Here is a 72,089-nt window from a genome sequence, read left to right on the forward strand (position 1 = left end):
CCATTATGCGATACCATTTTTTTCGCGCCATTTTCTATTTAGTGTCTGTATGCCTAAAAGAACTGTGCAAATGGCGGAGACGTAAAAATTGGAGGTAATTAATACATAGGTAAGTATAGACAGAGGGAGTGTAGTATTAAGAAGAAGAAGGTTATATTTCCAGGAAACTTTGCACTGCTTGAATTAATCTTTTCAGAAAACTTTGCTTTATCACGATAACTTTTTAAAGTATCGATTCAGGTAACAATTTATGTAGTTTTATTACCTGACGGATTTGATATTGAAGATAAAAAGCGTCGAAGACAGGAAAACGAGAGCTTTCCTCATCACATAGTATGGAATGATATTTAGGTAAATATTACACAATGCCTGCTGACTGTTACAATTTACTCACTGACACTCCCATTGTGCTTACTGGTATAGTAATCATGCATGCTGGCACCTTTAACACGCTTGTTGACAATGATACCATGCTTGCTGACAATGATACCATGCGTGCTTGAAGTTACAACTTCTTTGCTGCTTAGACCCTGATGTCTATATCATAATTTCATTTGGCAAAATGACAGTGCCGTGTACCGTATTGGAATATTTCAACATGTTATGGTTATACTGGTTAATCTGTAATGCATCCAAGAACAAAATTCACGAATTGATCAACCAGTAAGGAAAATGTAATCAGGCACTAGGCAAAATAGGAGTAAGCATAATGTCATTTCAAAAGTATATGTCACATTTTGATAACAGGGGGCGTTATGTTTAAGTGGTCGTGTTTTTCCGTACTTTGAATAATTATTTGCCGGAAAGATTATCGAGGATATCCGAATATGTATAGAGATCTAACAATAGTTACTTCCCCTTTTTGCAAATCGCCATTTGTCTTAACTTTATTATCCCCAGCCGATGAAATCGGGAGGGGGTATTGAAATGGCGTTGTCCGTCCGTCAGTCCGTCCGTCCGCAGCCATTTCTCAGTAACTAGCAGATAGAATTTCATGAAACTTGAAATAAACATGAACCAACATACTGCGATGATGCCCGTTAAGTTTTTGTTTAGATTTGTCAATTTCCCTTAGAGTTATTGCCCTTGATTAATGAAAAATGCCCAAAAATGTCCGTCCGCAGCCACTTCTCAGTAACTATCAGGTAGAATTTCATAAAACTTGACATAAACATACACCAGCATACTGCGATGATGCCCGTCAAATTTTTTTATCGGATTGGTCAATTTTCCTTAGAGTTATTGCCCTTGATTTAATGAAAAATCTACATCTGCAGCCATTTCTCAGTAACAAGCTGGTAGAATTTCATGAAACTTGAAATAAGTATGAACCAACATATTTCGATGATGCCGTTCATTTTTTTTTTAATTGGTCAATTTTCCTTAGAGATATTGCCCTTTATTTACAGATTTGTACATAACAAACCAACCCATTGGTAGAATTTCATTAAACTTCTTTCATTCTTTTCCATGAACATTTAGTATAAACATGTGAAGTTTTGTACCCACACCTGGTCACCACCTTGCCTTGGTCACACACCCTCCCCCTCTCACCTCCCCCCCACCCCCCCAAAAAATCATTCCTTTTTATTTATTTTTTTTCAAACCTTCCATGAGTATTTATTAGCATGCAGAGTTGTACCATTCCCCCACCTCACTCTCCCCTCGGTCTTGCCCACCACCCCGATCATACGGCCCCATCCCCCCCCCAGCTTTTTTTTTTTTTTTTTTTTTTTTTCATTTTTAATTTTCCATCAATATTTATAACCAACAGGTGAATTTTTGCACCCTCAACCGGTCACCTCCGCTGCCCCCCCCCCCCCCCCCCCCCCCCCCCCCCCCCCCCCTCCAAAAAAAAAGCTTTCATTTTCTGTTAAAATGATTTTGACGAAATTATTTGCTTCTTAGTAACATCCTTAACTTTTTTTCCAGAAATATTTTTTTGCCAATCCTCACCTCAAGCCCTTTCGGCGAGGGATACCAATTCATCGAATTTGCTTGTTTAATTTTGATGTTGCGTTTATTTACAAGTGACGTGTTATGTAAATGGAAGACTTACAGTTTGAAATTCCTGAGATTTCACAAATTAAACTGGCTGTTAAGGACAGAATTTTGCAGATTGCTAATAATGTGTCAAACTGTCATTTTGAACATGTAGAATATGAACTTGAGTCAGTGATGACTTTTTTGACACTTAGCCAAGAGCTAATTAAAATCCGGATATTCCCGTTACCTTTCGTGAAAACTACAAACTTGCGCCCCCTGGTATAAAAATGTGACGTGCAATATTGCACTTTGCATTATGCTTACTTTCAACTTGCTTAGTGGCTGATTGCATCTTTCATATTGTGTGGTCACATCGTGTATTTTCTTCTGTGAGCATTGTAACTGTGCAATGTTGTTTATATACAGTCCCGGCATGTTGAAATATTCCAATACGGTACACGGCACTGTAACGCCGCATAACAGCATCGCCGCATAAACGTGTTTTTTTCGTTTATGTGGTGATTTTCAACGCATAAACAGGACTTTCTTATTTGGCAAAAAGGCACACTTTTGCCGCATAAAAAAACAATTAAAGACGATTTCGGGCGTTTCGTGTTTTTTTCATATAGACAAAGAAGGAAAATTGCAAACTGTTCCATAGAATTTTTTTTAAACTTGGTATGATTATAGAAAATCACATCAGGAAGAAATTTATGAGAAAAAAATCGGGGGTCAACGTCCTACTTTTTAAGTTATCTGCCTTTGAATCTGAGATTTTTGCTATTTTATGTCATTTTCAAGGGCAGATAACTCAAAATCAAGCCTACTGATACTTCATACAATTTCATATTCTTGTTTGTTATCTCAATTTCAGACATTCTGCAAAGTTTTAAATAATTCTTTCAAATAGAATTATTGCTATACTTCAATGAGTAAGCATATTGCTTTTTCCTTAAAAAAAGGGAGACAATTTGAAAAAAAATTTATTTGTTCGCGTAGAGACTATTGAAAGATATCTGTCTGATGAATGTTCTGTAAAGTTGGTACAATGACACGGAATAAAGTAAGAACCTTTTATTTCAAATGACAATTGGTATGACTAGACGCAAATTTAAGTTATCTGCCCTTGAAAATGACCTAAATAGTAAAAATCTCAGATTCAAGGGCAGATAACTCAAAAAGTAGGACGGTGACCCCCGATTTTTTTTTCTCATAAATTCCTTCCTGAGGTAATTTTCTATAATCATGCCAAGTTTAAGAAAATTCTATGGAACAGTTTGTAATTTTCCTTCTCTGTCTATATGAAAAAAGCATGAAACTCCCGAAATCGTCTTTAAAACACATACTAGTACAATAGTGGTTGATAAAGTTTCATCAAGACCGGACTTAGTTTTTTGTGTCCACTTAACCAAGCTTTGAACTAGACTTTTAGAGACGTAAATTCTGACAAAGATTTAGTAAGATCAGTTTAAATGTGAACCAAACCAATTGATCTTTCTGCGAAAACGTTTGAAATGACGTTTGGCCCAACTAAAGGCGGGAATATAGGCCTATGTTACGACAACGCACATCACCGTCATTTGAGATAATCAGAAAATTGAATCGTTGTATGACGTAACATGTATTCTCGCCTTTTTGTCAGACTGACGGGCATGTACCCTTGACAATGCACACTTTCAACGTCATTTCAAACGTTTCTAGAAAAGTCAATTGTTAACGACGGACAAACAAATCCAACAATCCTCACAGCTCCACATGTGCTCTTTGTGCTCAGATGAGCTAAGAATTATTTCCTTGTCAAGAACCACTGGTAATTGTGCGATTGTGAAATTTATTCACGTCTAGGTCATCAGCGTATATCTCTGGTACTAGGGCAACGAAAGGAAAACTTTTGAAGATTATATTGTTTCCAAAAATTTCAACACAACATTAGTTTTGGGCACTTGAACAAGAGGACTCAGATGACTGATATAGGGTCATCATGGACGTCTTTCTTTCATTGATTGTGTTTTAATGCACTAGTCATGTTGTAACCAAAACAATGTAGATGTGAACACTCCAAGGGAGTAATAATTTATTTTCAACTTTCAATTTTGCTCAACTTTAAAATATTACCTTAAATTTGACCAATTGCCTGCCTACTTTTCCCGTATTTTTCAAAATGACAGAAATATTACTACGCCCTAATCTTAATCATCATCATAATCAACAACATCATCACAACCACGATCATCATCACACAATCACAACCACCACCACCACCATCATCATCCCCACAACCATCATCATCATAATTATCATCATCATCATCATTCCCGTATTTTTTCAAAATGACAGTAATATGCTACGCCGTAATCTTAATCATCATCATAATCAACAACATCATCACAACCACCACCATCATCTCCACAATCACAACCACCACCATCATCTCCACAATCACAACCACCACCATCATCATCATCATCACCATCGTTTTTGTTGAAATATTAGAACTCTATTTTTTAGCTTTATAATAAATGGTTAAGTTAATCCTCTTTATGTGGCAAAAAGGCACAGTTGCGCCCCATATAAGCAATTTCTGCTTTATGCGTTGAGCGTCGCCGCATAAACGTTTATGCGTTGAAAATCACCGCATAAACGAAAAAAAAACACGTTTATGTGGCGATGCTGTTATGCGGCGTTACACGGCACTGTCATTTTGCCAAATGAAATTATGATATAGACATCAGGGTCTAAGCAGCAAAGAAGTTATAACTTCCAGCACGCATGGTATCATTGTCAGCAAGCATGGTATCATTGTCAACAAGCGTGGTATCATTGTCAACACGCGTGTTAAAGGTGCCAGCATGCATGATTACTATACCAGTAAGCACAATGGGAGTGTCAGTGAGTAAATTGTAACAGTCAGCAGGCATTGTGTAATATTTACCTAAATATCATTCCATAACAAAGCGTCTGCCAGATATTTTCAATACTTTCTTCTAACTCTTTGCCCAAATTCCAGTGTTTACGTTACTTAAACATTTGCATTCGTTCTCTTGTCTTCGGCGCTTTTTAAATATCAGTCAAGCTGGAACAACTGATACGTATTAGACCTTCCTGAGTCAAGTAATAGAGAAATTATAAGCATTATCTGAATCGTGCCGAATTTGCCACCCTGAAATAACTTGTGCTCTGTGCCAAGAAGCAAAGAAGTATAATATACATACTATTTTTATAGTTCTTTGCAAGAAGTTTATCTTTTTACATGTAGCAAAAACTGCAGAGCACGTAAACCACTTGTGTCATACAAGATACAAGATTCAAGATTATTTTGGGTCGGTTTTTTTAAACATGTAACATTAGCATTGCTATTTTCCGACAATAAAACTAAAGACATGTTTTAAGACTATAAAGTCTCATTAGACATTTAAGTTAGCTATGCCCGTGCAGTTTTATATACAGAAGGAGAAGACTTCTATATGATTTGTCTTTCATTCTTATCTTTCCTTAGTTGCTTTGTAAGGATGACATATGTACTGATGTTAATAAATATGTTTCGGTACACAAAAAAGGTGAAGGTAAAGGTAAGCTTTATTTTACGTCGCATATACTCCAACATAAAACAGGGGCTACAAAGTTCTTGTGCTACAAACTAGGTATCCAGTAACAGATACGTATCTGCGCTTATTTTACCTCCTGGTACTACCCTTTCAATGCCGAGTGCCAAGCAAGGGAGCTACCAGTACCATTGTTCACGTCTTTGGTATGACGTAGCCGGGGATCGAACCCCAGACCTCCCGCACTCAAAGCGGACACTCTACCACTAGGCTGTTGAGGCGGTATACACCTGTAGGACAATCGAAACGTCGATGTACCGATCACATGATCGGGATAGTCCGATATTGTTTAAATCGGGCCAACCTAATTTGTGGGATATGACGAATTCTTGTGATATCCTGTAGCATAAGCATTTTCGGTTTTCGAAAATCCGCCCGGGTCTATAATGTTCCGAGCGCGGTAACTGTCTTGCATGCAGGCTTAGTTTGTTTTCTCTCAAGAAAAAATTCTTTTTGACATACAAAATCTATTTTATTGCATCAACCTTGTCTTAACTGCAAACAAATACTGAGAAAAAGCTATCCCTCTGAAGTAACGGTATGTTACGCATTTTCACGTGTTTTCGTGGGTTGTAGTTATATTTTTGAGTTGGATAGATATTAAAGCAGCATGCCTCCAGATTTGGCTAAAAAATAAGCTTTCTTTCAAATTGAACTTTGATCATATTATGAACATTAGAATATGAATTTTTGTTTCTAACATATCTTAAAAGTTCCAAATCAAGAAAAAAAGATGACAGCGTCTAGTCGTGAATCGAACCCCGGACTAAAGGTTTCAGCCTTCCACTTTGTGTCCGCTCTGTATCTTCTAAACCCCTCGAAGGAATTTTATAAAACTTGGGTCAAATGATCACCTCATCAATACAATGTGCAGAACCCATGAGTCAGTTATGCCGGCTCAAAGTCAAGGTCACAACTTAGGGTTAAAGGTTTGAGTCTTCCATTTTGTGTTCGCTCTGTATCTCCTAAACCCCTTGAAGGATTTTCATCAAGCTTGGGTCAAATGATCACCTCATCAAGGCAATATGCTGAACTTATGAGTCAGCCATGTTGGCTCAAGGTCAAGGTCACAACTCGGAGTCATAAGTTTGAGCCTTCCATTTTGTGTCCGCTCTGTATCTTCTAAACCCCTTGAAGGATTTTCATCAAACTTGGGTCAAATGATCACCTCATCAAGGCAATATGCTGAACTTATGAGTCAGCCATGTTGGCTCAAGGTCAAGGTCACAACTCGGAGTCAAACGTTTGAGCCTTCTATTTTGTGTCCGCTCTGTATCTTCTAAACCCCTTGAAGGATTTTCATCAAACTTGGGTCAAATGATCACCTCATCAAGGCAATATGCTGAACTTATGAGTCAGCCATGTTGGCTCAAGGTCAAGGTCACAACTCGGAGTCAAAAGTTTGACCCTTCCATTTGTGTCCGCTCTGTATCTCCTTATCCCCTTGAAGGAGTCATATGAAACTTGGGTCAAGTGATCACCTTAACAAGGCAGTGTACAGAACGCATGAGTCAGCCATGTTGGCTCAAGGTCAAGGTCACAACTCAAAGTCAAAAGTTTTAGCCTTTCCATTTCGTGTCCGCTGTTTATCTCCTAAATCCTAAATAGAAATGGTCTCCGTCCTTCCTTCCGTCCGTCAGTCCGTAACACTTCGTGTCCGCTCCATATCTCCTAAACCCCTTGAAGAATTTTCATGAAACTTGGGTCAAATGATCACCTCATCAAGACGATGTGAAGAACTTATGAGTCAGCCTTGTCGGCTTAAGGTGAAGGTCACAACTCACGGTCAAAGGTTTTAGCCTTCCATTTTGTGTCCGCTCTGTATCTTCTAAACCCCTCGAAGGAATTTTATAAAACTTAGGTCAAATGCTCACCTCATCAAGACCATGTGCAGAACTTATGAGTCAGCCATGCCGACTCAAGTCACAACTTAAGGTCAAAGGTTTGAGCCTTCCATTTTGTGTCCACTCTGTATCTCCTAAACTCTTTTCAAATGCTCACCTAATCAAGAACTCATGAGTCAGCCATGTCAACTCAAGGTAAAGGTCACAACTCAAGGTCAAAGGTTTGAGCTATGTATCTTTTATCGCCATCCTGTCGTGCTGATCGAAACATGTCTCAGTTAAGGTCGCTGACTTTGAATCAGTTGCCCCTCTCCGATGTGCGTTTCGGGCCTCGCCAAGGGCGTTGAATTATTCATGTGAGGAATCCAACCAGCTAGTCTGTGGATCTACCCAGGTGTCCTGTCATGATGAAATAATGTTTGGAGGATTATTCTAATCAATAGATGTTTTGATTTTTTATCAATCTGAGGCTTTTCAAGTCAGACAAACTGAAAATCTGAAGTGCTTATTTTGAAATTAAGCACGTTACAACCGACAAAAGTTCTATTTGTGGAGGGAAAAATAAAATACCTATATTACATTTACTTATTCTCTGCCTGGAGTTTATTTATGTACAGAGAGATATAGAATTTCAGCAACGACTAACTTTTTTAAGAACACAAATGCGCACAATAACGTGTGTATCTTTATTTGTCATTCTACGAAAAAAAAAAATAAAAAAAGAAATATGTACAAAATTATAAGTCTATCTATTTGTAGATATTCTTAGATAATCTCTTACTGTCCATTGTTCCTCGTGTTTCATGCAGTTACGTTGAGAACGGGAGAATTACAAGGCTAACTCCATTTTCATTCAACGTTTCGACTATTTATTAAGTCTTCATCAGGAAGTCAACAAATATGATTTGAAACAAACAACGTCATGCAGTTACGTTGGTGTTTCTACACTTACCTAAGAGAAGTATCATTGAAACTATTCATTGTTGGTGTCCGTGCAATTCCTAAACTATGTAGAGGATTTTCAGTTTACTTAAAAAATATTTTAAGGAAAGACATTTTATGGAATTTTTACGCACAGAAGCAGGATTAGTTTGTATCCCCCCCCCCTACACTAGCGATCTGTAAGTGGTTTACAGGACCAGTAGGTAAACATTATTATGACGTAGTGACTGAAGTTAATTTGGACCTAGTATACAGCTTTCAAAAGGAATCCGAACTGGGCAAAACTTAATATACAATACACTTACTGTGATTTTAAGTGTTACATTGTATGGTATGAGTATTATATTTATCTAGTCCCTTGTAATTCTATATAGAATGACCATTTACTTGTATGATATGTGTAATTTCTATGTTTGTATATGTGTATAAAATGTAATAGACTCAAATAAATAAATAAATAAATAGTATGCTAGTGTACCTTTTTTCTTAAAACACAAAATACAACAAAGTGTGTGACAAATATAGCATAATTGTCAATTTTGACCGCGAGCTAAACTGTTCATTCGATCAAGGATCTATTATATAATATATAATCACAGTACTAACTGTATTCAACGCAATCATGTTGTATTGCTGTCTGATGCGTGTCCATGTGGTACTCTTTGGAGGCCCGTCTATGCGAGAATAGTATTTCGGAATAAAATTTGAATGCAGACAGTAACTCAATGAATAAAGTAAAATTACTAGTTTCACAACGGAAGTGGTTAAATCATTTATTTAAAACTTTTGCTAATAAATCTCACCCAATCTACGATGGTTACATCCTTATATTTATGATTCTTTATACCATATCTTATCAATAACATTGAACTATATTCATTGAGTAGTCAGTTCCAGTTACACTCAAACGGATGGCAAAAACTAGAAAGAGTATGTTTGCATTGCCCACATGCTTGTGTTGCAATACGCTTGAATACAACACTACATTGCATGTCAAAAGTGCTGATTCCCTCCCTTTGATCTGGAAATCTATTTTAGTTACAGCGATACTTGAAAGTATGAAAACCACTTTGGAAGCATTATATAGATATAGAGGCCTGTAGGCACATACATCCTTGAAATTGCTAAAATGTGAAAATAAAATATACAAAGAAATATTAAGACTATGCAGTTTTCCGAACTAGCTCATTTAAAGGGAGGTAATCACAAAAATACGATTTCATTGGTAATTCAGTTTGAAAAAGACCCTGTGCATGCAAATGTTTCTCTGTGGTACAAGCACATGTTAAAAGACGAGCGATGCAGTAAAATTGGTCCCGACGTGACAGTTGCTGCACATTGTCTACTCCCGTGACTCCCATGGTCTTTATCATTGTATGTTCTGAAAAAAAAAATGTTATTTTTATGATAGAAAATTTTGAATAACATTGTCAAAAAACATAACTTCTTTAATTTGCCTAGAAAAAAATATGATATGGAGTAAATAAGAAATACTCGGCAAAACTGACTGTCGGAAATGTCTGGCGAATTTCAAATCATGGAGAAATTATAAGGAAGGAAAACGGTAAATAAAATGCAAGTCGTGGTCACAACCAAGACTGCTGATTTTTTTTTTGTACTAAGGCGGTAATAAAAACATATCTTAGTTAACAGTATCAACCATGTACCCGATATTTAGTTCAATGTATTCCATGTGCAAGTATATCCCAGAACAGTCAAGCATATAGTGCTGGGGAAAAAATGTGTGTTTTCTTTTCAGTGCGATCAAGATTGCCGATCTCCGCTATTGCATGTTGTTGGTGACCATTACAATGCTGGTCACATGGCGACTTAAGATGAAAGGAGGCGACTTTCCAGCTTAATGCAACTGTCAATATTTTGCCCGCCCGGGGGAGCGGCGGGCATACACGGGACTTTAGACAGAAGACCATTCCCGACAGGCGGGAATTTGACAAACATTTGATGTACCAACCAGGCTCTAGGGTGGGATTTAGACAAAAACGTTGTCTTTAGGGTGGGGATTTAGACAACAAAATTTTTGAAATGTCAAATTTTCCTGGGTCAGCCGGCCGCCCACCGCCCCCCCCCCCCCCCCCCCCCCCCCCCCCCCCACACACACACCAGGGGCGGGCAAAATATTGACAGGTGCATAAAGGTGAAAGGAATGCCTAGGCGCTGGGATGGAGGATCGGGGTAAGTACCACCAATATGCCATACAACATAACTGGATAGGTCGGCTGCAAACAGTAGGTCGCATTAATATGACTAAACAATCTGTGAAACGTAACTCAGTATCCTGTCAGCTATTGACAGCATCCCGTCAGATATATCATCCCCAACTTTGAGCGTAAAATATACGAGAACCGCAACTCTTGTCGGTATTGATTTTTTGCCTTGAGCGCCGTTGTAGTTGTTTCCCTTTACACTAAAATATCGATAAACAGGTAAACTAGGCTATCTATCTCCCGATTGTAGACTTCACGCGCGTCAACCGACAAGAAATTAGTAGGATAAGAAATAAAAAGAAGGAAGCGGGTAACTGTATATATGGCTTTTTGAAAAGCGCATCTTCAGTCTTGGTAAGATGGAATTATTGAAGTATGCAAATTAAAGCAGAATATAACACATCTTTCAGGTACTGTAATCAATTGTATTTTAATCGAAAAAAAATGTGGACTTTGCTAGATACCGACCTTATACCATGAATTTAATAATTATATGTTTAAACAGCAAGCAAAATGTACAAAATATTCTGCCGTAATGCACAATGAGTTTCTAATGAAACTGCATGGATTTTACAGTAAAAATACTTGTTCAGAATGACCGAATCATTATGAGTATGTAAGGTGTATTTTCGGTCATGTATATGCTCATAATGCTGGGTTAAGTTAGAAGTTTCGTTTAATGTATGGGCCGAAAATATGAAAGTCAAAAATGCCACCTTTTAATCGTAAAGGATGTACATAAAATATCACACAACCCTTTTTTTTTAATCCCCTTTTTAAAGCCCTTTTCTCCCTTGTTGCTGTGAAACGAAATGTTATAAATTGTTCTCAATGTTTTGTTGTTGTTGTTTTTTTTATTTATCGCCCTGCAAACTTCAATTTTCACATTGCTGCATATTGACTATAAGTGTTTTACGCGTGATGTTTTATGGGCCTTTGCGAATACACAGGATGGAGACGAGATAGACACCCCAGGCTATGCTAATTACCCCAAAATACGTCTGTAATAAAAATCAAGAGTTGCAAGAGACTGTAATGTACATTTGTTAAAAAAAATAATTTTATAATAGTCTTAAACACATATTATCTTACATTTTACAATTAATCTAAAATATCTGTATGCTCATGATTAAAATCATTGTATTATTTTCTTTTTCACATTTATAAAACTTCAATGTTTCACAATATTCGCAGTAAGATCATAAACACTTGTCAAGCATATGGGTAGAGAAGTGTCTCCCACGCTAATCCAATATACAACCTCTGTCTTATCTGCTGCTTATCAGCGATTATGTAATAGTCGCTAATTGATGGGTACTTTTGCACAACAGGGGTCCCTATTAGACCATGAAGATTTGTGGAGTAGGAATTAATTTAGAATAATAATAATATAATTATAACAATAAAACACAGATATAGTGTAAACTAAAAAATGTCTTTGTAATATATCATGATAATGAAAAAGGTCATATACCGGTGAAAGTGATTATTGTATTTAATAAATATTTTACTTGTGTGTGTTTTTTCTTTTTTCTTATTATTTAATAATAAGTTGCATAAAGTGCGCCCTTTTTCATCTTCTACTTTATAACACTGAAATGCACTCACGAGTAAATTAATCACAATATCATCACAATTAAAATCACCACCATTCCTTAATTTGTAATTCATACTTTTACGTTCATGCAGTGATCAGAGAACGTAAAGAAGCTATGCTTGTATGTAACATTTTAGGCACATGTATATATGTGAATCCAACACAAAATTTTCGCGAAATGTTTCAATTAAGCGAAGTATGGTTTATTGTAACATAATCAAAAATCATACCGGCACGCAGTTTGTGTACAGCAATTACATAGAATTAATTCTAATTGCTTTTTTTTTTTAATTTTATGCGGACTTTTTAAGACTTAAAGTTTGTCAATTCAAAAAAGTTTTACCTTTAATCATTATATCAAACAGAATATAGAATTGGCACTAGAGACGGATAAATAAATAAATAAATAAATAAATCGCTCGAACGGATATGCAACACATTGATACACCTTGCCTTGTACCGCCGTACCGTCAAGTAAATGTACTAGTATGTGAAAACGTGCTCAAGATTGCGATTTCTTCATTTTCAAATTAAAATGGAAGCAATTTGTCATTCTTCAATTTTAAAATAAAACATACCTAAACAATGTTCAGACAATGGAGAATACTTCACGAGGTTATAAAATAATGTCATTTTGACAGAAAATAATTTTAAAGCCTTTTAAAACCTGACATATACGGTATTTTCCACATTTTTATATAGAAATACATAGAAACCATAGTCATCAACTTCAAACAAAAATGGAAGCAATAAGTTTTTGTACCACATCGATAAAAAATACATTGAAATAAAGGGCAAAAAATGAAGATTACTTCACGAGGTTATAAAATTTCGTTAAGTAACGATAAAAATACGTTTTTAATGTTTGAAATATATTTTCCTATACAAATCTATGGTAAAACTGTTTATCGATAAACGTTATCGGGTCCGCGATCCATGTATATTCAAGGGAGACTACTTTTGCCGAAACTACTGGTCAGTGTATTGGAATGTTGGCCATAGTAGAAACCCCTGAGTCTGAAATATAAGTACACAATTAACTGGGTCTTTCTATGCCTTAATGTATTTTCAGTTAAAACTAAACTCGAACCATACTTCGATTCGGGCCTCACATGTTCAGTATAAAAGCACGTTTTTCCCGCGCCAACTTTCACACTTTGTGTTCAGTTCTGATCGATCATTTGGTTGTATACTTACAGATACACGATGGCGCTTAGACGAGTTTTTGGTTTTGTGAGTGTTGTGTTGGCGAAGATGCGACTGTGGTTTGGTTCTGGAGTGGCGGCAGAGGCAGCGGAGGTAGCAGCGGAGGCCGGGGACCTTGCGGGAGGGGGTAAGTTATGTTTTTTATCATTACTTTCATGCATGTTTTTACAAGGTATTTCAGTGAAATTGACCTCTAATGAGAAAAAAAAAATGAAATTACAAACTGTGTGTACCTCTTTCGTCTGAGTGTACCAGTTATTATGTGTACTAATGGCTCATTGTCAAAGGGGGGAGGGGGGGGGGGGGGGGGGGGGGGAGAACTTCAAAATCACTTTTTGGTATTTTTTCACAGAAAGATTATCATTGGAATAAATTTAATGATGTGCCCCATGAACCTGTATTGTGCCCTATATACGTTATTTCGTGGGTGTTAAATGTACCACTTTACTTATGGAGTAAATAGAGAAAAATTTTAATGATAACAATTATTGATTTTGATAACCATCAGATTCTGAGGTATTTGCAATCTTTATTTTTTTTTTAGTGGGAGGTTAGCCAGGGATGGATAAATTAATCTAAAACACTTTGCTTATTAATCTTAATAGCAGGAATTATTCTTATCCAACATAATGAAAAACTTAGAAAAAGTAGCCATTTGTAAAAATTAACTCTATATGAAAATTTCTGAGAGACTTCAGAATGATAAAGCATGTCATGCTTAAGGTAGTTCTACACATCTGAAACACTGGGGTGATGGTGTAAGGTCATTTATTTAAGTAAAACAAAATATGTAAAACCTGATCACAGCACAGAAACAAAAAATAATTTTATGAAATAATGGCAAACTATTCAGTAGTCTGTTAAAATGGCAATGTAGGTATAATCTTTCTGGAGATAAGATATGATATAAAAAAAGGTTTACACATTAAATTGTTCTTATAAATAGCTAGAAATATGTGGTCTCATTTTTAGCTGATTTTGCAGTTTTTGTGTTTGACTGAAATTATTTTTCTTGCATCAAACATGACCCCCACTTTTCTTCTGATTTTTATTTAGCACTAACAATATTCTTCAAGTAAATGTAGGTTACAGACATTCAAAATGGGTCCTGATGTGTGCTGCGGCCAGTGGAAATATGTCAGTTTTATATAGAATAAAGAACAACAACTATTTAGTGTGTTATAACCTATAAGATGACATTGGTGAAAATTGAAATCTGACCAGATGATGGTGGACATTGGCTGCTTTGATTTAAGAATTTGATAGAAAATGACAAATTTATTGCAATTTTGTTGAAAATGAGGATAAAACCCAAAAATATCACATTTTCACTGTTTTGTGTGTATTTTTTGTTTTTTAAACTACAGATTTATAGTATGACGATTGCTAATTTATGGCCATCAGAGGTAAAAGTGAACATATTTAATGGTTTAAATGTGTAATTTGTTTGTAGATCAGGGTAGAAAATGTCAACACAGGGCAAAACAAGTCTGCATTTAGGGTAACTGCTTCAAAATTATGTTGCAACAGATATTTTTGACAAAATCTGATGCTTTTTCTTCTGGTACTGAAAATGCCATAAAACCTTAGAAACTGTTGATATCAAGCTAAAACCTTCTATTTTTTCATGCATTTAGATTTCTTGCACATTTCAAATGAAACTGGCACAGTGTCAGAGAAAAAAAAATTCTTATAAACTATCAAAGCTATTGCTTTAAAACTTGCAACATTTGTTCACCATCACTAGCTGACTCTTAACAGCAAGAAACATAACTCCATCCAGCTTTTTTTGCAAGAATTATGGCCCTTTGGACTTAGAAAATATCAGATTTCTTGGTTAAGATTTGCGTTTAGGTCAACTTTTCTCCTTTACGGTCAAAGCTATTGCTTTAAAACTTGGAGCAATTATTTGCCATTAAAAGCTGACACTGCACAGCAAGTACTGTTTTGCATAGCATTTTGCATTAAATTATGGACCCTTTTGGAATGGTCTAGCTGTTCTACTTACCCTGGTGTCGGCATCAGAATCTGCGTCTGCGTCACACCTTGGTTAAAGTTTTGCATGCAAGTACATACAGCTATCATTTAAAGGCGTATAGATTTGAAACTTATTTTTTTTCTAGGTCAATTACCAACCTCACTGGGTCAAGTTCCGATAGCTCTGACATGTATTTTGGGCAAATTATGCCCCTTTTGGACTTACAAAAGTCTTGTTAAAGTTTTACATGCAAGTTACTATCTCCAAATCTAATGCAGATATTGAATTGAAACTTCACTTGTGTCTTCAGGGTTATAAAACTAGTTGATAGCTTAAAGTCCCATAACTCTGACCTGCATTTTGGCCATATTGTGCCCCCTTTGGACTTCAAAAATCCTGGTTAAAGTTTTGTTTGCAAGTACATACAGCTATTACTTAAAGGCATATAGATTTTAAACTTATTTTTTAATTTTCTAGATTAATTACCATCCTCACTGGATCAAGTCTCATAAGTCTGACATCTATTTTGGGCAAATTATGTCCCTTTTTGGACTTAGAAAATTCTGGTTAAAGTTTTGCGTGCAAGTTACTATCTGCAAAACAATGTAGATATTAAGTTGAACCTTCACATGTGTCTTCGGGGTTATAAAACTAGTTGAAAGCATCAAGTCTCATAACTCTGACATGCATTTTGGTCAAATTATGTCCCCTTTTGAACTTAAAACTCTTTAGGTATTTTAACATTTTGGGTAATATTTTTCTGCTTCTGAGAAATACTTCGAATAGTCGAGCATTGGCTGTCTTATGGACACATGACCCCTACTTTTTTCTTCATTTTATATCAGTTTTATCATAACTCTTTAAAATGAGGGAAGGATTTGTTCTCTGAAATGGGTCTAGCAATGTTTGGTAGCTCTTTGAAAAAGGTCAGTTTTATATAGAATATATAGGGAAAACTATTTAGGCTGTTGTGACCTTTAGGTCCTCCTTTTCTCAAAATCTATGGGCTACAGCTTTGAAATTTTGCACACTTACATGTCATCATCAGATGACTTAGTAGGCCAAGAACCATAACTTTGGTTTGCATTTTGTAAACATTATATCATCATTAGTAGACTATGTAGGCCAAGAACTATAACTCTAACCTTCATTTTGTTCGATTTAAGGTCCGTTTGTACTTAGAAATTCTGAACTAAAACTTTTTTCTGAAATACTGACCAGCACTTGCAGACGAGTGATGGCACCTGTAGGCGGTGTTCTTGTTTTCATTACATGTAAAATTGTTTTTGATATAAACTCATCTTAATTAAGATATTGTTGATAACATTTGAAACACATTCATGTCCTTTGAGTGTTTGGCATGGCTCATGTGCTACTAACATGCCCATGTAATTCCTACCAAAATGGAAATTACTAAACTGCTATTGATATCCATGTTTAAACTGATTCAGTAATGAATACTTTCGACCTAATACTTTTTAATCACAAAACTGTCAACTTGTGGCAATGCAAAGATCTTTCCATAGCACTGATTCATTTCAAATCCTATGTTGAAAATGCTGTAGTTAATTTTGACTTGCATTTTGCAGTTTTTAGCTTGACTATTCAAAGATGAGAGCTAGTAGTCAGCATGGCGTTGGCGTCAACGTTAGCATAGGATCGTCACATTTTGATTAAATTTTTTTGTACCAATCCACATTTTGACAAAATATTAACCTGTTGACGTATAGCTTTGAAACTTTCAACACTTGTGTGCCATCACCATGTCCAGTTTTAGGCAAGAGTTCACGATTCCATAAGGATTTAGTGTGAGTTATGTCCCCTTTTAACCTACATTTTTCGTATTAGTCAAGGCAACTTTTGTTTTCTTTGTTACTATTGCTTATATCTTACTGTAACTTCAAAGAAACATTGTCCAGCATACAAACAAAGCATATGCAGGAACTGGGCTCATGTTACATAAGATCAAGGTCACCATGGTGTTATACTTAGGTCATTTTTAAAGCAACCTTTATTTTTCTGTCATCTCATTGTTGCTATTGCTTATATCTTACCGAAAGTCCACAGAAACATTGTCCAGCATACAAACAAAGTATGTGCAAGGATTGGGCCCATTTTACATAATTTTAAATTTTAAAGTTTTTTTCGGCATACTTTGTTTTTCTGTTGTGTCTTAATTTGTTACTATTGCTTATATCTCACTGTAAATTCACATAAACATTGTCCAGTATACAAAGTATGTGCAGGGGCTGGGCTCATTATACCCAAGGTCAAGGTCACTAAGGTGTTATACTGAGGTAATTTTTAAGGCATCCTTTGTTTTTCTATCATATCTTTGTTGCTATTGCTTATATCTTACTGTAAGTTCACATAAATATTGTCCAGTATACAAAGTATATGCAGGGGCTGGACCCATTTTAAATAAGATCAAGGTCAAGGTCACCACAGTATTGCACTTGGGTTATTTTTAAGATTTTTTTATAATTGATTTAATTTATAATTAAGATTAAGTTTTTCGGCAACCTTTGTTTTTCTTTCATACCTTTGTTACTATTGCTTATATATTACTGTAGTTCACATACACATTGTCCATAATACAAAGTATATGCAGGGACTGGGCCCATTTTACCCAAGGTCAAGGTCACCAAGATGTTATACTTGGAATTAATTATGTCTCTCCCCCTGAGACATATTGTTTTTACCCTGTCCGTCCTTCCGTCCGTCCATACGTCACACTTCATTTCCGAGCAATAACTGGAGAACCATTTGACCTAGAACCTTCAAACTTCATAGCCTTGTAGGGCTGCTGGAGTAGACGATCCCTATTGTTTTTGGGGTCACTCCGTCAAAGGTCAAGGTCACAGGGGCCTGAAAATTGAAAACCATTTTCGATCAATAACTAGAGAACCACTTGACCCAGAATGTTGAAACTTCATAGGGTGATTGGTCATGAAGAGTAGATGACCCCTATATATTTTGGGGTCACTCTGTCAAAGGTCAAGGTCACAGGGGCCTGAACATTGAAAACCATTTCCGATCAATAACTAGAGAACCACTTGACCCAGAATGTTGAAACTTCATAGGATGATTGGTCATGAAGAGTTGATGACCCCTAACGATTTTGGGGTCACTCTGTCAAAGGTCAAGGTCACAGGGGCCTGAACATTGAAAACCATTTTCGATCAATAACTAGAGAACCACTTTACCCAGAATGTTGAAACTTCATAGGATGATTGGGCATAAAGAGTAGATGGCCCCTATTGATTTTGGGGTCATTCCATCAAAGGTCAAGGTCACAGGGGCCCAAACATTGAAAACCATTTCCGATCAATAACTAGAGAACCACTTGACCTAGAATGTTGAAACTTCATAGGATGATTGATCATGAAGAGTAGATGGTCTCTATTGATTTTGGGGTCAATCCATCAAAGGTCAAGGTCACAGGGGCCTGAACATTGAAAACCATTTCCGATCAATAACTAGAGAACCACTTGACCCAGAATGTTGAAACTTCATAGGATGATTGTACATACAAAGTAGATGACCCCTATCGATTTTGGGGTCACTCCGTGAAAGGTCCAGGTCACAGGGGCCTGAACATTGAAAACCATTTCCAGTCAGTAACTTGAGAACCACTTGACCCAGAATGTTGAAACTTAATAGGATGATTGGTCATGCAGAGTAGATGACCCTTAACGATTTTGGGGTCACTCTGTTAAAGGTCAAGGTCACAGAGGCCCGAACATTGAAAACCATTTCCGGTCAGTAACTTGAGAACCACTTGACCCAGAATGATGAAACTTCATAGGATGATTGGTCATGCAGAGTAGATGACCCGTAACGATTTTAGGGTCACTCTGTTAAAGGTCAAGGTCACAGGGGCCTGAACATGGAAAACCATTTCCAATCAATAACTTGAGAACCTCTCGACCCAGAATGTTGAAACTTCATAGGATGATTGTTCATGCAGAGTAAATGACCCCTAATGTTTTTGGGGTCACTCTGTTAAAGTTCAAGGTCACAGAGGCCAGAACATTGATAACCAGTTTCGATCAGTAACTTGAGAACCACTTGACCCAGATTGTTGAAACTTCAAAGGATGATTGAACATGCAGAGTAGATGACCCCTATTGATTTTGGGGTCAGTCTATTAAAGGTCAAGGTCACAGTGGCCTGTTTATGTAAAAATAATTTTTGGGAAATAACTTGAGAACCACTTGACCTACAATGTTGAAACTTAATAGGATGAGTGGACATGCAGAGTAGATGACCCCTATTTATTTTGAGGTCACTTGATCAAAGTTCAAGGTCACAGGAGCCTGAACAGTGACTTGAGAACCACTAGGCCGAGAGTGTTGAAATTTAGTGGGGTGACTGGACATGCCAAGTAGATGATCCCTATTGCAGCCAACCACCAGTGTCTCTTTGACTTTCGCTCCTGACCACTATTGACTTCTTGCCTATAGGACTTTGCATTGGGGGAGACATGCGCTTTTTTACAAAAGCAAGTAGTATAAGAAATGGGGTTTTTGGTACACTTTTGACCCAAATTAATTTTAACCCTTGACCTAAACCGACCAATGCTGACCAATTTCAACAAATTTAAAACAAATTTTAACAAATTGTTGTTAAAACCTATAGTAAAATATGATTAAAGATAATTTTAAACACTTTCACCAAATATTTGCCAAAATCCTGCCAAGTGGCAGCAATGTGGCAGTCGCTGCCAACTTGACAAACTTTTGGCAGAACGTTGGCAAACACAAATTCAACCAATCAAAAGCCTGCCATTTTTCTGCCAAGTGGCAGCAATGTGGCAGTGTCTGCCAACTTGGCAAACTTTTGGCAAACTTTTGGCAGATTATTTTTATTGATAAAATGTAATGTATTTGATTTATTTTCAATTAGTAAGTATATATTAGGGTACACATAGTAATTAAAACTTTAATTAAACTTTTAATCCAAAAGTCTGTTTCCATCATAAGATACAGGTTCATCCGATATGTAGAATCTAATGTAACTACCCATCAAAAGCATAAATGTTACTTCTGTAGATGCTGAATCCTCATAAGGATGAATATCAAACATTGTTCCTTGTTTTAGATAAACTTTAATTTTTTTCTTATACATAGATATTAACTTATCAGTGTCAAAGTCCTCAGCTGCCTCAGCTGTTATATTTACATTATCAAATATATCAAAAAATAAAACATCATCCTGAGGTCTATAATTCCGCCACCTAAATATAAAATGTGATATTGGGCTTTTAGTCGGTTTATCCGGTTCACCTAAAGAGCTCGTACCCTTTAATAAAATCTTAATATCTATTATATAAGTTCCGGTTTTTCTGACTATAAACACACCACTCAAAAGCATATCTAGTACATCTATTTTATATTCTTGGTTTGTGTTTATAAAATCTTTATAATCTACGAAAATTCCAGGTCTTATTTCAAATATATTTAAATAGTTCAGATCGGCCATATTTTTATATGTTGAATGTATCCAGGCACCGCGACGGTCAAAATACTTTTTCATTTGTATGTAATCAAAAGTATGATTATAATAGTATTCAAAGAGAAACACTTCATGTCTCACTTCCTCTACCCTTTTTTCTATTTTCCTGTCTTTCTTTTTAAGTTTAAGAATTATTTCAGCTAAATCATCAAGTCGTTTTGTTGTGGCAACTTCAGAAGCAGATAAATTGTCAACAGTATTCTTTGTTCTAGCTAATTGTGTTTCTTGTTTTAAGAAAGCATCTTTTACTTCTATAATTTTTTCCCAATTATTAGAAATTTTTTCATCATTAGTAGCAATTTTTTCAACATTAGCGGTTATTGCTTTAGTATTAGCAGTAATTACTTGGGTATTAGCAGTGATTGATTCTCCTTGTTTAGCTGATATTTCAACTACAGAGTCCAAATCATTTATTATTTTTTTAATTTTATCATTAATTTGATTATTAAATTTATTAATATCTTCTTGTAATAAACCTTTAAGTTTACTTAACTCTTTGTACTTTATATTGTGACTTGCATCAACATTATTAATCAGGTCTACAAGTTGTTTCTTCAAATTTTCTATCTGATTATTAACTGTGTTAATTGCTTCAGTATTAGCAGTAATTAACTCTCCTTGTTTAACTGATTTTTCAACTACAAAGTCCAGTTCATTTTTATGTTCTTCAACTTTAGCATTAAGCTGCGTCATATCTTCTTGTAATTTTTTTGTAATATTACTTAAGTCTGCATACTTTAAATTATGACGGTTGTCAACAATACTAATCCAATTTCGAATTTGTTTTTTAAAGTCATCTATTTTAGAATTGAGCTCTTTTTTAAAATCCTCTAATGCTGTGTCATGATCATCACCTCTTTGTGAAGCTGCCTTTTCCAATTCAGATTTATATTCTGCAAGTTTATTTGAAATTAATTCTAATAAATCTTTATGCTTATTTTCAGTTTCAGTATTTAGTTTATTTATTTCTGTTCTGATTTCTAACTGATACATATTTTGTAACTTTTTTTCAGCTTCAATAATCTTGTCTTTTAGTTCTTCATGTTTAATCATACTATCTTTTAATTCTTGAATTTGGGTGAATAAAATGTTTAAATTAACTCGAAATACTTCTTTTATGTTATCATCTGTCAAATCTGATTTCTCTTCAAGTTCTTTAATAGAATCAGTCATAGCTTTCATTTCTTCTTCAATTTTACCTTGTAATTCAACTATTAATAATGAATTCTTTTTAAAATCTTTTGTTAATTCTTCAATATTCTTTACTTCTGCTTCTAATGTCTGTTTTATACTTTTAATATCTTCAAGATTATAGTCATCTATTACACTTTGAACTTTTTTATACACAAACCGTCTTGAAACTACATCGGTGGATTTATCTGGATTTCCTAGGTTAATTATTTTATTACCTCCATATCTAATGCTCTGTTCATTGTGTTATCAAGTTCCTTATTTCTGTGAAGAAATGATTCCATGTCCCTTTCTAAGCTTTTTATATTGTTTTTTAGTAGCATAATCACTTAAATCAATATCAAATTTAACTTTACTTACACTTTCAGTTTCACTTATTTGTTTTGTATCATTAAAAACACCCATCTATATATTACCAGTAAAGTTTTTTCTTAAAAACTTCCTTGGTTTGTCAATATATAAGAAATCATATTTTTGATTTGTTGCATTAGCAAAAGTATCACGATCTATATTTTGTTCATTACAAATCATATCATTTTCTCGTTTACCCGGACTTTCAAACAAAATATAATGTGAACAGTTAATTCGAATATCTTTTGGTGTTTTATAGTAAGACTGACTTAAATAAATAACACAACAGTTTTTATGTCGTCCTTGAATAAAGTATTTTGTTATTTCATTTTGAACTTTTTTATCTTCACATACAAAATCATCAAATATTACTACTTTTTGTTTTTCTGATTCAAGATTCTCACAAGGTTCATTTGGTTGGGATCAGCTGAATATTCAAGTATTTCATTTGGATCTACTTTAATTTTTTTTGCAATTTGGCTTAAATGGTTAATTAAATCTTGATATTTAGATTGTTCTAGGTTTTTAGCATACAAGTATAATTTATCATAATATATAAGAGGTTTTCGAAGTATATGCATTAATGTATTTGTTTTTCCAGATCCAGAAGATCCACATATTAACATTCTAAAACATGAATCTGGCATAAAAGGATAAAATTGTTTAAAATTATTGGATTTATCACTTTTTGTATCATAATTTGGAATTTCCATTTATATAATATTACATTATTTTACATTATTTTACATTATTTTACAATATCTTACATTATTATATAAATGCAATCGAAACTTAATGAAATAAGAATAAGAAAAAAAATAGTTGGGCAAAAGATGAGAAATCTTATAGAAGAAGTAATGAGAGAAAAAATAAGAAAAGCTACAAATCGGGATATGTATACTGAAATTTATAAACCAATTACTGAAAAAATAGAAAGTCAAAAAGAACAATTATCAAGTCAGTTAAAAGCATTACCTGGAATTAAGGAGCAATTAGCGTTACTAGGTGATGAAATGAAAGACATACAAACATATCAGGGTTTCCAACAGCTATTCCAAGAACCACCACCAATTACAGGGTCTCCTGAAGATCATGTGGGTTTGGATACGGATACGGATGATGGTGATGAGTTTGAAGACACTAAAGAATCTCTTGAAGAATCAGAAGAAAAAGAATTGGGAGCAAGACCAAAAGAATTTACAATTGATTTTAATAAAGAAATTGATTTAAAACTTATAGATAAAAAATATAACACACCACAAGAAGTGTTTAACTTTTTTCACAGCAAATCTAAAAATCCTGATAAAAGAATGACTAGAGAAGAAGTAGAGGGTATCATAGAACATGTATCGGATGAAATAAAAAAATTGGCTAGCAAATCTGGTGCAATAACTAGAAAGACAAACAAAACAGATCATGATCTGAAGCAACAGGAAGCAATTATAGCCGAGAAGGAAAATTATAAAAATTATAGAAACGCAATCATTGATATTCTAGAAACAGGAAAAAAGTATATGGGAAAAGGAATAAGATATCATAACCCATATAAAGTTTCACCAAATGGACAATATGGTAATTTAATTATTAACTTAAATAAACTTTATGGTCAAAACAAATTAATTGCTAAGGATAGAATAACTGGAAAGGAAGTAATTAACACTAAAGTAGATAATGATTTGATTGATTTGATTAATAAAAGATATAACAATAAGAAAAAGCATTCAATTCATTCAATAAAAATATTCAAAGAATTAACAGAAAAATCAGGATTACCTATCAATAAAAGATCTATGAAATTTAAAAAAGTAATTAGAGGACAAGGTTATGACGTTTGTCCATGTAATCCAAAAGAATTGGTTAATGACTTGGAGTTAATTTGTGGTTCAATTGATGCTGGAAATAATAATGAAGAACTAAAAAATGAAGGTATTAGAATAATTGATGAACTATTAAAAATGAATTCACTATTACCAGAACAACATGAAATGTTATATAAAAATTATTTTTCTTGAATTTAAATTTTAGTTATATATAAATGGAACAAAAAATAGTATTAAGTTCTGAAACAGTTAAAGATAATAAAAATAAACCGAGTGATTTTACAATCAGATTTAGTCGTTCTTTAATTTTAGATAAAAATAAAACTTATGTTGTTGGTTTGGATAGTATTAACACTATGACCTACTCTTGGCATAATATTAGTGATGAATATGACAATAAAAGAATTCGTTATCATAATGGTAAAGAATGGAAAGATATTATATTTACAAATGGTTCTTACAGTTACACAGATATTAATAATTATATTAGGGAAACATTAATAAGTAATGATGATTTTGAATTTAATAAATCAGAAATTGCTCCAATAAGTTTGGAATTTGATTTAAGTAGTTTTAAGATTTTGATTTCAATTACAGATAATTTTATGTTGGATTTAAGAATGTCAAATTTTCATACATTGCTTGGATTTGAGAAAAAAGCATTGAGAAATACCGAATGGGGAACTACAACACCAATATAACTAACTCTGTGGATACAATTTACATTCATTGTGATCTTATTGATAATTCACTTGTTGATGGTAATTTCAGTGATATTATCTATGCTTTAAGTACTGCAGATTTAACAAGAGCTTATCCATTTACAAAAGAACCACAAAGAGTTGGATATTCTGAAATTAATAAATATATTATAAATTCAATTAGAAATATATTACAGATGTATTTGGTAGAATAATTAATTTTAATGAAGTTGAAACAAGTTTTACACTAATTTTTAAAAGAAATTAATTAAAACAAAGTTTTAAAACTTTAATTATGAAATTATAAATTTTAGTTTTATATAATGTACAAAAAAGTTTATGACAAAAATAAAGGAATATTTATTTATGTTGATGCTCACACAGGAAAAGAAATCATACATGGAACAGGTATCTTTGACACTTTAACGAAATTGTTTTCAAGCGGAGTTGCATCTTCAATTAGCACAGCTGGAAAAAAAGCTTTGGAAACAGCAGGAAAAGCAGCACTTGAAAGTGGAACAAAAAAGGTTGGAACAGAAGTTGGAAATTTAGCTGCTGATAAAATTGTTGAAAAACTTAAAAAGAAACCTGCTCCGGCAGTTGGTAATTTAATTGCTAAGGAATTACAAGAAAAGAATAACAGTAAAAATAATAATAAAAATAACAGTAAAAATAATAATAAAAATAATAATGATAAAGAGGAGGATATTCATATGAGAATAAATAGAATATTGTCAGGATCTGGAACACGTAAACGTATTAACAAATTAATTTATAAAAAATAAAGATTTAACTTTAATAAAAAAATAAAATAAAAAATAGAATAAAAAATAAAATAATATATAATATATACATGTTTAGAACAAAACAATATTGTGAAAGATATGAATTAACTCCTATTCAATTAGATACAGCTTTAATATCTGTCCTGGGAAATAATGTTAAGCAACAAAAAAACGGATATCACTTTACAATTAATGATAGAAGCTCATATTTTGATTGGTTTAATGGTTATTTTGAAGTAAGTTTTAAAGTAAATAAGCTTGCTAACGGTAATAATTATGGTGACGATGGAGATGATAATCAAATTGCTCTAATTAATAATGCAGCTTCATTAATTGATCAATTAGTGGTTAAACAAAATGGAAAAATTGTTTATGATTGTAATAATTTATACAAAGTAATAAATGTAAAGGATTTAGTTGAACTATCTGAAGATTATGCAAAATCAACTGGAAAAAACGAATATATTTATTTAGATGAATCTGCTACTGCTGAGAGCAGGAAGAATCAAGCTGGATATAATTCGGGGTTTGCTACTAGGAAGTTATTAATCCAAGGTGGTAAAGAAGTAAATGCTAAAATTCCATTAAATAATTATTCATTTTTTCAGGGTTTAGAAACTAATATTTTACCTCCAAGTCAAATTCAAATAACACTACAGCTGACAGATGATGATGAATTGATTTTTAGAGCTAATGCTGCTGCTGCTGGTAGAGTAATTGTAACAAAATTAATTCTATGGGTTCCGCGTTTAATTTTTAATGAATTTGGGTTTGATCTAATTACTACTGAAAGATATAAAAAAGCAAGATGGTCATACCTTAGGGAAATGGTGACACAATCAACTGATACACAACAAACTAATATAACCTTTAGAATAACAGCTGGTGTAACAAAACCACAACATGTATTTGTTTATTTACAACGACCTGATAAAAGTAATTCACAAGAACATAACCCACATTTATTAGATACATTTAAAATTAATGCAGCAAATAATAATTGCACTTTGAGCTCCTGTCGTCTTGAAGTTGGTAATGGTGTTTTTTATCCAGAAACAGAATACACAAGTATATCAAGAATATATGATGATGTAATTAATTATTATTATAAACAAAATAATAAGACTACTGGAAGTCTTTTAAATAGATCAAATTTTCAAGAATTGTTTGGATTTATTCATTTTAACTTGGAATATAAAAAGGAAGTAACTACAGAAGATCCTAAGCATATTACATTAACAGCTAAATTAAATATTCCACCAGCAGCTAATATTCGTGTTTACGCAATTGTATTATATGAGGAAACAGTTGAAATAAATACTATTGGAAATGAACTTGTTATTGTTTAAATGAACTTGTCATTGTTTAAATGAACTTGTCATTGTCATTGTTTAAATAAAATAAATATAAATTAAATAAAATAAATATAAATTATATATAATGACATCAAATTATATTGAATATAAAGTTAACCTTACAGATGGACAAAAGAAAAATTTAGCCCGAGCCTACAACAACAAAATTCCACATACTTTTAGATTAAAACATGAACAATTACATGGAAACTTCCCTTTACTATTAACAAAAACACAAATTAATCAAATTAAAAAAGCTGTTGCAAATAAAAAGGGATTAGAAATTACAATTTCAAAAAGTCAAATGTCCAGTCAAGGTCAAAATGGTGGATTTTTAGGAGCTTTGGCTGGTTTGTTAGGAAAAACAATTCTTCCAATGGCAGCAAAAATAGCTCCAAAAATATTAGCCCCTCTAGGCATTGGAGCCCTTTCTGGACTGGCCAGTACTGGTGTTAGTAAAATACTTGGAAATGGTATGATTTCAGTAGCTAATGATAAGAGAAATATGATATCACCATATCTTACACCTAATCAAAGAAAGCAACTAGTAGGATCTGGAGTGATTAAATTAACACAAAAACAAAAACAAGACGGTGGGTTTTTAGGTATGTTGGCTGCTAGTCTAGGAATACCTTTGATTACATCTTTGTTAAGTGGAAAAGGACTACAGATTGATTCTCAACGAAGACCTTACAGACGAATTCCTATAGTAAAAAAAAAAAATAAAATTTAGTAAAAAAAAAAAATAAAATTTAGTAAAAAAAAAAATAAAATTTATAAACAAACCTATTTCTAACTTTGAAATTGAACAATGGGTAAAACAATTAAAAATTAAAAACTTTAGGGGTGTGTTTAGTAGAAATAACTTACCAAGAGTGAAACTCTCGGAGACCACAGGTCTACCAAAATTAAAAGAAAAGGACGAGTGTGGAATTATAAATTTGGATGACTTTGTTGGTCCTGGAACACATTGGGTTTGTTACTTGAATACTTTGTACTTTGACCCATTTGGACTTCCTCCACCAAAAGAAGTAATTCAGTATATACCAAATGTAAAATACAACAATGTTCAATATCAAGACAAAACAAGTATGCTTTGTGGATATTATTGTTTATTTTTCATTAAAATGTTACAAGATAAAGTACCGTTGTATGATTTATTGTATAAAATACTAAAAATTAATAATCAAAGAGTAAATGAACAAACTATTATAAATTATTTTAACTAATAAGGACATTTATTTAACTGGAATAATTAATATAATGGGAATATTCAATAATATAAATGAAAAAGTAAATAAAATAGAAAGACAATTAATAAGAAAACCTCCATTGTTTTTAACAAGTTATACCCAAGATACTGATAGTGGATTATTTCAATGGAAAACTGTAAATGCTAGTCCTGGTTTAGTTCAAAATGGTAATAATGTAACAATTAATTTTAATTGCATTTTAATTATTCTTGTTGATGCAATTAAATTAGATAAAGGAGAAGCTAAATTACAAATAAAAAATAAAGAAAATGTAATTCTTCAAAGTTACAATGCAAAAAATAACAGAAAAAATGAATCTATTTCTATTAATTATGCAAATGAATTTAAAATAAATGATGTTATTTATATTAATTCTTTAAACGTTATGAATATTCAGTTAACAATTTATGGTTCTATAATTTAAGAGTTAATTTAAGTTTTAATTTAAGAGTTAATTTAAGTTTTAATTTAAGAATTAATTTAAGTTTTAATTTAAGAATTAATTTAAGAATAAGCTAATGTATCAATACCATTATCAAGAATATATCTTTTATCGTCATAACATGATAAAGATGTTTTATTTATAACATAACTGGAAAGATTGTGTTTATTAGAACGAATAACTTTAAAAGTGTGATTACTTTGGGTTGAATTAAACAAAGTATCTTTATAATTTTTATGAACTATTGTTTTCTTAACAACAAGTTTTTTAATTCCTTTACATTTTTTAACATTTACTTCGTTTTCTAATAAATATGAATACATTTTACTTCTTAATCCGACAAATTCAACAATTACTACACCGGCAGCTTCATCTTTAAATTTTCCAATTACTTTTTTATTATTATCAAAATAAAATTCTGATTTTGGGTTATAATCACTATTATCAAATAAATCTTTGTCCTTATAAAAGTCTTTATACGCATCTTTGGTTTTTATTTCATAACATAATGAATCAGTGTCAGTAAACAATAATTTACAATTACTCTCGTACTTTTCCATAATATAATTATAATGAAAATCATACATTAAATATTTTGATAAATCTAGAATGCACATTCCAACATAACAAGGTCTGTTTAATAACAAACTTTCTTTTATTCTATGAATACCAAACAAATTCTTGTTAAACATCGTTGAACTAACAAATGAAGGTTTTGGCTATGTATTTTAATAAAATATTTTCATCATGAGTTAATTTAATATTAACCCTCTTGCGTAAATTCTCCATCGTTTTAACCGAATACAGAATTGTTCATTAACTTAAAAAAGTCCTTTTCAAATGAATTTTTTGCTTTAGATCTTTTTTGAGTATTAAAATCAATATACTTTTTAACCAAGGACTTTCGTCAAAAGTTAATATTTATATATTTTTGTTACTTTTAACCCTAATGTGTATATAGTTCAAGATTTTTAAAATGAACTACATAATTTTGTTTTTTCATTAAAGTTGGAACTAACTTTTTACATTACTTTTTCCTATTTCAAATTCTGTTTTAATTTTTACTATAATTGGAAAGCCATTGATCTGGTATAATAATTTTTTCAGGAGCTAAAGGATAATCATTGTGGGTTTTATGTAATTCTTTTGGATATTCAAGATCACATTCAACTATAAAGTTAGTTTTACCTTTTGCAATTAATTTCTTAAATTGTTTTTCGGATATAAATTTAAAGTTTCCAGAGGGTAAAGGTTGACACATAGCCCAACCGTAAAGGTTATTGGCGTCGAGGTACATAATGTATTTGCTTTCTTCTTTTGAATTATAATCTTTCATATATTTATTGTTTGCTTTACTGTATCTGTTTGAAATATAACTTATTCCTCCTCTCAGTCCCTTTTCAATAAAAAGATACATATCAATATCAGTTATTAAATCTAACTTAATTCCAGTCATTTTTAACATTGCATCCCAAGCTAAACCAGGGCTACTAAAATAATGACAAGGATCTAATTTGTAGTACTCCAAACATAGTTTTCTAAAATTTTCAAATACATCAGCTAAAAGTAATACGTCAGTTTTTAAATATAGATCATGATATTCTCCCATTGTTTTAATTTTAAATTTATTCCAAACATTTTTAGCATGTTCGTATTCATTATCAGATATGTGTGTTTCATTTAAAATTGAATAAAACTCTTCTTTAGAAGGTAATTTTGTTTCTTTGAATTTTTTAAATGAATCCATGTAATCATATGGATAAACACCTTTTGTTTTTAATAATTCAACATTTTCACAATTAAATTCAGTTGATGTGTATTTAAATTCTGGAATATTTTTTACTAAGTTATCCAATGATTGAGACATAAATTGGAATGAATCAATAAAGACCAAGTCAGAAATCATAAATGCCATATATCTTTCCATATTGTTAGGAATAACATTAATTTCTTTTTTGAATTTTCCTATTTGTTGCATAATAAAATGACCGTCATAACCTCTTAAATTATGAAAAATAACAGGAATTTTATGTGTTAGTTTAAAATTAATATTACATTCTGAGTGAGCACTTCCTCTAAATTTTCCTGTTATATGACAGTGATCTCGGACAGGATTTTCATTTTCCTTATATTCTTTTTCACAAATATGACAAAACTTTTGTTTTTTAAATTCGGTTGAATCATTTTTAGACATTCTTAGTTCTTTGTTGAAATGTTCTTTAAATATTTCTTTACAATATTCCTCTTCCTCAAGCATTTTTTCAATAAACTTATAAACTGCATTAGGGCCTCTATAAATCTGGGTTGGTTTAGTATATTTATCGTCATAGCAACAAACAACTTTATAGCCGTAACCACAATCTATATGATTTTGATATGGTTCAGTAAATGAAGATTCAGTTGATGGTAAAGCAGTTAAAACTTTTTTAGTTATTGATTCAAAATCAGCATAAATTAAAAGGTACTGCTAAACCTTTATGATAATTTTTAAATTGTACTTTACTTCCCTCTTTTGGCATTTTTACGCCTTGGATACCATTAATAGCTAAACAATTTGGAATATGTTCATTTAATATTCTTTCATTTGTAAAATGTTGTAAACAACTTTTACAGAAATATTTTTTTTCTTTATGTTTGGTTTTGTTAAACATTAATCTATTAAAGTCTTTTATCCAAACATAATGTTGGACTGGGGTCTCTGGTGATTTACAGTCGCCGTTTATTTTATCATTAGTAATTAGCAACATGTCACAGTGTTCTTCGTAATGATATTTTGATATGTACAATGGATAAATACTATTTTCTTCATATCCAAATATATTAAATGATATTTCATTTAAAACTTCTATTTTAGGTATTTGATTTAATGTAACAGGAAATTTAATTCCAGTATAATCAAGATCGTTTATATGTTTTTTATAATTTGAAACTCTTTCAGAATGTTTTGTTACAGGAAATTTGTAAGCCAAATGACACCATCTAAAACATTCGTTATCATCATTCTTTATATTTATTAATCCTTTCATTGGATGTTGTAATGGTTTTGGTAATTCTAAATAGCTTGAAGCAGCCAATGGGCTATACTTATATCTGTTTATATAATGAGCATCAACTGACTCTATTCTCCAGCACTTCCTTCAGAAATCCAATTACCAATTCTATTTATTATTTCATCAAAAGCTTGATGTAAAGTTTTTTTTTATTTCGTTTTGTTAATAATTTCTAAAGCCTTGATTGAAAATAAGCTGATTTATATATTGTATCAGTTTTATCCATTTTTGCAAAAGTTATTTTTAAAACAACGTTTATTTTTATACCTTTTAAAGTTTTAAGTTCAGATTTAAGTATTTCATAAGAGTCGTTTATAGTTAAATATAATTGATTCTTTGGATCTTGTCTATATGTAATTTTAATTCAAATTTCTTATAATATTGTTTTGTAGATCTCTCAATTTCCATCTATATATTATATTTAGAAAATAAAATTCGTTAAGCAAAAAAGGATTAAAAAAATCATTAAAAAAATAATAAAATAAATAAAGTTTTAAATTATCTTTAAGAAGAAATAAAATATTTAAATTTATATCTTTTTCCATTAACTTTTGATATTCCACATTTTACTCGGTTTTCTCCTTTGCAGCACATTGTTGTTAACCCAGAATTAATACCAAGGTCTTTAGAAGCTGCATAATTGCTTTTATATGTTTTTTCTTCATTAGTATCACAGTCGGTTACAATAACTTTTTTAGGGTTGTTTCTGATATTATTTGGTCTGGGACAATCACATAACTTTTTAAAACTAGAGGTTTTAGTACTCGAGGGTACAGCATTTTCTTCTTCAGTTAATAGACAACCACAGTCCCATTCAAATAAATTATTTTTTTAAAAGATAAGGATCTATAACATTTTGTAATTTATCAATAACGTGATTTTTATATTCATCGCTAACTATTTGATCAAGTTTTGATTTAATAACATTTCTTCTTTTAAGAACTTTCTTATATGAATTTTTATCTGGATTCATTATTTCTCCTAAAGTGCTAGATAATTTTGACATAATCATTCTATCTACCTTTCTATTAACCATCTATATAATATACTTATAGAAAAAAATCTCTAAAAACACACGTAAAATTTAATACAGCTCTTCTTCTTTTTTACTTTTATATCCGTTAAGTTTAAATTCCTTCATATATGTTTCAAAAGGCATTGAATATTTTTTTTCTTTCTGCATTTCTAATAGTATTGTAAAAATATCCTGAATAACTTGTTTCTCTTCTTCTTTATTTACTTTTCCAATCCGTGCTTTTGTTATTAGTTGTTTTATTTTGTGATGATGTGCTTTTAAAATAAATTTCTTGTCGTCAAGTTTTAGTCTGTTAGTAAATATGGTAATTACTGATGGAACAGCGCCAGCAACTGCTACAAATATAGGAAATAGCTGGAACAAGTGCTAATGCAGCTGAACAACCAAAACACCTGCTGTAATATATAATCCGGTACTTACTCTCCCACAAAATTTATAACTTTTTCTGTAAGCAGCAGCTAGTTTAGTTAAGTGAATGATTAACTGATCTATTGTTTCTATTCCATTATTAGAAATTAAATTTTTATGGCTCATTTATATAATATATTTTTTAAATTAAATTTCTTTCAATTCACTAAATGGTATCCAACTATTAAATTTTTCATTGTAACCTTTCCATTTTACTAAAGCTTGTTTTTTCTTATAGTCTCGTCTAATAACTTTTTCTATTCTAAAAACTTCTTGTGTAGTAGGTAAAAGTTCTTGTTCATAAAATGAACCTTGAATTATTTCATCATTTAAATCTTTAATAGTGTATGTTCTGGGATTTGTATTATTAATTTATAAATTATAAATATTCCTCTGTCCAGTTTGGTGTATATCCTTTTTCAAAATGTCTTTTAAGTTTGCTTAAACGAACTCGATCACCAATTTTAAATTTTGTTTTACTCTTTGGTATCTTTAAATCACCATATAAATTAAAGTAAACAGTAAACCTTTATTTAAGTTTTTACTAGCTTCGGTTGGTGTCATTTTTATACTAGAGTGTTTTGTTTTGTTATATTTATCACCATATCCTGCAAATTATCTAAATAAGTATAAGTATTATTTGCTGTAAAATATTTCCACATTATTCTTTTTAAACTTCTATTAAATCTTTCTATTACTACAGCCTTTCCTTCATTAAATGTATGGTACATATTAATCTTATTTTTATTCAAAAATGATTCAAACTTTTTATTATAAAATTCTTTTCCTTCATCTACCCATAAATTTACTGGTAATCGTCCTTCTAAAATTATTTTTTCAAATGCTTCAGTAACAGATTCTCCAGTTTTTTTTCTTTAATGGAATAACCCAAGCATATTTACTAAATATATCAATAACGGTTAACAAGTACTTTACTCCTTTATTATATTTTGAAAAAGCTTGCATGTCAACTAAATCAGCTGACCAAGTATCATCAATATCATTAACTATCACTCTTCGTTTCCTAAATTTTCTTTTAATTGGTTTGTGTAATTCTTCTGCTAATTCATCGCTCCATGTGATTCCGGGGGTATACTCTACCCCTTTTCCCGTTTTTTGATTTTTGTCCGAGACCAAGTGTGTATTTCGTTTTGATAGCTGGTTTTACAACTAAATGTTTTGCAATCTTTTCTCCAAATGTTTTTGATTTAGTTTTATTTAAATTGGAAAGCATTTGCTTATCACATGTACCCTTTTTTACACCACTGTCATAGCAAAAGTCATGGTCCATACATACTGCATCCAGTTCATTGACAGGGGGTCCATTATCTAGGGGATTTCCTGGCCCACAATAATTATATCCTGGAAGTGTTAAACCTTTCTTAGGTAATAAAGGTAACATTGCTTTGTGAATATCTAAATTACCCCCTGTACTTTTAACAAACTTTGATTTCATTTTTCCACAAGATGAACAAGTAGCCTTTATCATTTTTCTCCCGTTTTTTTGTTATAACATAATGAGGATTTATATTATCAGTTAATCTTCTTTCTTTCAAACAATATATTTTATTCTGTAAACTCATCTATATCATATGTATTTAAAATTATTTAAAGACTAATAATGTAGTTATTAATTCAAAATAAGTTTAAATACCTTTACATTTTATCAATAAAAATAATCTGCCAAAAGTTTGCCAAGTTGGCAGACACTGCCACATTGCTGCCACTTGGCAGAAAAATGGCAGGCTTTTGATTGGTTGAATTTGTGTTTGCCAACGTTCTGCCAAAAGTTTGTCAAGTTGGCAGCGACTGCCACATTGCTGCCACTTGGCAGGATTTTGGCAAATATTTGGTGAAAGTGTTTAAAATTATCTTTAATCATATTTTACTATAGGTTTTAACAACAATTTGTTAAAATTTGTTTTAAATTTGTTGAAATTGGTCAGCATTGGTCGGTTTAGGTCAAGGGTTAAAATTAATTTGGGTCAAAAGTGTACCAAAAACCCCATTTCTTATACTACTAAAGCATTTTCTAGTTTTATGTTTAATTTTTTTCGAAAGCTTTGTTTATAGACATATCTTTGGTACTTTAAAAGATAATGACTTGAAATTAAATATATTTCTTCATAATCATCATCTGCATGTGTGGTTACAATCCCCATAAATCTAATTGTATTGTTGACAGAATTATGCCCCTTTCATACTTAAAGCTTTTTAGAAATCTTCGCTTTCTTGATATAACTTTACTACAATATAAGATAAAGACTTGAAACTTTAAGTGTATCTTTATCTTCATCATTTGCATGTGTAATTATAATCCCTATAACTCTGATCTGTAGTTTTGACCAAATAATGCCCCTTTCATACTTGAATTTTTGACAAATTTCGTTTTCTGGATATATCATTGGTACTATATAAGATAATGACTTGAAACTCAAAATATATCTTTACCATCATCATCTGCATGTGTGGTAACAATCCCAATAACTGTAATTAGTGTTTTTGATAGAATTATGATAGAATTATGCCCCTTGGTGTATCTTCCTTTTAAAGTAGAGGTCTCTTATTGAGACATATGTTCATTTTACTGTCAAATCGTCAAATAGTGGAGCGCGCTGTCTTATGGACAGTTCTTGTTTTGTTTAAAATTCTTTTTTCGCAAACTTCGTCAATTTTTCTTTCATAAAAAATTAGATGCCGTGGGTCAAAATGTATGCATTAGGGCCTGAGAAAGTAAACAGTAATATTTTTTGCCTTAATGCTAGATTTGGGTCTGATGCATTGTTACCCAATTCACATTACATGTTTCTCAGCAGGATCGAAATAGCAGGTATACAGTTCAGCAGCTTGTTATTTTAGATACGCGCATTCATTTTGCCAAAAAAAAACAAAAAAAAAAACACCAAAATTCAGATGAAAGTCTTGCAACCAGTTTATAATAGTTTATGTAAAGAATACTATGGTAATACTAATACACCTTAATAAAAACAACAGCCATGTATGAAACTTTTTAGCTCAACTGTTCAAAGAATAGTAGAGCTATTGGACTCACCCTAGCGTCCACATCCTCATCCCAATTAGATTAAGTTTTTGTATGTTAGCTGGTATCTCGGTAACCACTTAATGGATTGAAACTTCACACACTTATTTACTTTTTTAAACTGACTTACATTGCACAGGTTCCATAACTCTATTTTGCTTTTTTTTTTACAAAATTATGCCTCTTTTTCGACTTAAAAATTTTGGTTAGGGTTTTGTATGTAAGCTGATATCTCAGTACTCACAAATGGGAATGGATTGAAACTTCACACACCTGTTCACAGTCATCATCTGACCATAACTGTTTAGGTCCCATAACTCCACTTTGCATTTTTCAAACTTATGCCCCTTTTTCCACTTAGTAATTTTTGGTTACGGTTTTGTATGTAAGCTGGTATCTCAGTATCCACTAATGGGAATGGATAGAAACTTCACACACTTGTTCACTGTCTGATCTGACATGCACTGTACAGGTCCCATAACTACTTTTTTTCAAAATTATGCCCCCTTTTCGAATAAAGCAGTTTTTGCTTATGTTTTTGTATGTAAGCTGGTATCTCATTATCCACTAATGGGAAAGGATTGAAACTTCACACACTTGTTCACTGTCATGACATGATATGACCTGCAGTGCAAAGGTTCAATAACTCTACTTAGCACTTTTACAAAATTATGCCCCTTTTTCAATTTAGCAGCTTTTGGTTAAATTCTTATTATTATGTAAGCTGGTATCTCAGGTAACCCACTAATGGGAATGCATTGTAACTTCACACACTTGTCCACAGTATCATGAGCTGATAAGCATTATGCAGGTTCCATAACCCTGTTTTGCATTTTTACAAAGTTATGCCCCTTTTATATGCCCAAAGGGACGTATTATGTTATACCTCGGTGTCCATCTGTCCGTCCATTCGTCTGTTAGCAATTTCATGACTGCTTTGTAACTCTTGGACCCCTTGAAGGATTTCAAGAAACTTGACACAAATGTTCACCACACCTAGACGACGTGCATGTTTTGGATGTCTAGTTTCAAGGTCAAGGTCACACTTAGGAGTCAAAGGTTATATCAGTTTGTTTCATGTCCACTCTGTAACTCTTGAACTACTTGAAGAAACTTGGCACAAATGTTCACCATGACATGCAGAGTGTATGTTTCAGATAACTTGTTTTAAAGAGAATTCCTATAGTTTTTTTCCTTTCATAGAATTTTTTCAAATTCATATATGAAAGGAAAATTTGTGCTGAAAATAATGAACAAATAAAAACAATGGTTCATCAGGCTTGTTTTTGTGAAAAATAGTTTTGAACACACCCAATGTTGCTGAAACTGCCAGCGAGTTTTCAAAATTTTCATAATTTTCTGCTTTTTAGCTCAACTATACGAAGAATAGGGGAGCTATCTTACTCGCCCCGGCGTTGGCGTGAGCGTTAGCATGAGCGTCATACAAATGTTAAAGTTTGCGTACCACCCCAAATATTTTCAAAGTCCATTGAGATATTGCTTTGATATTTTGCATACTTGTTTACCATCATGACCCCAGTCTGTAAAAAGGAGGAGGCAACTCTATCAAGCATCTTGACTGAATTATGGCCCCTTTTAGACTTAGAATAAATGTATAAGTTTTCGTACCACCCCAAATATTTTCAAAGTCCATTGAGATACATTCTCGCATACCAGAGGTCTACCGTGGTTCCCCGGATGAACCTCTGGCACATTTCGCCGATATTTGTGGTTTGGTTACATTACAGGTAAAACGTTTCAGCCAATCAGCGTCGTTTCGCGACAAAATGTAGCGAACCAATCAAAATCGTCCGTGAAAAGCGTGACCGCGTCCTTTCATATCGATGTAGACTTACGAGGAATATTATTATTTCTTCAGGTCAATTTCTTAACATCGAATAACAGAAATAAATCTTTATTAATCGCAATCATGGAATATCGCCTTTATCTATCGTTAGCAACTACCTTGCTTACATATTGTTTGAAATTTCAATTCGGCGTGCCAAATAGTGGCGAACATTGATTGGCTGAAACTTCTCCCGCTAGTAATTACGAGTGCGCATGCTCACCAAATAAAGGACAGAAATAAATCAGAGGTTCGTCTCGGGATTTTGACGAACATCTGATAGATGAGAATGATTGAGATATTGCTTTGATATTTTGCATACTTGTTAACCATCATGACCCCAGTCTGTAAAAAGGAGGAGGCAACTCTTATCAAGCATTTTGACTGAATTATGGCCCTTTTTCAACTTAGAATATGCTTGTTGTAATGTTATAGTTTAACTCATAGCTTATATTATACTATCAAGCACTGAGAATAGTTGAGCGCACTGTCCAGTGACAGCTCTTGTTTATAAATACCAACCAAAATATATAGTAGCCGCAACTTGACCGCGATGGTTGACCTTAGGCTGATTATTCATATCGATTATTTCATTGTAGAAATCAAGGGTGCTTAGGGTAGCCGTGTATATTTATATTGAATGATTTGTAAAATAGTGCAGTATTTAAAGTTTTAATATATTTATATTTGATCAGTTAAAAAATCTCCAGTACACTAATTTATATTTTTTCACAAATTTATATTTCCTTTATCTCGTGCAGCTTGTGTTTTACGTACACTCCTTTTCAATAATAGGTTGTGCTTTATTATGTATTATAATGCAAAGGTCAACCATCGGGGTCAAGTTGCGTCCACTATACATCAAGACAGCACAATGAGGTTTATTCTTTTTACAGATTTTATCATATACTTATTTGATATCATAGTCATATTTGTAATACTATATCTTCAATATCCTTACAATAATGGGTACAAATTAAAAAAATATTGTTTCATATTCACTTTTGTGAACTTTTTTCAATGAAAAATACGCATAGTGAAGAATTTTTTTTTAGATTTTGAAAAAAAAATTCATAGAATTTTTTCCTATTTTTCTTGTGTATAGATAATTGTATTGTGAGCATAAAAATGGCTAAAAATGTTTGGGTCACCAGGCTAAATTTTTTGTTAAGACCGCTAGAATACAACACCTCTTCAGGCGGAAAATGGCGCGAACCTTGCCAAATTGATTACATGTATGTCTGCTAGTAGTTAAAAAAAGTTTTAAAAATTCTTAATTCTTTCTATAATTGAATACTAAATAATCTGAAAGGGGATATTGTCTTATCAGTACTAAGTCAATTGTCTTACATTATATGAACAACACTGTGTTTGTACTAAAATGCGATGTGAAAACACAACCACAAAAATGGCAAGATACCTGTCAGGCATGATGTTTGTCAATATAACATAAACCAGTATCAACATTTAATTACTGATAAAAACTTATCAAAAATGTTATTTCATTCAAGATTTCTCATATTTAAGATTGTCTGTCACATGTTTCAACAAATGCTGACTTAACTTCAATTTCCAATAGATAGTGCCGACTGCGCAGAAGGATGCGCATAAAAAACTAAAGGAATTCCCTTTAAAGGTCCAAAGTTTGCTGTTTTGGCTTTTGCCATATAGAGACTTCATTTATGGTTTGATTTGATACAAACTTGCAAAATAACTTCAACAACAATAAATCTTGGATTCCATGACGAATCATAGGTTCCTGAGTTATTTTATATCTGATTACCTCCCCTGAGGATTTATATCAGTAAGTACTTATAGGACTCATTTGAAATTTCATTATTTTCATTAGCTGGACTGAGAAAATCAGGGAAGATAACTATGGACTGATTTTATGTCAAATTACCTCCCTTTATTTCAAATTATAATGGGTATATCTCCGTAACTAATGAAGATACTGATCTGAAATTTAATTTATGTCAACAGATAGACTTGGACAGTCAGTGAAGATATGTATTGACTGAATTTATGACAAATTACCTTCCTTTATTTTTTATCTAAATGAATACACTTTAGCAGCTTCTAATGAGATTGGTTTTAAACATTATTTATGTCTTCCATGGTAAGAAATAGTCATGTTAGATAACACTTGATTGAACATTTATCTATATGAATACTTTTCTCATATATTGTTGTATAGGCTTGTATTCTGTATCTTCCACATGCGTATACCAATGCATGATTACCTCCCCTGATTTTAATAAAAAACGGATTTATCTTGGTAAATATTTATAGAACTCATTTGAAATTTCATTGTCTTTAGTTTGACAGAGGCAATCAGGGTAGATACCTATGGACTGATTTTATGTCAAATTACCTCCCTTTGTTTCAAATTAAAATGGGTATATCTCAGTAACCAATGAAGATACTGATTTGAAATGTCTTTTATGCCATCAGATGGACTCAGTCAATCAGGGTAGATAACTTTTGACTGAATTTATGACAATTACCTCCCTTTATTTATGTAAATGAATATATCTCAGCAGCATCTAATGAGATTGGTTTAAAATGTTATTTAAGGCTTCCAGGGTAAAGAATAGCCATGTTAGTACAAAAATGCAGCATTTGAGACTAGGACCCTCAAACTTGGTATGGAAATTGGCCGTGACTAGGTCAAAAGGGACTGTTACAAGATAATATTTATCCTGATGATATTTAATGTGTATGTCTCTGACTTATGCTCTATGTCAAAACTTGATCATATCATTTTGAGCAATGGTACTCAGTTGAGCTATATAGGGCCATCATCAGTTGAGCAATATAGGGCCATCATGGCCCTCTTGTTTGACTACAATACTATAACTATGTTTTACATTGTAAGTTTTACTGTCATTCCAAGTGAAATTCTGACATATTTCTACTAATATACATCATCAACAATTGGACATGCACAGTATCCAGTGTCATGTCTGATTACTGTTTCTAATTTGAGTATTTGAAGAATACAATCATTAAATAAGCTGTGTCAGGTATCCGGAGGGGTTGAAAGGCCATTAATTTAAAATGTAGGAGAAGAAATCAAATAATATATAAAATATAAAGGAATAATCTTAACAAGAAAAACAAACAATAATTTAGTCAGTGGAAAAAGCATGCTGTGTCAACTCCAGTGTGCCAGTACAAGGGTGTGTACATATATTTCCAAAAAAAATAAAAATTAATGTCTTTGACAGTAAATCTGTCGGGGTTTTAATGAAATAAAGTGATATTGTATGTGTAGGCAGTACTTAAAGCAAACTTTTTAATGTTCTTTTTTCTATTTTCAGGTGTGGAGGACTTGTTTCCTGCTGAGGTCTTCAGGGGTGAGCCACAGGCCCGTGGCGAGGAGGTCGTGATGGTTGTAGATGAGACTGAGTCCTTGGACGAGGTCAGGTCTGACAACCAGGTGCCAGAGGTAGACCCTGTGGTACCAGCCCGTAGGACTGTTCTTGGGGAAAGGGAAGATCCTCAGTTTGCTGAGTTGGCTCAGCCTGAGGCAGGACCAGTGGAGGTTCCTGTACCAGAGATGGCGCTGGTTCTTCCTGAAGTGGGACCTGTTTTTCCAGTTGTTGATCTGGTTCTCCCAGATCTGCATCAGGGTCATGATGAAGAGGTTATCCCTACTGATGTTGTACCGGCACCAGCTCCTCGCCGGTTTTCCCGTAGGACACGTCGACCTCCTGAACGCCTTCAGGTAATTTGGGGTACCAAGAGGTATTAGAATTTCCCTTCTTCATTAAAACTTGAATCATTTAAAGGGGCTCTTGGTACATTTTTCTTTTATTAGGTTTTTTTTGCCCTTCCTTAAGGTCCTTAATTTTTTTCAATTTTTTTAGAGGTCCAGGCCTCCAAGGTTTTAAAAATATTATTAGTAATAGTGTGGTTAAGTGTGAAATAAAACAGGTGGACACCAATATGAAGATAAGTCAATTCAGTTATGTGTGGTGGTAACCAGTAAAAGATATTTGATATATATTTTTTAAAAATGTACGACAGTAACCAGAACAGGCATTTCAGTTATCTATGATGGTAACCATAACAGTCATTTCAATTTTGTATGATGGTAACCAGAACATGTATGACGGTAACCTGAACAGTCATTTCCATTATGTATGACTGTAACCAGAACATGTATGACGGTAACCAGACCAGTTATTTCAATTATGTATAATGGTAACGAGAACAGTCATTTCCATTATGTATAATGGTTACCAGAACAGTCAGTTCAATTATGTATGACAGTAACTAGAACAGTCATTTCAGTTACCTATGTTGGTAACCAGAACAGCCATTTCAACTATGTATAATGGTAACCAGAACTGTAGTTTCAGTTATGCATAATGGTTACCAGAACAGTAATTTCAATTATGTATAATGGTTACCAAAACAGTAATTTCAACTATGTATGATGGTAACAAGAACAGTCATTTTCATTATGTATGACAGTAACCAGAACAGTCATTTCAAATATGTATGACAGTAACCAGAACAATCAGTTCAATTATGTATGACTGTTACAAGAACAGACATTTTAGTTCTGTATAACAGTAACTAGAACAGTTATTTTGAATATGTATAATGGTTACCAGAACAGTCATTTCAGTTATGTATAATGGTTACCAGAACAGTCATTTTAATTATGTATGACAGTAACCAGAACAGTCATTTCAATTATGTATGACAGTAGCCATTGATGGTAACCAGAACAGTTGTTTCCATTATGTATAATGGTTACCAGAACAGTTAGTTCAATTATGTATGACAGTAACCAGAACAGTCATTTCAGTTACGTATAATGGTTACCAGAACAGTCATTTCAATTACATATGACAGTAACCAGAATATGAATGATGGTAACCAGAACAGTCATTTCAATTATGTATGATGGTAACCAGAACATGTATGACAGTAACCAGAATAGTCATTTTAAATATGTATGACGGTAACCAGAACAGTCATTTCAATTATGTATGACAATAACCAGAATAGTCATTTCAATTATGTATGATGGTAACAACCATACATAACTAAAATAACTCATCTTCTGATTGGTGTCCATATATAATCAGAACAGTCATGTATGACAGTTACCAAACAGTTATTTCAGTTATATACGATGGTAACCAGAATATGTATGATGATAACCAGACCAGTTATTTCAGTTATGTATGATGATAACCAGAACAGTTATTTCAGTTATGTATGATGGTAACCAGAACATGTATAAAGGAAACCAGAACATGTATGACAGTAACCAGAACAGTTATTTCAGTTATATACGATGGTAACCAGAATATGTATGACGATAACCAGAACAGTTATTTCAGTTATGTATGATGATAACCAGAACAGTTATTTCAGTTATGTATGACAGTAACCAGAACCTGTATGATGGTATCCAGAACAGTTATTTCAGTTACGTAACTATGGTGGTAACCAGAACAAGAGACTTTAGTTAACAAATACAAATTTGAAACTGGATTTTAAAATATGAATTCTTTGCTAAAAAGTCATTTCCTTGTGTGAAGTTGGGGGGCTTCACATGAAGAAAAATTCTTTTTAGTAGTTTGGCTCAAGAGGTGTTATGCAATACATTGCTGTACACTTCTAAACTTGTCCAGGTTCAATTTTGCATTTGATAACAGTCTGCATTGCATTAACGAGCAGGCATGATGGTCACAGAGGTCATCAAGTTTTATTGTCTGGAAGTTGCATGTAATGCAGAAAATCCATTTATAAATGTGGCTGTAATTGTTGTTATATAACTTGTTGTAACATAACAATAAAATATGAGTAATGTACCATTGTATGATTTGTATTAATTCTTTTAACATTTTTATGTATTTCAGTATGTTGCTTTTAACAGATCGCTGTATTGTCGGATTCCGCTCGTGTCGTCTTCCTGCCCTCGTTTTCGTGTAATTTACCGGATGTTACCAACGGGTTCGCGTGTTGTTTTTTTTTTGTGTGTGTTTTAAGAAAGCTGTGATATCAGCAACAGCAAATAAGCTGTTACAACTAATAAGCTGCGAAATCAGCAACAGCAAATAAGCTGTTACAACTAATAAGCTGCGAAATCAGCAACAGCAAATATGCTGTTACAACTAATAAGCTGCAAAATCAGCAACAGCAAATATGCTGTTACAACTAATAAGGTAAATAAGATAGAATACTTTTACTGTTATGTATTATTTGTTACCCGAGTTGAAATTTGTGATATTTGACCAAATTGTCAGGTATATTATATTGTTCCCCTACTGTAGATACATACATTATGTTTTTATATACTTGCTTCATTTTTTTGTATGTAAATATTTTTATTGTTACAGTTATAATTAAAAGTAAAGAGTTCAGTTGTCAGCTGTGGACTACTAAAATTGGCTTCAAAGAATGTGAGATTCAGGAAGAATGTGTTACATCACTTGGCAGCAATGGCAGACAGAGCAAAGAGGGCAATAGCTACACATACTGAAGTTTAGGTATGCATATAAGTCTTCTTTTTAGCTCGACTATTCATAGAATAGTAGAGCTATTGGACTTGCCCGTGCGTTGGCATCTGCATCGGCGTCCTGATTTGGTTAAATTTTTGTATGTCAGCTGGTATCTCAGTAACCACTAGTGGGAATTGATTGAAACTTCACACTCTTATTCACTGTGATGAAATGACTTGCATTGCACAGGTTCCATAACTCTATTTTGCTTTTTTACAAAATTATGCCCCATTTTTGACTTAGAAATTTTTGGCTAATGTTTTGTATGTAAGCTTGTATCTCAATATCCACTAATGGGAATGGATTAAAACTTCATACACTTGTGCAGTTGCCATAACTCTACTTCATATTTTTATGCCCCCGAAGGGAGGCATATAGTTTTTGAACCGTCTGTCAGTCTGTTGGTCTGTCCGCAATTTTCGTGTCCGGTCCATATCTTTGTCATCGATGGCTGGATTTTCAAATAACTTGGCATGAATGTGTACCACAGTAAGACGACATGTCATGCGCAAGACCCAGGTCCGTAGCTCAAAGGTCAAGGTCACACTTAGACGTTAAAGGTCATTTTTCATGATAGTGCATTCGTGTCCGGTCCATATCTTTGTCATCCATGGATGGATTTTCAAATAACTTGGCATGAATGTGTACCACAGTAAGACGACGTGTCGCGCGCAAGACCCAGGTCCTTAGCTCAAGGTCACACTCAGACGTTAAAGGTCATTTTTCATGATAGTGCATTCGTGTCTGGTCCATATCTTTGTCATCCATGGATGGATTTTCAAATAACTTGGCATGAATGTGTACCACAGAAAGACGACATGTCGCACGCAAGACCCAGGTCCGTAGCTCAAAGGTCAAGGTCACACTTAGAGGTTAAAGGTCATATTTCATGATAGTGCATTGATGGGCGTGTCCGGTCCATATCTTTGTCATTCATGCATGGATTTTAAAATTATTGGGCATGAATGTGTACCACAGTAAGACGACGTGTCGCGCGCAAGACCCAGGTCCGTAGGTCAAAGGTCCTAAACTCTAACACAGCCATAACTATTCATTCAAAGTGCCATCGGGGGCATGTATCATCCTATGGAGACAGCTCTTGTTTAAAATAATGCCCCTTTTTCGACTTAGCTGTTTTTGGTTAAGTTTTTGTATGTAAGCTGGTATCTCAGTATCCACAAATGGGATGGATTGAAACTTCACACACTTGTTCACTGTCATGATATGACATGCAGAGCAAAGGTTCAATAACTCTACTTGGCATTATGATGCCCTTTTTAGCTCAAATGTCACAAAGTAACACAGTGAGCTTTTGTGATTGCGCAGTGTCTGTCGTCCGTCCGTAAACTTTTGCTTGTGACCACTAGAGGTCACATTTTTCATGGGATCTTTATGAAAGTTGGTCAGAATGTTTATCTTGATGATATCTAGGTCAAGTTTGAAACTGGGTCACGTGCGGTCCAAAACTAGGTCAGTAGGTCTAAAAATAGAAAAACCTTGTGACCTCTCTAGAGGCCATACTTTTCAATGGATCTTCATGAAAGTTAGTCAGAATGTTCACCTTGATGATATCTAAGTCAAGTTTGAAACTGGGTCACATGCCATCAAAAACTAGGTCAGTAGGTCAAATAATAAAAAATATTGTGACCTTTCTAGAGGCCATACTTTTAAATTGATCTTCATGAAAATTGGTGAGAATGTTCACCTTGATGGTATCTAGGTCAAGTTTGAAATTGGGTCACATGCTGTCAATAACTATGTCAGTAGGTCAAATAATAAAAAAAACCTTGTGACCTCTCTAGAGGCCATATTTTTCATGGGATCTGTATGAAAGTTGGTCTGAATATTCATCTTGATGATATATAGGCAAACGTTGCTGTCCCCCGACAGCTCTTGTTTAAAATGTAATACTGATTCCTACCTTGGTGATAATTCTGTTGTGTGTTTTTGCCCTTGTTTTCATATTTTTTTGTTAGTGTATACATAGGCTGGTTCCTTTTAATTGGAGTTTAGTGTATATTGTTCATTTTGAAATTTGTGTGTCAGCTTTGTTGTTGTCATTAATTTTCTGGTGATGGTGGTTTTAAATAACATACAAATATTTAAAGTTTGCTCACTAATATACTTTTAAATTGACTCTTGTCAAATGATTTACAACTTTCAGTATACTTTAAAACAAGATGTTAAGACGTATTTAATTGAGAAACATTTTCGTTAATTTCTTGCTGATATGTCTACTTTTTTTGTTGTTTTCTTCTCAGTTTTATGTATTCTTTGTTTGCTTGCAGTATGATCCACTTGTACAGTTCTTGGAGACCATATTGTAATTAAGATGTGTTGTCTTAATATGTAATCTATCATTATTATTATCATTACTATTATTATTATTATTATTATTATTAGACGTAAAGGAAGAACTGTTTTGGACCTGAAGCACATGAGGTTCAGGAAGAACATGTTACATCACTTATCAGCAATCATGAACAGAATAAAGTTGACAGATGCCACAAGCACTGAAGTTCAGGTATGCATATACCGGTAAGTCTTTCTTTCCCAAAATTTTCTTTTGAGATACCGATATTTCAGCAGACTGAAGATGTAGATGAAGAATTACTACAAAGTTAATTTTGAAGTAATAAATATTACAGTATCCAGTTTAACATTGTTAACAACATCCATTTGTTATTATTATTTATGAATATGTACTCTATAATATTTTCTAAATTCTAAATATTTCAGAGAAATCTGGACCAGGAGGGATGATGATTCACATGATTCCTTTGACAAAACAGGAGAAAATGGACAAAAAGATTACATGCTGTCATTTATGGTTTCATTGGCCGTGACAGTGACCCACTTTTGGCTTCATAATTATTTGGACTTTTTGGCTTATACTCTAAGGAAATTGCGTAGAGGTAAATTTTCTTCACCACTTTGCCTTCAAAATTATCTTTAACAATATGACTGGTGATATGCTGGGTGTCTATGCTCTACATAACTAAAGGCTATACTGTACCTGAAAGGCGGATGGACCCTTCTTAAACTTAAATACTAGTATTTTCTAAATTCAAAATATTTCAGGGAAATGTGGACAAGAGGGAGAATGAAATGGACAAACAGATGACATGCTGGTTGACAGATGAAAAGCAAAGCAAGAACCATGAGATGGTAGGTATATATATTTGCAAGTTTATGGAGTACTATCAAACTTCTTGATATTTCAGGGAAATGTATATACAGGAGAGAATGGAATGGACAAACAGATGACATGGAGGTCAGAATGAGACTGACAGATGAAAAGCATAAACAAGAACAATGAGATGGTGGGTTGTAATTAAGGAAGTATTTTCTAACTTTTAGATATTTCAGGGAAATGTGGATGAGGGTGATTAAAGATGCAGGAGAGAATGTAATGGACTAACAGATTATATGCTGGTCAGAATGTGGTTGACAGATGAATAGCAAAAAAAGAACCATGAGATGGTAGGTATATATAATTGCAAATTTAGGGAGTACTTTCTAACTTCTTAATATTTCAAGGATTCTAAATTCTTAATATTTCAGAGAAATGTTGATGATTTGGATGATTCCTTTGACGATACAAGAGAGAATGGAATGGACAAACAGATTACGCGGAGAATGAGACTGACAGATGAAAAGCATAAACAAGAACAATGAGATGGTGGGTATGTAATATTGCTGATTAAGGCAGTATTTTCTAACTTTTAGATATTTCAGGGAAATGTGGATGAATGTGATTAAAGAAGCAGGAGAGAATGGAATGGACAAACAGATGACATGGAGGTCAGAATGAGACTGACAGATGAAAAGCGTAAACAAGAACAAAGAGATGGTTGGTATATAAAGTTGCAAATTAAAAGATTGTTGTTTTTTTTCTAAATTCTGATTATTTCAGGGAAATGTGGACAAGGTGGGATTACCAATGCAGGACAGAATGGAATGGACAAGCAGATGACATGCTGGTCAGAATAAGGCAAGATGAAAAGTGTAAACAAGAACCATGAGATGGTACGTATCAGTAGGTATATATAGTTGCAAATTTAAGGGGTATTTTCATAATTTTGATTATTTCAGGGAAATGTGGACAAGGTGGGATTAATGATGTAGGACAGAATGGAATGGACAAGCAGATGACATGCTGGTCAGAATAAGGCAAGATGAAAAGTGTAAACAAGAACCATGAGATGGTATGTATCAGTAGGTATATATAGTTGCAAATTTAAGGAGTATTTTCATAATTTTGATTATTTCAGGGAAATGTGGACAAGGTGGGATTAATGATGCAGGACAGAATGGAATGGACAAGCAGATGACATGCTGGTCAGAATAAGGCAAGATGAAATGTGTAAACAAGAACCATGAGATGGTATGTATCAGTAGGTATATATAGTTGCAAATTTAAGGAGTATTTTCATAATTTTGATTATTTCAGGGAAATGTGGACAAGGTGGGATTAATGATGCAGGACAGAATGGAATGGACAAGCAGATGACATGCTGGTCAGAATGAAGTTGGTTGGCAAGAACCATGAGATGGTACTGGTAGGTATATATAATTGCAGTTTAGGGAGTATTTTCTAAATCTATGTATTTCAGGAAAATGTGGACGAGGATGGATGATGATTTCCATGATACCTTTGACTACTCAGGAGAGAATGGAATGGACAAACAGATGCTGGCCAGAATGAAGCTTACAGATGAAAACAATCAACAAGAACCGTGAGATGGTGGGTATTTAAAGTTGCAAATTCAGGAAATATCTATAGTTAGGATTTAGCTTAAATGTTTTGAAAACTTGGGTATGTTGCAGCCTGACAAAATAGTGTTTTTTATATATTTAAAAATTTATGTTTGACATGCAGCATTAAATATAAGGGACAATGTTTAAATGTTCAGGGCTTTTTTGAGAACAGTCTCTTTATAATTTTTATGTAAACATAAGATTAACTGGTAATGTTATAATCTGTACTATACAGTACACTTAATACATGTGTAGCCAAGCACAGTATATTTGTACTACCACTGAAAAACTGAATGATGTTTTGATAAGAGTTTTATTCAAAATTCTGCAATTTTTGTAGATAAAAATTGGAACATGCATAACTTACGCAGTATACTAAGTATCATTTGTACCAAAAATTTATATCGTTGTGCTACAGACTTACCGTGATATTTGGTTGTTTGTAGGTACTGTTCCCATCAAGTTTGACTTAAACCCAGCAAAATAGTGCTGAATTACTGACTGGTCAGTAGGTCAAGCTATGGACTAGTCAATAAGTTAAACTATGGACTGGTCAGTAGGTCTAACTATGTACTGGACAATAGGTCATTCAAACTATGGACTGGTACTTTATATAAGGATTCATGTGATAAAGAGTCTTGTAAATGGCAGATAATGTTTATGTTATGAGATGCTTTATTTCTTTTTAAGGTGTGTTGAGGTGAAACCTAATGATTCCTAGGAAGACTGTCTTCGGCTGATGTACAAAAAGCCTGGCAACAGCTTCAAGCCTGGCAGTAGCTTCTGAAAGCGGGGACACATATATCAGTAAGATAACATTTTTCATTTTACAGTTATTGTCCATGTGCAGTCACATGGAGGAAAGATTCACAAGGGCAAAAATTAATCTCGAACAAAACCCCCCAAAAAATCACATTTAATTTGGATTTCAAAAAGTCAAGTGAGTGAATTATCTCATCAGTTCTTCACAATAAATAATGTAAAATATTGAATAAAATGATTAAAAAACTAACAGAATAAATAAAAACATTTTTTTGGGGGAAAAAAGTGACTCTTTTCTAATGCTACCTGATTTTAAGTTTGTCTAAAATTGCTTGGTTGAGACTGTTTATATTTGGCTGTTAATGGGAAGTTGATAGAAATAGAAAAAAAAATCTCGATGTAAAAATGTTAATCAGAGCAATGACAAACTTAAAATCTGGAGGTCCCAAGTCCTCGGAAAAGCAGAGGGAAAAGGAGCTGCTGCCTTGGTTGTCTTAAAACTATATTGTTTTAAATAAAACAGAAATAACTTAGTTGTTTTTAACTGAAATATTTGAAATTATAAAAAAAAAAATGCAGTTCTTATTGTTATCCTTTCATATGTGGCTGTGTCTCAGAAGTTCGGGCATTGCTCAGAAGTAAAGTATTAAGCTGAAATTATCTCTTCAAGTTATAAAATGGTTTTCAGGAGAAAACATACAAGGAGTTGTAAATATATTTTTGTAAATTAGCTGCAGCAAATTTCCATTTCAGCTTCTTAAAAGATCAAGGCTGCAGGTTTGGAAATCACTCAAAACTAGGGCTAGGAGGATTTCAAAATTTTGAAACTGGTTAGGTAAACTGTTGAAGAATTATTGATATATTGTGAACATAAGACCATTATCCAGTTTGACAGATTGTAAATTATTTACTTATCAGTCTGCAAAATTACCTATTTGTGAATTATCAATTTTGTTAAATAGCAAGTAAAGACAAAATCCAGAAGAAAGACAGAAGTTGAGCAAATCCATCTGTGTTTGGATCATGACCATGTACTGTCTAATTATCTTGCACTTTATATTTCAATTATCACAAATTACACAGAACAGGAGCTGCTGCCATATAACAACTGGATGTAGCTGTCCACTAACAGAATGTTATTTTGGGAAAGTAACAAGATCATAATTAAGTAAGGACATTTTGTTGTGTGATCTGCCATTGAGTCAAGTTGATTTAAGTAATTAATCAACATCTTATCTAATGTATAGGATAAAACAAGTACTGAAAGTACAAAATTTAATGCCTTATTAAAGGAAGTGTAACAAAAAGTTGTATGAGAAAGACATTTCCATTTATGTTGGCAGAGTTGTCCCCCTTTGTAAAAGAATAATGAAATGAAGCAACTATCTTTCTGGATGATAAATTACATATTTTATTTTACATATTTTTCTTTAGCAATAGAGGGAAATGATCAACTACAGTCAATTTGTTTCAACATTTACCAAGTCCAGGAAATTCCTAATACTGAACACAGCATGGTCAGTCGGTATAATATTAATAATGTAAGTTGCTTTTTGTCATACAGCTATACAAAGTACAGTTTATAGAGAGCTATCCTAACCACTTTGGTATCCGCCTCTGCCCCTTGGTTAACATTTTGATGTACTTTTACTTTATCTCTATTATATTTCATTATTCATTTGCTCCAAGCTTAAAAAAGTCATTAAAGCTTAGGTTTTCCTTACCATCACCCTCATCACATGACACAAGGGCCATAGCTCTCAAGCCAATATTTCTTTAGTTATGCCCCCTTTATAATTAGAATTTCAGGTTAAAGTATTGATGCACTTTCACTCCATCTGTTAGTACTGAATAGATTTGGTTCAAACTTAAAGTATTTGTTTGATGTCACCTGCATCATATGACAAAGGTTAGCACTAGCGCCAGTATAGCATGAGCTATTACATGCTTTTTAGCTCGACTTTTCGAAGAAAAATTAGAGCTATTGCACTTGCCCCGGTGTCTGCGTCGGCATTATGGTAAAAGTTTTTGATAAAGTCAAATATCTCTGTTACTATCAAAGCTATTGACTTGAAACTTAATATACTTATTTACCATCAAAGTCTACACCACGAGAAACAATCCCCATCACTCTGGTTTGAATTTTGACAGAATTATGCCCCTTTTTAACTTACAATTTTTTGTTAAAATTTTTGATAATGTCTAATATCTCTGTTACCATTAAAGCTTTTGACTTGAAACTTAAAAGTATTTATTTACTATCAAAGTCTACATCTAGAGAAACAATCCCCATTACTCTGGTTTGAATTTTGACAGAGTTGTGTCCCTTTATAACTAGGAATTTTCTTTTTACTGGCAATGCTCAAATTCAGAGTCAAGCACTGAGAAAAGTCGAGCGCGCTGTCTTACTGTCAGACAGCTCTTATTTTTATCCTCCATTAAGTTGAAGTGGAACTGATAATGTGAACTTTTTCTGTACTGACATCTGTATTTCATGTCTTGCACATGATTTCATTTTAATGTGTGTCTTTGCGATAAACTATTTATTAACATCAGTATTGTCAATTTGTTTTCAAGAGTGGACGATCACATCTGAGCAACATTTTATATTTTTCAGTTTTCATGTATTCTGTTAAAGATTTATTTTAAGAAACAAGAAAACCAACTACATATAGTTAGATTCCTACTCAAAATTTGTTTTTTTATTACTTTTCAGGGAATTTTGTAATTGCCTCCCTTTAATGTAAAAGTATTTATATAAAGTATAGGCAAAGGGAGGTAATAACTATATAAACTTTCTAATTTCTAATGAATTTTGGCAAAATATATACTATTCAATGCAAATCTTTGACAAATTTGATACAGTAGTGATTATATTCATATTAGTTCTCAGGCAAAATATGTTTATTAAATAAAATAATGCCATCTTGGTAGGAAAATTTTTCAAAAATAATTTCGGTGAAAATCTAACATGTATTAAGAACACTATGAACACAGATAAGTAAATGATTAGTTGTTAAGTTTGAACTTATCCATTCATTGACCAAGTTTTAGTTGACCAAAATCTGATTAACAGCTTTAAGCTGTTGAACAAAGTTTTTACATTTTTTAAATATCAGTATCTGTAAATATATGTGAAATAAAAAGATTATTACGTTTGCGTCAAAAAATACAGCTGTTCCTTAAGAGAAATATATTGTGATCCTGGAGTCGCACAATATTTCCGCTGCAAAATGTGCATAAAAAGCTTAAAGCCAGTAATTATGCCCTTTTATTGTTAAAATATGTGACACATAAAATATTCAAAATAATGGCTTAAAACCAGCTTGAAATGTGTGGATCATTTTAATCTTGGGCAAATATCTCATAAACAAGCACACAGACCTACACATTTCATTTCAATATATTATAGGTCATATGTATATTTACAACTTGAAAAGTTTTATTAAAATCTACATCATAGAAAAAACTCTATTGGCGAAAATGTTATGAAAATTGTGATTTTCCCATAGAGTTCCATAATGAAAATTTGTGTGAGGTTCTAATTTTTAAAATTAGTCTAGCAAAAAGTTCTGAAAAGTCAGGGTTTATTCAAATTCTACATTGTAGAAAAAAATTGATGGGAACGTGCAGAACTACCTTAAGAAAAATGTGGAAATTCATAAGAAGTATATACCTAAAAATGACTTGTTAATAATAAATATTGAAACTTTTTGCCCAAAAAGGACTCGGATAATATTTAGTATAAAATTATTCTTTGTGGCTTTTTCAGATCCTAAATCTCAAAGCATCAACACTCCAGCCAGGGCTTATGAAGAGAGTCGCCTATAGATGAAGAAGTTCTAAATAAACACATAAACTAAGACAGACACCATCACACAAAACCTGTGATTTGTGATTTCTGTTTTGAATTAAGGGACAATTGCCAATATTTGTTAGAAAGTGTTTGTGGTGCTTATTTTAATTAATACATGTATCCTCATAATCACTGGGTTTTTTTTGTAACGATACTTATATATTCTGTATTCTATATGTATGCTTTGAGGAAATGAGTTCATTTAGAAGAATGGAATAAATTTCTATCTAGGTGCATTTGTCATGGCCACATCTTTTTACCCTGAATAGTTATCAATTAATTATGTTAATTATTAATTAAATAATTCCTTCAAAATGGATGGGACATATTGTTTTGCTCATTGTCTGTCTGGCTGTGCATTAGTAGGTCTATTGGTAAACTGTTTGGTTTCTGGTCAACAACTAGAGCATGTTTGGTTTCTGGTCAACAACTAGAGCATGTTTGGTTTCTGGTCAACAACTAGAGAATGTTTGGTCTCACTATGATTTAACTTTACAGGATGATGGCCTGTAGACAGTATATGATTTTTAGCTCATCTGATTTTTTGAAAAAAATGATGAGTTATTGTCATCACTTGAGCGGTTGTCGGCGTCGGCGTTGCCTGGTTAAGTTTTATGTTTAGGTAAGCTTTTCTCCTAAACTATCAAAGCTATTGCTTTGAAACTTGGAATACTTGTTCACCATCATAAGCTGACCCTGTACATCAAGAAACATAACTCCATCTTGCTTTTTGCAAGATTTATGGCCCCTTTTGTACTTAGAAAATATCAGATTTCTTGGTTAAGTTTTATGTTTAGGTCAACTTTTCTCCTAAACTATCAAAGCTATTGCTTTGAAACTTGGAATACTTGTTCACCATCATAAGCTGACCCTGTACATCAAGAAACATAACTCCATCTTGCTTTTTGCAGGATTTATTGCCCCTTTTGGACTTAGAAAATCAGTTTTCTTGGTTAAGTTTTATGTTTAGGTCAGCTTTTATCCTAAACTATCAAAGCTATTGCTTTAAAACTTGCAACACTTGTTCACCATCATAAGTTGACCCTGTACAGCAAGAAACATAACTCCATCCTGCTTTTTGCAAGATTTATGGCCCCTTTTGGACTTAGAAAATATCAGATTTTTTGGTTAAGTTTTATGTTTAGGTCAACTTTTTCTCTTAAACTATCAAAGCTATTGCTTTGAAACTTGCAACACTTGTTCACCATCATAAGCTGACCCTGTACAGCAAGCAACATAACTCCATCCTGCTTTTTGCAATAATTATTGCCCCTTTTGGACTTAGAAAATCATTTTCTTGGTTGAGTATTATGTTTAAGTCAACTTTTCTCATAAACTATCAAAGCTATTGCTTTAAAACTTGCAACAGTTTTTCACCATCATAAGTGGACACTGTACATCAAGAAACATAACTCTATCCTGCTTTTTGCAAGAATGATGGCCCTTTTTAGACTTAGAAAATCATGGGTAGGACAATATTTCTATTACACAAAAAAAAATCAGATGAGCGTCAGCACCCGCAAGGCGGTGCTCTTGTTTTTTTTAGATTTGGGTTTTACGGCGCACCAACGTAGTATAGGTTATATGGCGCCAAACAGGACTACAAATTTTGGTTTCACATCTCATTTACATTGAAATAAAAAAGTATACGACTCGTATGGTTTTGGGGTTCAGTAGGTGAAAGTGATCTAGGGACAGTAAACAGTTTCTGCTCTATAATGAAAAAATACTTTGGCTGTCAGTCTTTGTAGGAGATCATATTTTTGAGGTCATTTGGTTAAAGGTCAAATCTACTCGACTCCCAACAGGCCACCATTGGGGATGGGGCATATGTGTTTAAAAATGGCTCTTGTTTGACTTGCAGACTGTTGGAGCATACTATATAGGTTACATTCTACCAATTCAATTCCTTATTTATTTCATATTAATAACAAAACATTCAGACCTCATTTTCAGCACTTTAGAGCATTTCAATGATATGAAAACCATATATGGTCATTTAGTATAACATGTCTTCTTATGAAAAATAGAAAAATATTGACATATTATGTTGTATATAAGAAAAATAATCTGTTCTGAGAAACATCACCCTCTAAAAATGCCCCCATGAAAACAGCCATTTAGCAATTACGCGTAGGTAGACATTTTTTGCAAAGAATAAAACTTATTCCAGGAAATTTACAATGAAAATGGTCTAGATCTATTCTCAATACAATAAGCAATAAACATAAGCCAAAAATTTAACTGTCACCTCCTCATGTCACTCATTATACCAGATTTTATCCATAGCATGGAACTACATTTTGGACTACTTCACACGTAACACTGAGTAGTAACTTCCAGTTTGGTGTAATCCATCCTATATATTATATTCTAATGTTATTAAATGAAATATAAATACATTGTACACGTTTGATATATCATATATTGTGACCATTCCATTAGGAGTTATAAATAAATCTTGTTTCCAACAAGAGTTTGTGTTTGTTTGTTTTTTTTCCTATAGGGCCATGTTAAAGATGCTCACTGCAATTTCTTGTGTGAGAGATGGGGCAAATATTTCCCAATAGTTGTAAATGAACATGTTAGAAACTAAACTAGAAATGTGTCCATGAGACACAGATGCCCCCACTACATGACATTAAAATGACAATTTTTTCCTAGGTCAGGGGCCATAACTCCTACAGTACTGAATGAATCAGGATGCGAAACCCCAGATGCACAACTGCACATGCTGACCAACATTCCTGTAAACTTTGGTGACTAGGTCAAATACTTTTGGAGCTACGCACAACACAACATTAAAATGACCAATTTTTAACTAAGTCAGGGGCTATAACTTCTACACGACTGAATGAATCCGGATGCACACCCCAGGTGCACAACTGCACATGCTGACCAACATTCCTGTAAACTTTGATGACTCTAGGTCAAATACTTTTGGAGCTATGCATGACACAACACTAAAATAACCAATTTTTACAAAGTCAGGGGCCATAACTTCTGAATGACTGAATGAATCCAGATGCGAAACCCCAGGTGCAGAACTACACATGCTGACCAACATTCCTGTAGTTTTGTGACTCTATGTCAAATACTTTTGGAGCTAGGCGCGACACAACATTCTTGGAAGGACGGACGGACAAGGGCAAATCTATATGCGCCCCTCCCCCCCCCCCCCCCCCAAAGTGGGGGCATAAAAATGCAAAAAAAGTCACGGGTCACCGTGCTTGTTCAGAGTTATCTGCCATTAAAACTGGATTTTCTTCAAATCTGCATATTCACAGGCAGATAATTCCTGAACAAGCATGGTGATCTTCGATTTTTTTTCATTATTCTGTTTCTAACATGACACTGTGTTCATATATGAAGATTAAACAAATTCTATTTTTGGAATTTTTTTTCCACAAAACTGCCGCAACCATCCTTAGCTGGCTGATATTATATAACAACTTTATAAATTTACATGAACTGTAACTAAAGTATGTGGAAGCGATTTACAAAAAGACAATGCTTACCAACATAAATCGTGACAACATTTTTTCTGGGAAAATGAGAGATTATATATTCTGTCTTCCTTTATCCGACTAGTAGAGACCGTACCATAGCTCTTCGCATACTTTGATTTTTCAAACTAAAGTGATTTTTACAAGTGCACCGGTTACGATAAAAATGTAAACAACGGACTCTGTCTATGAAACTTTGAAATGAATGAATGACAGTCGATCTCAGTCATAATACTGATTGACAGTGAATGCTAATGACTCCATGTGTTGCAGAAAGGTATTTAGTTTGTAACTGTAATTTCCCGTCAATTGAAATCCTCTCAAAACTGGTAAAATAATTACTTATATTTGGACAAATCTCATCGTCTTTGCCGTTCGGCAGCTGGAAAAAGGGGAAATATAAAAGATTCAGTGTAAGTAATATTTTACTGGTACTGCCAGTTAGTAAGTTCATACTCTGAACAACACGTCAGAGAAATTTGGGCAGATTTGACCAATTATGACGTTGGCAGCATTAGATTATATTTTTTCTTTACACAAAAATTGCCGTTAGGTAACAAAGCGAATACGCCGATAATCCGGAGTTCACCGATTATTGTTCAAGTTCACGCAATGTAATCCAGCAATTAAACTGCATAGCTATTAGCTACTGCTGTTATAGGGAAGTGGTAGAGTGTCTGCCTTAGGGGTGAGAGGTCCTGGGTTCGAGTCCCAGTTAGAGCTTAACTCTATTTAGATTCTGCTAAGCATAGTTTTGCTGTTAATAGACTGTTCCAGATGTTCTAAATTTTTAGCACACAGTATCATGGATCAGTTGAATGTTAAATCAAATGCACCCAATTAGAAAATATTGACTATATTATGTCCCTTTGATGTTTATGCTCTCCATGTTCAAGAAGAGTTACATTTCCTTGATCACAAAATTTTCGTTATCATGAAAATATTAAATGCTCATAACTCCGCACTTCTGGTTAAAATATTGTCTATATTTCTGTTTTTGAGAAATATATGGACATTTCTCTTCATTTCAAAGCTTTTTAACTTCAAACCTATGATTTGAAAAACTTAGGTACTATCTCTACGACTAGCTTGGAAGTGCTGTTTCAGGATTAGGAATTTTCAAAACTAAAGCTATCACTAAAGATGATGAATGTACCCCCCGCATGCACTGACACAGTACATTGCAATTTGACGCTCATAAAATTGCATAATTATGTGGACTGTATGTATACAGCATACCGTAGTAACAAAAAACAAAGTCCCATAACTATGCAGAATATTTATCTATAAGAACGTAACATGCACCATGCACAACTAGGGTTGGTACTGATCACTTGTGTAAAGTTTTATTAAATTGTGTGCAAGGGCTCGGAAGATTAGGCACGCACAAGATTGCATATGCAGACTGTATGTACATAGTATGTTTACAAGAAACAAAGTCCTGTAATTCTGCAATTTTTGTTGTTGAAAGAACCTAACATGCACCATGCACAACTACTGTTGTTACTGATCACTTGTATGAAGTTTCATTAAATTGTGTCAAGGGGATGAGGAGAGATGGTGCGCACAAGATTGTGTCTATGTATATAGTATGTTAACAAGAAACAAAGTCCCGTAACTCTGCAATTTTTTTTTCTGAAAGAACCTAACATGCCCCATGCACAACATCTGTTGTTACTGATCACTTGTGTGAAGTTTCATTAAATTTTGTCAAGGGGATGTGGAGAGATGGTGTTCACAAGATTGTGTCTACGGACAGATGGACAGAGAGACAACCTGAAACCAGTATACCCCCCTTACAACTTTGTTGTCGGGGGGGGGGGGGGGGGTACAATAATTGTACAGAGAGTTGGCCACATCCCCTGCCTGTGTGTTTCAAAACTGTAGAGGGGAGGTACCTGGGTACTAGTAAATCAGAAAAAGTTTTCTGCTCATTTCCATCTACCAGTACACCATTTGATTCTGTTCAGTACTTGCAAAGTACAGGAATGGAGGTAAATAAAAAAAAAAGATCAGAGTTGACGTTCTTGTGCCGTTGTGAAAAAACAAAAATAGAAGACTTGGATATTGCTTTGACCTTTAGCCTGCTAAATTTCTAAAATGAACTGGTCCATCATTGAATTTGGGCAGTGCCATTTGTTATTTGAATGGGTGTTCACTGAAAATTTACTGACTGAATAGCAAACAGTGCAGGCTGATCTTGGTCTGCACTGGTCGCAAAGGCAGAATCACGTGCTGCCAGCAGACTAAAGGTTATTTTTTTTTTTTTGATTTAATGTCGCACCGACACATGATAGGTCATATGGCTACTTTCCAGCTTTAATGGTGGAGGAAGACCATGCAGGTGCCCCTCCATGCATAATTTCATAACGAGCGGGCACTTAGAACTTAGGGTTTGTCAATCATCTGTCAGTCCAGCAGATAATCAGTCTGTCACACAAAGTGGGACCTTGTAGTATTAACTTAAAAAGTACGAAATATTTTTTTTCCACGAAACTTTATAAAATGGAAAGATGCCAATATGCAAATGTTGCTTGTCTTTTTCATTTGTTTCTACAGCAAAAATGTGGTTGCTTTGGCAACACTTAGTCCAAAAATATGACAAATGAACACACTACACTACTGGAAGGCTTGTCAGTAAAATGGATTCTTGTTCAATTGCAACCAACATCTGTGTAGATCTTCACAGGACTTCATGCCTTAACCTTGTGTTACTACCTGAAAGATGAGTGTGAAGTTTTAACATAGCGTCACGGTACCATACTCTTTTAAAAACTTTCCCTTAAATTTTATAGTTCTACTTGACAGCTTAACTCTGGAAATATTGCAGATAGAGTTACGCATATTGTCACATTAATGTACATTGTCACTATGAGCAAGTACAGCAAGTTCTAACTGCATACCTCGGTAATGAAGATCATGATTGGACTTGTAAAAAGTTTAAACAAAAGTTTAAACAAAGTAGAGTTACACAATGGACAGACGGTGAGTGATCACAATAGCTTACTCCAAGCACTTTGTGCTCAGTTGAGCTAAAAACATGGAATTTTTGAAAATTGTGCCTACAGCAGAATTTTGAGGATTTTTTTCTCTCACAAGACAACAAGACTAGCCATCTAAGAGTGTCTGTCCCAAACTGATGAACAATGTAACACAAGATCTGACTAAGACTGGTTAGAAAATAATTTAAAAATAAAGGATGGCTTTCTTCCGAGATGAACATTATAAAGGGTTTGTTTTCTGTAGCCATAACAACTAAAGTACCGGTACTGCAGAAATCACTTTTGTTCGCTCTTTAGGTGTAGAACTACAAAACGCAGATTCTATGAAACTTAGTTCAACAAATAAATGTATTTCATACAGAAAATAAAAAAAAGCAGGATGATATTTCTATATAAATGCCTTTATTAAAACATAATTCACAGATTGTAGCATATAAAAAACAACAACACATTTTACTTTATCCATTGAAAACAAATGCATAATACATGTACGTAAATTTGCATACCTGGCACAAATTGATGATGTTAGATAAATACACAGGCACAGGTATCATATGGTATGCTGTATATCATTTGAAAGGGGCTCATGTATCTCTACATTACATTTTGGGTTGATTTCAGGTGAAAACACCCTGGTCATAATAGTTTCATCCCAGGTCTGATACCCGCGCCTGTTGCTAAATATAGAACACATGTGATGAACTATTACAATACATCTTGTGTTAAAAGCACTTTATTAAAATGTGTTAAACATGAAATATTGTAAACTCCACTACACAAGATTAACAATATTCCAGCGCAAAGGCTGAAAATGATGCCAAGTTTAAATACTTTTAAAGGGGCATTCCTGAAATCTTTGTAAAACTAGCTGCCCATGGGCAGCATGTCGAGCCCACCAGCTGTCAAAAGGACTGGGAGTTGCACATGGCACTCTTAAGTCCACACAAAAATCCTTACCAGTATGTTGTACTACAGAAAAGCGATCTTTACTTTTCCCTAGAACCAGTAACAAAATCAAAGCACTGAAAGTACTGATGGGTCAGTGCATTTCATCTGTTTTTTGTAACATTCTTAGATGAAAGTCAAATATTGAGATAGGAACCTGTGCTTTGTGCAAGAGACTTCGTCTGACTGAGGATGACATTCACGTCAAATATAAAATAGATTGCATGATAAAATGTGAAATACCAACCCCCATCACCGGCATAAGCACAACTTTTATAGGCGACATCGGTCAAACTGACTTGTTTATACAGCAGAAGAAAGTCGAATTTTTGGTGTTTCGGCAAGAAAGGCTAACATGTGATAAAAAGAATTCATCTTACATTTGTGACTATCCACATTGAATTTATTACACTATAAATGACGTCGATGTCAAAGCTTTATTACACTAGTGTAGTATCGCTTTTATTTAATGGCTGTATTACACTCCTGCAACGTCAAATATGTAATAAATAGAGAATATAAGGTTACTGTCATATAAATTTTAATTTATTAAGTGGGTCAGAGAAAATATAAACAAGACTATACTGCACTTTTCTGAGACTTCCAAGTTTCACAAATCTAATCACAGGCCATGTCTTCGGTGTTATTATTACCTGGTAACCCTAGAATTTACACTTATTTACCCCAAAGTTGAACCATGACTTCTGATTTCTTTTGATATCGCCATGCATTTGATTGATTTGCAGTAATATTTCCCGTCATATGACATTTTGTTGGGAGAATATGATTATAAAGTGCAGTAGTCTAGTCTATAACAGTAAAAATTAAATTTGAGTTTAAAATATTTATTACTGTTTAAATTTTTAAACTAACACCATCTTTCCATAAATAGCATTTTTTCCCAATCTGGACAGTTATTGCGCAGAAAATTCCTGATTTTAAAGGCCTAAGCGTCTTCCCAATTTGTTGGTGGAAAGCCCTGGGAAATAATGCAATTTTCAGCATAAAATCGTTATATGTGGGTTTATTAGTATCAAAATTCTTTCGACAAAACATTTGAATAATATTACAATTATATGTAGACATTACTTTTTTTGCAATATTCTAACAGTGAACCCGCATTTTATGTGCTGATCACACACAGAGTTGATTTTTTTTTGTGTTCTTTGTAAAAGTTATAATTTGTTCCTACATATCTTCATATCAAAAGATCTGTTTCTTTACAAAAAAGGAATTTTTAGAATTTCCTTAAAACTTTTCAAAAACAAAATTACGAATTACATGTGTACTGCATTCTTGCAGACAGCACTCGATATCTTAAAGACACAGTCACTTTATAAATATTCTTTCCAAACACCTGTAAACAATAAAAAATCTACTTTTTTATTTTATGATAAAAACATGTATCCAATATTATCATTTTCCAGACCTTGAAATGTTGTAAAAATACAAAAAATAAAAACAGAAAAAGTCTTTGACTGAAAACTACATGCATGTAGTCTTAAGAAGTCACAATCATCTTTTAATCTTAAATTTAAAACAAAGAGTCTAAAGTCTGCCGGTGATATCTCCAGACTGTAATCTTTGGCAGAATGTGAGCACCCTTTGCATGGATTTGTCATCTTGCCAACTTGTCTGATCATGTGGGTCTTTTATTCAGAATGGCCATTGGTTCTTTTTGGCTGCTGACAGCTACTGCAAATCTGTAACCAGAGTATGCCTGGAAAAAAAACAACAACAAAAAACAGTATGGATATGATGGAACAAAATCATAAAATATTGTCAGTATAAAAATTTGGGATTTTCTGCTGTTTTGTTGAGATTCACAAAAATGGGTCCCTCAAGAACAATTGGAATTTCACGATTTCACGATGGATATTTGTACGTGTAGTAAATTCCTTGCAATGTTTCACTGAGTATTTGGTTGGCAGGTACATAAAAAAGAAATTAGCTCACAATAAATCTTTGTCAAAAAGGTCTCAAATGCCTGTAAATTTGCTGGAAAATCTTCTGAATAAATTTTTTTAATGATTTTTATAACTTTCACAGCTAGGCCCACACAAACAAACTGACTCACTAATGAAAGTCAGAGCACCAAGAGATGGGTAGATTAGTAGTATTAGAAATACCGAAGCGAGCGTTTTTGACCCCCCCTGACCCCTTGTCCCTATTCTATAAGTGGACTTTAACCTTGCCCTAAACTTAAAATACTAACTTAGTACCCTTGATACCCTGAAAATCTTTTAAATCTTTAGTTAAACCGAATGAAAACCTTTGGTTTAACCAAAAAAAAGATTTAGTCTTTGGTCCGAACTGACCAATGCCGGACAATTTAAAATCCGCAGGCTTTATCAAAGATACAAGCTAAAATAAAATTGACTTAAATATCAATACAGTACACCGTAAGGTATTTACTTCCTGATTGACAGTGCATATCAAGATAAAGATCAGGTTTCAGTTTAACTGGAGAACAAATACTACGCTATAGTAAATACAATTCTATTGTGTATTGAGAGCTTGTCCTACTTGTAAGACACATACTTGTCCTTTATGTACCTGTTGTGTCAAAGGTAAATCAAGTGCATTTTTTAAAAATGATTATGCGGGAAACCACAAATTCAACCAATCAAAAGCCTGCCATTTTTCTGCCAACTTGGCAGACACTGCCACATTCCTGCCACTTGGCAGAACTTTGGCAAAACTTTGGCAGATTATATTATATTATATTTATTAATAATATGTAAAGGTGGGTCTACAACCCCCGGAGGCAAGCCTCTGGTCTTTAATCTTATCTTCAATTAGTAAGTACATTATTAGGGTACACATAGTAATTAAACTTTTAATTAAGCTTTTAATTAAGCTTTTATTAAACCTTTAATCCAAAAGTCTGTTTATACCATGGGATACAGGTTCATCCGATATGTAGAATCTGTGTGACTACCATCAAAAGCATAATGTTAATTCTGTAGATTCCGAATCGTCATTAAGGGTGAATATCAAACATTGTTCCTTGTTTAGATAAATTTTAATTTTTTTCTTATACATAGATATTAACTTATCAGTGTCAAAGTCCTCAGCTGCCTCAGCTGTTTATTTACATTATCAAATTATATCAGAAAATAAAGCATCATCCTGGGGCCTTGGATTCCGCCACCTAAATATAAAATGTGATATTGGGCTTTTAGTCGGTTTATACGGTTCACCCGGGGAGCTCGTACCCTTTAATAAAATCTTAATATCTATTATATAAGTTCCGGTTTTTCCGACTATAAACACACCACTCAAAAGCATATCTAGTACATCTATTTTATATTCTTGGTTTGTGTTTATAAAATCTTTATAATCTACGATAATTCCAGGTCTTACTTCAAATTCATTTAAATAATTTAAACCGGCCATATTTTCATATGTTGAATGTATCCAGGCACCGCGGCGGTCAAAATACTTTTTCATTTGTATGTAATCAAAAGTATGATTATAATAGTATTCAAAGAGAAACACTTCATGTTTTACTTCCTCTACCCTTTTTTCTATTTTCCTGTCTTTCTTTTTAAGTTTAAGAATTATTTCAGCTAAATCATCAACTCGTTTTGTTGTAGCAACTTCAGAAGCAGATAAATTGTCAACAGTATTCTTTGTTCTAGCTAATTGTGTTTCTTGTTTTAAGAAAGCATCTTTTACTTCTATAATTTTTTCCCAATTATTTGAAATTTTTTCATCATTAGTAGCAATTTCTTCGACATTAGCGGTTATTGCTTTAGTATTAGCAGTAATTACTTGGGTATTAGCAGTGATTGATTCTCCTTGTTTAGCTGATATTTTAACTACAGAGTCCAAATCATTTATTATTTTTTTAATTTTATCATTAATTTGATTATTAAATTCATTAATATGTTTTTGTAATAAACCTTTAAGTTTACTTAACTCTTCGTACTTTATATTGTGACTTGCATCAACATTATTAATCAGATCTACAAGTTGTTTCTTCAAATTTTCTATCTGATTATTAACTGTGTTAATTGCTTCAGTATTAGCAGTAATTGCTTCAGTATTAGCAGTAATTAACTCTCCTTGTTTAACTGATTTTTCAACTACAAAGTCCAGTTCATTTTTATGTTCTTCAACTTTAGCATTAGCTGCGTCATATTTCTTGTAATTTTTTTTGTAATATTACTTAAGTCTGCTACTTTAAATTATGACGGTTGTCAACAATACTAATCCAATTTCGAATTTGTTTTTTAAAGTCATCTATTTTAGAATTAATTTCTTTTTTAAAATCCTCTAATGCTGTATCTGATCATCACCTCTTTGTGAAGCTGCCTTTTCCAAGTCAGATTTATTATTCTGCAAGTTTATTTGAAATTAATTCTATAAATCTTTATGCTTTTTTTCAGTTTCAGTATTTAGTTTATTTATTTCTGTTCTAATTTCTAACTGATACATATTTTGTAACTTTTTTTCAGCTTCAATATCTTGTCTTTTAGTTCTTCATGTTTAATCATACTATCTTTTAATTCTTGAATTTGGGTGAATAAAATGTTTTAAATTAACTCGAAATACTTCTTTTATATTGTCATCTGTCAAATCAGATTTCTCTTCAAGTTCTTAATAGAATCAGTCATAGCTTTCATTTCTTCTTCAATTTTACCTTGTATATTCAACTATTAATAATGAATTCTTTTTAAAATCTTTTGTTAATTCTTCCATATTCTTTACTTCTGCTTCTAATGTCTGTTTTATACTTTTAATATCTTCAAGATTATAGTCATCTATTACACTTTGAACTTTTTTATACACAAACCGTCTTGAAACTACATCGGTGGATTTATTGGATTTCCTAGGTTAATTATTTTATTACCTCCCATATCTAATGCTCTGTTCATTGTGTTATCAAGTTCCTTATTTCTGTGAAGAAATGATTCCATGTCCTTTCTAAGCTTTTTATATTGTTTTTTAGTAGCATAATCACTTAAATCAATATCAAATTTAACTTTACTTACACTTTCAGTTTCACTTATTTGTTTTGTATCATTAAAAAACACCCATCTATATATTACCAGTAAAGTTTTTTCTTAAAAACTTCCTTGGTTTGTCAATATATAAGAAATCATATTTTTGATTTGTTGCATTAGCAAAGTATCACGATCTATATTTTGTTCATCACAAATCATATTATTTTTCGTTTACCTGGACTTTCAAACAAAATATAATGTGAACAGTTAATTCGAATATCTTTTGGTGTTTTATAGTAAGACTGACTTAAATAAATAACACAACAGTTTTTGTGACGTCCTTGAATAAAGTATTTTGTTATTTCATTTTGAACTTTTTTATCTTCACATACAAAATCATCAAATATTTACTACTTTTTTGTTTTTCTGATTCAAGATTTTCACAAGGCTCAATTTGGTTAGGATCAGCTAAACATTCAAGTATTTCATTTGGTTCTCTTTAATTTTTTTTGCAATTTGACTTAAGTGGTTAATTAAATCTTGATATTTAGATTGTTCTAGGTTTTTAGCATACAAGTATAATTTTCATAATATAAGAGGTTTTCGAAGAATATGCATTAATGTATTTGTTTTTCCAGATCCAGAGATCCACATATTAACATTCTAAAACATGAATCTGGCATAAAAGGATAAATTGTTTAAAGTTATTGGATTTATCACTTTTTGTATCATAATTGGATTTCCATTTATATAATTAAAAACTAAAGTTTTAAAACTTTATATTACATTATTTTACAATATTTTACATTATTTTACATTATTTTACATTATTATATAAATGCAATCAAAACTTAATGAAATGATGATAAGAAAAAAATTAGTTGGGCAAAAGATGAGAGCTCTTAGAGAAGAAATAATGAGAGAAAAATAAGAAAGCTACAAATCGGGATATGTACACTGAAATTTATAAGCCAATTACTGAAAAATAGAAAGTCAAAAAGAACAATTATCAAGTCAGTTAAAAGCATTACCTGGAATTAGGAGCAATTAGCGTTACTTCCAAAAAGTTTTGTTGATAAAATGCAAGAACAAAAATCGGCAGAGATAATGGAAGAATCACCACCTCCGGGACTACATCAACCATTACAACCATTACCACAGCCATTCCAAGAATCAATACGATTAATACCGCCGAAAGATCATATGGGTTTGGATGATGAAGATGATGTGTTTAAAGACACTGATGATACAACTGAAGAATCAGAAGAGAAGAGTTGGGAAGCAAGACCAAAAGAATTTGATCCGGAGGTATTAAATAAAGAAATTGATTTAGATCTTTTAGATGCAAAACAATATTGGACACCGCAAGAAGTGTTTGAATTTTTTCACACTGAATCTAAAAATCCTGATGAAAAAATGACTAGGAAAGAAGTAGAGGATATCATAGAAAAGGTAACAAAGAAAATAAAAAAATTGGGTAATGAATCTGGTGCAATAACCAGAATGAAAAATCCCACAGATCTTGATTTAAAGCAACAGGAAGCAATTATAGCTAAGTCGGATAATTTTAAAAAATATAGAGACGTAATCAATGATATTCTAAAACAAGGAAAATATATGGGGAAAAAGGAATAAGATATCATAACCCATATAAAGTTTCACCAAATGGACAATATGGTTAATTTAATTATTAACTTAAATAAACTTTATGGTCAAAACAAATTGGTTGCTCAGGATAGAATAACTGGAAAAGTAGTAATTAACACTAAAGTAGATAATGATTTGATTGATTTGATTAATAAAAGATATAACAATAATAAAAAACATTCAACTCATTCAATAAAAATATTTAAAGAATTAACAGAAAAATCAGGATTACCTATCAATAAAAGATCTATGAAATTTAAAAAAGTAATTAGGGGACAAGGTTATGACGTTTGTCCATGTAATCCAAAAGAATTGGTTAATGACTTGGAGTTAATTTGTGGTTCAATTGATGCTGGAAATAATAATGAAGAACTAAAAAATGAAGGTATTAGAATAATTGATGAAACTATTAAAAATGAATTCACTCTTACCAGAACAACATGAAATGTTATATAAAATTATTTTTTTGAATATATAAATGGAACAAAAAAATAGTATTAGTTCTGAAACAGTTAAAGTAATAAAAATAACGAGTGATTTTACAATTGATTTAGTCGTTCTTTATTTTAGATAAAAATAAAACTTATGTTGTTGGTTTGGATAGTATTAACACTATGACCTACTCTGGCATAATATTAGTGATGAATATGACAATAAAAGATTCGTTACAATAATGGTAAAGATGGAAAGATATCATATTTACAAACGGTTCTTACAGTTACACAGATATTAATAATTATATTAGGGAAACATTAATAAGTAATGATGATTTTGAATTTAATAAATCAGAAATTGCTCCAATAAGTTTGGAATTTGATTTAAGTAGTTTTAAGATTTTGATTTCAATTACAGATAATTTTATGTTGGATTTAAGAATGTCAAATTTTCATACATTGCTTGGATTTGAGAAAAAAGCATTGAGAAATACCGAATGGGGAACTACAACACCAATATAACTAATTCTGTGGATACAATTTACATTCATTGTGATCTTATTGATAATTCACTTGTTGATGGTAATTTCAGTGATATTTCTATGCTTTAAGTACTGCAGATTTAACAAGAGCTTATCCATTTACAAAAGAACCACAAAGAGTTGGATATTCTGAAATTAATAAATATATTATAAATTCAATTAGAATATATATTACAGATGTATTTGGTAGAATAATTAATTTTAATGAGGTTGAAACAAGTTTTACACTAATTATAAAAGAAATTAATTAAAACTAAAGTTTTAAAACTTTAATTATGAAATTATAAATTTTAGTTTTATATAATGTACAAAAAAGTTTATGACAAAAATAAAGGAATATTTATTTATGTTGATGCTCACACAGGAAAAGAAATCATACATGGAACAGGTATCTTTGACACTTTAACGAAATTAATTCAATCTTCAATTGGCACAGCTGGAAAAAAAGCTTTGGAAACAGCAGGAAAAGCAGCACTTGAAAGTGGAACAAAAAAGGTTGGAACAGAAGTTGGAAATTTAGCTGCTGATAAAATTGTTGAAAAACTTAAAAAGAAACCTGCTCCGGCAGTTGGTAATTTAATTGCTAAGGAATTACAAGAAAAGAATAACAATAAAAATAATAAGGAGGAGGAGGATATTAATATAAGATTAAATAGATTATTGTCAGGATCTGGAACTTCAGCTCAACAAAAACGTATTAACAGATTAATTTATAAAAAATAAAGTTTTAACTTTATAAAAACTAAAATAAAAATAAAATAATATAAATATATACTGTTTAGAACAAAACAATATTGTGAAAGATATGAATAAACTCCTATTCAATTAGATACAGCTTTAATATCTGTCCTGGGAAATAATGTTAAACAACAAAAAAACGGTTATCACTTTACAATTAATGATAGAAGTTCATATTTTGATTGGTTTAATGGTTATTTTGAAGTAAGTTTTAAAATAAATAAGCTTGCTGATGGTAATAATTATGATGATGATCAAATTGCTCTAATTAATAATGCAGCTTCATTAATTGATCAGTTAGTGGTTAAACAAAATGGAAAAATTGTTTATGATTGTAATAATTTATACAAAGTAATAAATGTAAAGAGTTTGGTTGAACTATCTGAAGATTATGCAAAATCAACTGGAACAAATGAATTTATCTATTTAGATAATACTGATACTGCTGCTACTGCTGATAATTCAGGTTTCAAATTTAGAAAAGAATTACTCCAAGGTGGTAAAGAAGTAAATGCTAAAATTCCATTAAATAATTATTCATTTTTTCAGGGTTTAGAAACTAATATTTTACCTCCAAGTCAAATTCAAATAACACTGCAGCTGACAGATGATGATGAATTAATTTTTAGAGCTAATGCTGCTGATCCAGGTAGGGTAATTGTAACAAAATTAATTCTATGGGTTCCACGTTTGGTTTTTAATGAATTTGGGTTTGATCTAATTGCTACTGAAAGATTTACAAAAGCAAGATGGTCATACCTTAGGGAAATGATGACGCAATCAACTGATACACGACAGACGGACATAACTTTTAGAATAACAGCTGGTGTAATAAAACCACAACATGTATTTGTTTATTTACAACGACCTGAAAAAAGTAATGCACAAAGACAGAATCCACTTTTATTAGATACATTTAAAGTTGATGCAGCAGCTGATAATACTTGTATTTTGAGCTCTTGTCGTCTTGAAGTTGGTAATGGTGTTTTTTATCCAGAAATAGAATACACAAGTATATCAAGAATATATGATGATGTAATTAATTATTATTATAAACAAAATAATAAGACTACCGGAAGTCTGCTAAATAGATCAAACTTTAATAGTTTATTTGGATTTATTCATTTTAACTTAGAATATAAAAAGGAAGTAACTACAGAAGATCCTAAGCAGATTACATTAACAGCTAAATTAAATGTTCGGCCGGCAGCACATGTCCGTGTTTACGCAATTGTATTGTATGAAGAAACAGTTGAAATAAATACTATTGGAAATGAACTTGTTATTGTTTAAATGAACTTGTTATTGTTTAAATAAAATAAATATAAATTAAATAAAATAAATATAAATTATATATAATGACATCAAATTATATTGAATATAAAGTTAACCTTACAGATGGACAAAAGAAAAATTTAGCCCGAGCTACAACAACAAAATTCCACTACTTTTAGATTAAAACATGAACAATTACATGGAAACTTCCCTTTACTATTAACAAAAACACAAATTAATCAAATTAAAAAAGCTGTTGCAAATAATAAGGGATTAGAAATTACAATTTCAAAAAGCCAAATGTCCAGTCAAGGTCAAAATGGTGGATTTTTAGGAGCTTTAGCTGGTTTGTTAGGAAAAAAACAATTCTTCCAATGGCAGCAAAAATAGCTCCAAAAATATTAGCCCCTTTAGGCATTGGAGCCTTCTGGACTGGCCAGTACTGGTGTCAGTAAAATACTTGGAAATGGTATGATTTCAGTAGCTAATGATAAGAGAAATATGATATCACCATATCTTACACCTAATCAAGAAGCAACTAGTAGGATCTGGAGTGATTTAAATTAACACAAAAACAAAAACAAGACGGTGGGTTTTTAGGTATGTTGGCTGTAGTCTAGGATACCTTTGATAACATCTCTTGTTAAGTGGAAAAGGACTACAGATTGATTCACAACGGAGACCTTACAGACGAATTCCTATAGTAAAAAAAAAAATAAAATTTAATAAAAGAAAATAAAATTTAATAAAAGAAAATAAAATTTATAAACAAAACCAATATCTAACTTTGAAATTGAACAATGGGTAAAACAATTAAAAATTAAAAACTTTAGGGGTGTATTTAGTAGAAATAATTTACTAAAATTAAAAGAAAAGGACGAGTGTGGAATTATAAATTTGGACGATCTGTGGTCCTGGAACACATTGGGTTTGTTACTTGAATACTTTGTATTTCGATCCGTTTGGA

The 72,089-nt window shown here is 32.5% G+C and overlaps 1 protein-coding gene across 1 annotated transcript; it reads left to right on the forward strand.

Annotated features, from left to right (window-relative positions):
* The first annotated feature begins 13,390 nt into the window (after window positions 1-13,390).
* LOC123533427 (uncharacterized) lies at window positions 13,391-42,791 on the forward strand. The gene is made up of 2 exons (XM_053524692.1): window positions 13,391-13,529; window positions 41,499-42,791. Exons 1-2 carry the CDS (start codon window positions 13,403-13,405, stop codon window positions 41,930-41,932), a joined length of 561 nt encoding a protein of 186 aa, XP_053380667.1. The 5' UTR covers window positions 13,391-13,402; the 3' UTR covers window positions 41,933-42,791.
* Window positions 42,792-72,089: the final 29,298 nt, after the last annotated feature.

Source organism: Mercenaria mercenaria, chromosome 15, assembly GCF_021730395.1.
Source record: "Mercenaria mercenaria strain notata chromosome 15, MADL_Memer_1, whole genome shotgun sequence".
NCBI lineage: Eukaryota > Metazoa > Mollusca > Bivalvia > Venerida > Veneridae > Mercenaria > Mercenaria mercenaria.

Coding starts and splice junctions, on each gene's coding strand:
- LOC123533427 (XM_053524692.1), top strand. CDS start 13,403: ATGGCGCTTAGACGAGTTTTTGGTTTTGTGAGTGTTGTGTTGGCGAAG. Junction 13,530..41,498: donor CGGGGACCTTGCGGGAGGGG/GTAAGTTATGTT, acceptor TTCTATTTTCAG/GTGTGGAGGACTTGTTTCCT.